General features: G+C 42.0%; 1 protein-coding gene and 1 long non-coding RNA gene across 5 annotated transcripts; one reads left to right on the forward strand and one right to left on the reverse strand.

The window, feature by feature from the left end:
* Positions 1-14,021: 14,021 nt before the first annotated feature.
* On the reverse strand, positions 14,022-51,418 carry Exd2 (exonuclease 3'-5' domain containing 2). 4 transcript variants are annotated; one of them, XM_027418402.2, is made up of 10 exons: positions 51,302-51,402; positions 50,057-50,284; positions 38,880-39,339; positions 32,490-32,746; positions 27,812-27,938; positions 21,148-21,479; positions 19,999-20,105; positions 19,651-19,786; positions 17,659-18,015; positions 14,022-15,374 (listed from the first exon to the last, which is right to left on the reverse strand). In XM_027418402.2, the coding sequence occupies exons 3-10, from the start codon at positions 39,291-39,293 to the stop codon at positions 15,158-15,160; spliced, it is 1,947 nt and encodes a 648-aa protein (XP_027274203.1). In that variant the 5' UTR covers positions 39,294-39,339; positions 50,057-50,284; positions 51,302-51,402; the 3' UTR covers positions 14,022-15,157. The 4 variants fall into 4 exon arrangements, with proteins under 4 accessions (XP_027274203.1, XP_027274204.1, XP_027274202.1 ...); XM_027418403.2 differs by lacking the exon at positions 50,057-50,284 and adding an exon at positions 47,017-47,073 and having other exon boundaries at positions 51,302-51,360; XM_027418401.2 differs by lacking the exon at positions 50,057-50,284 and having other exon boundaries at positions 51,302-51,418.
* On the forward strand, positions 51,388-52,081 carry LOC103161562. Its single transcript, XR_003485945.2, has 2 exons — positions 51,388-51,666; positions 51,865-52,081. It is a non-coding gene; the product is annotated as an uncharacterized LOC103161562 (long non-coding RNA).
* Positions 52,082-72,089: the final 20,008 nt, after the last annotated feature.

Below are 72,089 nucleotides of genomic sequence, written 5' to 3' on the forward strand. Positions count from 1 at the left end.
TCTTGAGTATTTAAGATGCCAGACCTTCTAGGTCCTGGAGAAAAGTGAATAAAATTTGGTTCTAGCTTTCTAGAATTAACAGCAGGAAAAACCCCACATAATCACAAAATAATATAATCTATAAAAGAACAAAGGGGACACCGTCACCACTCTGAAGTCATTTGGGAGTTGAGACTTAGATGACAGACCTCCTGTGTCTGGGGCACAGGAATGGTGTACATGGTGAAGGACAGTGGTAGCAATGCAGTGGGCATGGGACAATCTTCTGTGTCCCAATAAGAAATTGTACTTGGTCAGGAAAGCCAAGATTTTATAACAGTGTGACATTATCAGATATGAAGTTTAGTGAGTAGGCTGAGGATTACTGGTGCAGGATCGCAGTAACACTGTACCCTTCCCAGCAATGTGTCTGGTCTAGATTAGAGCAGTGACTGACTAGCACAGGGGACAAAGGGTAGGCTCAAAGGATTTAGTGAGAGGTTGAGGGTAAGAATGGATTTCAGAATAACGTATATTTCTTGCCTGGTAGAGAATACTTGAGCTAAGGAGATCCTGAACTGAAATGAGCCCTCAAGGGAGGTCTGAGAGGTACGTTCAACTGAACTTGAGCTCTCTGGGGCCTATCTAGACCTCAGGAAGAATGCATGAATCAAACGGGTAGAGGTGAATAATCAGAAGCCCAGAAGGCAAACTCAGCACTGGGTGGCTATCATGTACTCAGCACCCAGGCATGAGGAGAGGACAAGCACATCACAAATTAGGGTTTCTGGATCCCTGAGTGAGGATGAAAGACTGTCACTGTTCCCCCCCATGTCAGCCAGATATCCAGATTCCGGCCCTGGATGCAGGTTCTTAGGAATGCTTATTTCTGTATCAAGACTCTCATCACCTGGAACATGAGAATGGGCCCCTAGTCCTAGGGCTTGAAGACCAAAGAGAATGCAAGATAAAGTAGTCCACACACTTGGCCCTGAATTCTTTTAGGCCAATGGCACCTAAATCAATGCTTTCCTTTTCTTTGTGGAGCTGGGAAGTGGAATCTGGGGTTGTTGTCTATTTTGGAGCTCTCGGTACAGCTCCAAGAAGACCACCAAGGTATTCTGAAGTATAATTTCTATCCCCTTACTGGTCAAAATAATTGAACAGGAAGACACTACCAATACAGAAGGCGTGTAACACCAGACCCACACTGCCCATTCAAAGAAACTAAGGATTTTACAGCCAGTGTTTACAGTTGTGCATGCCCTGTCCTCTCTCACTGAAGCCACTTCCAAGGACATCAAAAGGCTCATCCAGTCTGGCTTGGACACTGAAATTGTTCTCAGTGTCGGGAGCTGATGCCACAGCAAAAAGATTTTTAAAGGGCATCTTACCATTTTAGCAGCATGTAAATCGTGAGGAGTTTCCTGGGTGGTTGGTGGTAAACACCTGGGCTGTGGAGCTCAGAGGTGACACTGTTGGGTACGTCTCCTCAGGTCCTCTCCTCTCCCTTGACTCCTCTGCCTGTGTCCTCTTAGTCCAGACTGACACTTCCCTCTCCTCCACAACTACAAAATATCTGCCTCTGCTTCCTGCTCCCACAGGCCTATGGATGTAGTCCTTAGCGGAGGTGGGGATGCTGGAGTCCAGCAGGAGAAAGACAACAATCTCTTCCGATCGTGGTGTTGTCTCAGTCCCCTCCAAGTGCCTGTGTTATACTGACATGTGTGTTTGTAGGGATGTATATGATCTGTTTTTCAACTAGAATTGGACTTCACACATTCTCTTCAATTACTGGTTTCTTTCCTGTAATTACTAAATTTTAGTGACACATACTTGTCCAGTGGAGAAAAATTTAAATCTGTGTCTAATTATTTGTTTTTCCTTCTATCTCTGAGTCATATATCTTTACAAAGACCACTATCTAAAAATGGAGGGAGCTGTAGCAATTGGGAGGTCGCGAACACTTGCCATCACCTAACCTGACAACCCTAGAGAAATAACACACCTGGGCCTCTTGCATTTAAAATAGGACTTTGTTTGTTGGTATTGATGCACACTGGTAATCTCAATACTTGAGAGGCTGAGACAGGAGAACTGCTGTGACTCTAAAGGTAGCCAAAAGGGGGGGGGGGTAGGCTAGAAAGATTTCTCAGTGGTTAGGAGTACTGTTGCTCTTGCAAAGGACCTAGGTTCAAATCCCAGCACCCACAACCATCCATGGTGTGTATTCATACATAAAATACATTTTTAAAAATCTTTAAAAGAATAGTACTTTGTTTCAAGTACACTTGGAATGGCCCTTCTAGAACTAGCATTTTAAGATTTTATTCCTTTAATGTTTAAACCATTTCCTGTCCTGGAAAGAATTATTAGCACTAAACTGGAACACAAATTTCTTTGTCCTTTGATCCTACCACCCAATCTTAAATGTACACACATATCTGAATGATTTATAACATTCTACTTGATCAAGAATCTGGAGCCTGGGGTGGGAATGGCTCAGTGGTGAAAGTGTTTGCCATGTAATCAAGAGGAGCAGATTTCAGAGTTCCAGTCCTACATAAATGCCAGATGGGGCAGGGCAGTTTGCTGGTAATTCCAGCCTTAGGAGGAGGAGATGAGATCCCTGCAGCAAGCTGGCTAGCAGAGTTAGATGAGGTCTGGAGTGATCCTGCTAAAGAACAACTGAGGGAGATTCCCAGTTTCGACCGTGGACCTCCCATGCACGTGCACAGATATGCATGTGAGCCTGCACATATGTGTGCCTACAATATGCTGACATGCATATACCACATACATACACATGAAAAAAGGGCAAACATAAGAAAAAAGAGCATGAAATCCTTCAGATTATACCAGACCTAGAAAGAAGATGCTGGAACATATTCATTCAAGAAATTGGAATGTTCAGAGAGGACTTTGAGGAGGGTACCTGGGAACAGGAAGAGGGAGCAAGTCTTTTGCTGCATATCCTGTTGTGCCTTTTTTGTTTTCTTTGCCATTCTGTCTCTACCTAAAACAATTTTTAAAGCAAGAATAAGATTCTTCTTTCCCTTTCTTCCACCACAGCCTTTGCACAGCTCAGTTCCTGGAGAACAGGAGCCCAGTGATGGGGTTGGACCCCTGCTGGATCACCCCTACTCTAGCTGGGTTGGCCTGGAGAAGTTGAATGGATACACACCGCTACTGGCTACTTGGCTGCAGGGACTCTGCTGGGCTATTGAGCAGCATAGGGATGCTACTGAGGTGCTCCAGCAAGGGGCTGATTCTCCACAGCTCAACCCACTATGACCTCTCAAAGACAGACTGCCCTCTTTTGGTTTGTTTTCTGATGATGCAACATGAAGACAAAAATATAAAAGGAAAAGATAATAGAGCTTGGGATGGATGGGGAGGAAGTCACAAAGGGTCCTATTTTCCTGGCCTTGCCCCACACTGCTTGCCTCCACCTGACAGAGCTAGCCTGCTGCATATCAAGCCAAGTCCTGTGCCTGTTTTTCTCCCCCTGTGCCAGCTCCCCATCAGTTTTCCTAACGACCTTGAGCCCTCACCCAGCCTCCTCCTTCTGTCTCCTTTTCTGAGTATAGCCTTGGATGGGCACTGGCCATCACTTTTCTGTCTCTTATCTTCCTCTGCCCTACTCTGGTACCTTTTATTCTTCATATTACATTGGCACATGGCCAAGAAACAGCTGCCATCACTGATGCCCATTTGCCACTCTGGAACTGTCACTGGTCCACAGCTGAGACTGTTCAAGGTGGGTAATTCTTATCCAGGGAACACCTTAAGTTATTTCTCTGCCTTGTAAGTGGTCTTCCAAACATGGCCTAGCTTCTGTACTCAATCTGGAGTATCCTGGAAGTGATGGAGTACTGACAACCACCTTCACCCACTGGTCCCAGGGCCTCACACTGCAGTGAGTTGACTCTTCTGCCTCACCAACTGCACACAAGTCCCAGAGGGCCTAGGCTATCCCCCAGGAGTCTGTGGGCCGTGGGGGCAAGAGGACAAAAGTCATGACAATCAGACAAGCAGCAGCAGATGGAGATGAGTATGTGGCAGAGCAGACACAGACCACAGTGATGGAAAGATAGAGAACACAGGAAAAACAGCTCCAGGGAAGACAAAGCAGAGAGCAGAAGCCAATAAAAGTGTAACAAACACTAAAGCCAGACAAGCCTGGGGAGAAACCATCCAGAGAGGCTGGCTAACATCAGTGGAGTCAGGTCAAAGAGGAGGGCAGAAGGCTTTGGAGTGGGGCTGGAGGCAAGAGCATTGGTGCAACATAAATCTCTTGGGAAGGGTCACTCACCTCCCAAGCTGTTGTGCTTATTGGCTACAGTGAGCAGAATCTATTTAAAACAGACCAGGCACTTTGCCTCATTCCAGCTCCCTGCCCAGAAAAGGCTGCAGCCAGAGGCTCAGGGAACCAGTCCAGCATGCATCACACACAGGCTGCCTGGGAAGAGCCCACCCTATCTCCAATGACACCTTCTTTCATCCCACTGCCACCCCCGAAGCCACCAGGCCAGTCCACCATTAGCATACTGAACACGGTCTCAAGGCCTCACAAACTTTCTTCAAGTTGGTCAGAAGGCAGCCGCTTCTCAGATGTGAGGGACATTGTAAGGGTTCCCTCAGAGGAGCTGTCCACAGAGGGGATGAGAGGATAGGGGGACTGGGGATTATACAGGGAGAGATGTGAAAGCACTGTGGCGAGGAGAAATGACTCAGAAAGTCAAATGGGTCTCTTGGGAAGACACGAGAGGTGCCACTCCCTTCCCGGGACTGTCAACCTGGAGAGCTGACCAGCAGCCACCTGCCACATGGGAAGTACAAAAGAAAGCTAGGAGGTAGAGGTGGGCACGGAAAGCCATACTTGCTTCCTTCCCTCCAGAGGGAGGTGGGACACACACACACACACACACACACACACACACACACACACACACACACACACACACACACAAAGTTTACTTCTCTGGCTCTCTGGCCATGAGTGGTGGGAATACTACTCAATAAGGCTATGTGAGATTTATGTGCTTAAACCTTACTATACAAATCAAAGTCTCCTTGCCAGAGAAATTGGCTTTTCAAAATAAATTTGAGGTCAACCCTATGTTCAAAAAGGACAACTCAGGAAGGTGAATAGTTATCCCAACTTGTGTTTATAAATTGCAAATCAGAATGTCTGATTTTATAGGCAGGGAGAGGGATTCTGTCAAGAGATTCATCTGTACCTTGCTTTTAGGTGGCAGCTAAGCATTGCTTAGCAGAAAATACAAGTGGGTGTGATGCGGGAGATACTGCTAAAGAATTCTGAATCTTTAGTGGAAAATTTCAAACATACAGAAACAGAGGGCTGGAGAGATGGTTCAGTGGTTAAGAGCATTGACTGTTCTTCCAGAAGACCTGGGTTCGATTCCCAACACCCATATGGTAGCTCACAACCCTTTGTAACTCCCAGTCCAAGGGATCTGAAGCTCTCTTCTATCCTCTGCAGGCACCAGGCATACACATGGCACACAAACATACGTGCAGGATAAACACCCATGCACATCTTTAAAAAAAAAAAAAAAAGAAATTCTACTTGCACACAGCACCTATTTTTAAGTTAGCTTAGTAAAATCAAACCTCATGAAGTTTTGCTGTAATCCCTAAATGTGGAGAAATGCTTAGACTCCGCATACCAAATCAGCAATTCTGACCTGGATTTAACTGTTTTAGTTTGCTCAGCTTAGTAAATATATAACCTTCCAATCCCTAGAAGTATATAAAAATAAAGACATCTGAAACTCCAGCCTTCCTGTCCCCTTTTTAAAAAACCAGCCTAGGGACTGAACCCAGGGAACCTAGCATGCTAGGCAAGTTCTCTTTCCCTGAGCTATGTTGCCAGTCCTTATTAATATTTTAGATTCTTTTAAGAAAGGGTATTGCTAGTAGCCCTGGCTAGCTTGGAACTTGTTTTGTAAACTGGGATGGCCCTGATTTGCATGGCTCCTCCTGCCTCAGCCTTCCAAAGGCTGGGATTATAGACAAAGGCCATGCCAGGTTTAAATTCTAGCCCTTGACAGTCATATGGGCATATACTGACAAAATTCTTCAAGCTGCATTCTTCGGATGTATGTTACTGCAATGGGAGAGCTTCACTGCATTCTTCAGATGTATGTTACTGCAATAGGAGAGCTTCACTGCATTCTTCAGTTATATGTTATTGCAATAGAACTTCACTGCATTCTTCAGATGTATGTTACTGCAATAGAACTTCACTGCATTCTTCAGATGTATGTTACTGCAATAGGAGAGCTTCACTGCACTTCAGTATGGTATTAACAAACCCCAGCTCTGTGTACAGATGAGCCAAAACATCACCAGTTTGGTGTGTGCTAGGCGGTTCAGAGAAAGCTGCTGTCTGGAGAGAACAATGCTTTGGGCTTTTGCAGGACTTGCTCCTTGGAACCCGCCACCACAGCATGTGCTTTTGGTTAAGCATTCCACAGCTGAAACGCAACTCCATGCTGAAATGCCGAGAGAATGAGGCAAAATCTTGGCCAAGGTCAAGGTCTGCTGATGGTTGGAGAGGGGGGCAGCAGCCAAGTGCTCTGCACTTGTATAACATTTTACAAAGAAAAACTAACCCCCAAGTCATTGTCTGTTCCTTTTCTGAGCCAACTTTGGTCCTGCTCAGTTTATCCAAGGGCTTGGAGGAAGCCATATGTTCCACAACTTGGGTTTGCAGACCTTCAGGGCCAAGCACTGCTATGTTGATTTGAGAGAGACAGAGCCAGGCCAAGGCTTTCAGAGGGATATAACAGAAGATGTCAGTGTTTTAGATGTGATAAGAGAGCCTCTATAGAAGAGGGCAGAAAAATGCACTTGAGCCTTCTTTTTGGCTAGCTGGTCACTTTTTTTTCTTTCTTTCTTTCTTTTTTTTTTTTTTTTTTTTTTGGAACAACAAAATGATTCCATTTTGGTAGAAACTCAGGCTTGTGTCTTACTAGGAGATTGTGAAGAGTTTCAAACTGTGCATATTGGTAGAAATCTGTGTTCCACAAAGAAAAGGAAGCACAGAGATGGATTAGGAAATGTTCTTTCTGTCAGGTCAGAAGGAGTGACAATCACAGAGGAATCTTTACACAGCTTATAATGCAAACATTACCTTTATACATGTCTGTCTAGCTGATGCCCAAGGACGAGCAAAGGTAAGTAGGACAAGGTCACTGGCAAACCAGGGTTATACAAGCCTATAGCCAGGAACTCTTCCCAGGCACCTGTGAGCTACTCACATCTAGGACTCCTGGATGGACAACATGTTAACACTGTGGATGGCTCATGAGTTCTCAAGTCATTAAAGAACAAACAAACAAAAACAAAACCAGAGACGTTTTTTACCATTGGTTTAATGTCTTCCTTTAAAAGTGGCCAATTCTAGCTAGGTACAGTGGTACATGCCCTTAATCCCAAAACTCAAGCAGGCAGATCTCTGAGTCTAAGGCGAGTGTAGTCTACATACGAAATTCCAGGTCAGCCTGTGCTATGTAGTGAAACCCTGCCCCTGCCCCAAATAGTGGGATGTACTACAAAATGCTTGGACGTAGAGGACTCTCGCTTGGCACATTATATTTTATCAGTATAGAAAGTTAAGTGTTTAGTACAACGACCTACAGCTGATGAATAAGGTTATGAGCCCACTCCTCTCTGAATGTCTAATATCTGATAAACTGGGTATAGGAAAAAGCAAAATACAAAGTTAAGTCTACGAGTGAAACTACTCATGTCCACCACCTGCAAGACCACATATGGTTAAATCTCTTATCTCAGCCCCTTTGTTTTACTGCTAAATTCAAAAATTTTATTATTGTGGTTTTGTTATGTTTTCCATTTTTTGTTTTAAACTTTCAAAATGTTTATGTGTTTTGGTGTTTTGTCTACATGTACGTCTGTGTACCACTTGTGTGCCTGGTGCTCACAGAGGCCAGAATAGGCCACTAGATCTCCTGGAACTGGAGTTCCAGTGTGAGCTGCCATGTAGATGGTGGAAAATGAACCAGGACCTCTGGAAGAGCAGGCTGTGCTCCTAACTGCTGAGCCATCTCTCCAGTCCCCTTCTTCAGTTTTTCTGAGACAGGGTGTTCCTCTGGAGCCCAGCTGACCTCTAATTCATAGTGACTCTCCTGCCTCAGCCTCCCAAGTTCCAAAAGTAGCAGGTAGCTCACACCTTTCTTTTTTTTTTAAACTTGGAAGGCAGAGGCAGGAGAATCACTATGACTTTAAGGTCAACTTGTTTTGTTTTGGTATTCTTTTGTTTTGTTTTTTAAAAAAAATACCAGTATTTTCAATAGTGAAGTTTGGGTTGTTTTTTTTGTTTGTTATTTGTTTTTCCTATGCTGGGGAATGAACATGGGGCCTGGTTGTATGCTAGCAAGCACTCTTCCACTGAGCTATGTCTCTAGCTCTAATTTCTGATTCTTGTCCAGGACTTAACGGATACTCTGGTGACTTGAGGAGTTAGAATGCCAACTGTGTCCAAGCACGGTGTAGCCTGAGACAGGAGATCTTTGAGAAGCAAAATATAAGAAGTCACTCCAACTCAAAAACATCCTGACTCACCCATTGTGCTTGTAATAATGTTGACTCTAAATTCAGCAGATTTTTTTTAAAAGGGAGATTAGTTTTATTTGGCTTATAATTCCAGAACACGGTCCATTATTGTGGGAATGTCAAATCAGGAACTAAAAGCAACTAATTATATCTAGAATCCAAGCAGAGTGAATGTGTGCAAGATGTTATTTGTGTTTGTCTTTTTTTAAAGAATTTATTTATTTATTTATTATGTATACAGTTTTCTGCCTACATGCCAACAGAGGGCACCAGATCTCGTTCAAGGTGGTTGTGACCCACCATGTGGCTGCCGGGAATTGAACTCAGGGCCTCTGGAAAAACAGAGGTTTTTAACCTCTGTTTTTTAACCTCTTAACCACTGAGCCATCTCTCCAGCCCTGTGTTTATCTTATTTATTCATTCATTCATTCATTCATTTATTTTTCGAGACAAGGCTTCTCTGTGTAACAGTCCTGGCTGTCCTAGAAGTCATTCATTCATTCATTCATTCATTCATTCATTCATTCATTCATTTATTTTTCGAGACAAGGCTTCTCTGTGTAACAGTCCTGGCTGTCCTGGAAGTCACTTTGTAGATCAGGCTGGCCTCAAACTCACAGGGATCCACCTGCTCTGCCTCTGCCTCTCAATTGCTGGAATTAAAGGTGTGAGCCACCACGTCCTGGCCTTTTCTTCATTCTTAAATAGTCCAGGACGACAAAACCAGGGAATGGTACTGCCCTTAGTGGGCTTTGTTCTTCCCACATCAATGAACATAATCAAACTATCCCCCATAACCCTACTTGATCTAGACAATCCCTCAGTTAGAGTCTGTTACGATAAATCTTTCCGCCACCCGCTTGAGTTCTGCCAGCCACGTGGGTGATCAAAATAATACAGAGACTTAGGTACAAATGCTGCTTGGCCAATGACTAGGATTTCTCATCTGCTAGCTCAGTCTTAATTATCATAAATCTACCTATTTTATAAGACTTATCTTCTTGGACACCAGTGGCAAGCATCCTGCCTTCCTGGGCTCACATGGTGACTCTGGAGGAAGAGAGAAGGGGCCCACTTTCTTCTTGCCCTTGTTTATATATGAGTCTCCCTGTTATGTCACTTCCTGCCTGGATCACCACTTTTTTACGACATTTCCCAGAATCCTCCTTGACTCCTAGTCCTGCCTAACTTGGCCAAACAGTACTTTATTTATCATCCAATAAGATAAACACACACAGAAGCACTTCCCTCATCAAGAGTCTTCCCAGGTGACTGATCAGTTGACAATGAAAACTGTCATACTCACCATATTACTTTTTCTTTGAATTCTGACTAACTGGTGTTATACCTCCCCAGTCCTTTCTCAGACACCATGAGGAAAGTGTGGTGATATATTGTTTATGACCTAATAAAGCCTCTGGCAAAGCTAGCCACAGCCATAGAGGCCAGGCAGTGGTGGTATACACCTTTAATCCAGGACTCAGGAGACATACACATGGATCTCTATGAGTTCAAAGCCACCCAGAGCTACACAAGAGTCAATCAGTCAATGACCCATTTGGTTCATTACCCATAGCTTTGAGGGGCCACCAATCAGAGATGGCCACAGACAAAGTAAACAAGGAAATATGATCAGTGTATTTACACCATCTCAAATGACATTCTGATCTCAGAGGGAGTCCCTGGTGCATCTCCTTGCAGGAGGCTGGAAAGGGTACTTTAGACTCTGTGGGTCACTGGTTGTATGCCATCATGCACTATCATTGTGCTCCAGAGCATGGGGGAACTTGGCAAATGGCAGAAGAGCAAGCTAGATTCCAAAAATAAAAACTTATGTGTTTTTATATCATTTTATATTATTATTTTATTATATTATTTTATATCATTTATGCTGTGTTAATCATAACAAGAATCACCCTCTTTCTTGACCATTTCTCCTAAGAAAAACTGATTTTGAGGTTTTTCATAAAGGTCTAATAATGACCTTTATTGTATATTTTTTGAAAAACAAAAGACCAGGGGTGGAGCAGTATGCATTTCAAATACATCACAAATAGTAATATAATAATTAGTAAACCAACACATCTTTAGGGAAAAAATGTCTCCCCAGCTCCACTTGCCCATCCCACTCTCGGGGGAGCTTTCCCTTGACAAACCCTGAGAAGGCTCAGTGGGTAAAGGCATGTACCACCAAGCCTGTTGACCAGAGCTTGATCCCAGGAACCCACACAGTGGAAGGAAGAGAATCTCTTCCTGAAGTCCCTTGACCTCTACACATCCACCCTGGCACACATGAACCCATACACATACAAACACTCCATACACAAAAATGTAAAATACATTTTAAGGATACTTAAAAATGAGACCTAATGATGAAAAATAAAAGATAAATGAATGAATAAAAAGACCCATAGGCAAGGTAAATCAAGAATCCAACCATTAAAGAGGCCAAATAAAAAGCTAAAGCAAAGTGCTCTCTGCCTGCTGATTTTCTAAGAACTGAGAACAGGGGATTAAGACGGCTTTATTTCAATAAAACACATTTGTCATCTGACCTACTACTGGTGACATGGGTAAGAATAAGTAACTTATGGCTGCACTATTAAGTGGCAGCAAATCTCTCAATATGTGTTTCATTCACTTTAGAATGACAAGTTATTAAACACAGATCTATTTTCAAAAAGAATCTGAACATAACCTTATTTTAAAATAAAGAATTGTTTTTAATTGAAAAATTACATTCAAAAAATTTTAAATAAACTACTTCCAAAAACCACTGGCTACACAGGTAGAGAAGGGAACATGGAAATGGAGAATGGTAGACAAAAGGTAACAGAGACATAGCCAGGAGTGGTGGCGTATACCTTTAATTACAGCACTCAGGAGGCAGAGGCACGAGATCTCCTGAGTTCAAGGCCAGCCTGGTCTATAAATCAAGTCCCAGGACAACCAGGGCTATTACACAGAGAAACCCTGTCTCCAAAAACCAAAAAAGAAAGGAAAAAAAGGAAGGAATGAAGGAAGGAAGGAAGGAGGGAGGGAGGGAGGAGGGAGGGAGGGAGGGAGGAAGGAAGGAAGGAAGGAAGGAAGCAAAGAAGAAGTCCAAAGCCACCTACATAATAGCCAGGGCATAAAGGGACCACTCCAACTCACAGATGCTCAACTGGTGTTCAGGGCACTTGGAGCTTAAGGGGTCAAAAAGATATGTTCCCTCAATGTACACGCTATACCTAAGCTGATGTTAATTAGTACTAGCTGCCATAGTGACACCCCAAATCCAATTCTAGGGTTGGGTATCTTAAAGAAATTACCAAGGACAGAGCAAGGTAAGGCATACACAAGAAAGTTTATCTCCACATAACTGGTAATGAAGGATTTGAAACAACAGAGTATGGGGCTATATGACTGAAGGAAGGAGAGCTACCAGAAATATATTAACATTGATTTTCATTGGTTTTCTGTTGTTTTGTTTCGTTCTGCGACAAGGGCTCATATAGCTCAGGTTGGCCTTAAGCTCACTATGTAGCTGAAGATAACCCTAAGGTTCTGATCTTCCTGCCTCCATTTCTCAAGGGCTGGGATTACAAGCATAAGCCATACACTTGGGTAGAACTTTATTTTCAAAGATAATTACTTGTGATGCCATGTCAATGAATGGGGAAAAATTAGGATGCATACACACACATATATACACACACACAATATAACAATTTTGTTTAAATATTGAAGATATACTTTGTTGTTTTGGAGGGTTGTTTTTTTTTTGAGACAGGGTCACTCTGTAGACCAGGCTGGCCTCGAACTCACAGAGATCCACCCTACTCTGCCTCTCAAGTTCTTGGATTAAAGGTGTGAACCACCATCATCCAGTGATACATATATTTTAAAATAATGAAAATTTCTTTCTTTTTTTTTTCTTTTGAGACAGAGTCTCTTTATATAGCTCTAGTTGTCTTGGAACTCACTCTGTAGATGGGGCTGGCCTTAAACTCAGAGCTCCACCTGCCTCTGCCTCCTGGTGCTGAGGTCAAAGGTGTGCACCACCACACCTGACTGACTGAAAATTCTTAACCATATCACCAAAGCATAGTTCTGCTCCAGACAGAAGGAAGACAACTGATTGTTATTCCTTCTCTAATGAGCATGTACTCAGCATGTAGTCCAGGCTAGCCTTGAACTCAACACCCTCCTGCTTCTTTCTCCTGCATACAAAGACTACAGAAAGGAGCCACCTACACCCAGTTTCATGGACTTGATATCAGAAAATAGATTTACCCTGAAATTTCTCATTTAAGATGGCAACTTTTGCTCAGTGGTGGTGGCTCCCTGCACTCAGGAGGCAGAGGCAGAGGCAGGCAGATCTCTGTGAGTTTGAGGCCAGCCTGGTCTTCAGAGTTCCAGGACAGTCAAGGCTACACAGAGAAACCCTCTCGGGGAAAACAACAACAACAAAAAAGATGGCAACTTTCACTCATAAAAAGGCTCAAAATTTCTCAGCAACCTTAGAATATAGATTCCAAGCTACAAGGCAACTCTTTAGGAAAGGGGAAAGGACTTTTGTGGCACAGACTGATTTTGTCCTCTATGTGCTGTGGGCACACTCACACTGGACCTGGACAGGGACCCCACTGGAGAGCCTGCTCTTATAAAGCTATAGAAATGACTGAGAATTCACTACAAATACTTAGAAACACAGGTCACAAGTTATATTCAGTGACCATGTATAAAAGTTGCTTATTTCTCAGGGGTGGAGGAGGGGAAGAGGGCTGGAGAGATGGCTCAGTGGTTAAAAATATTGACTGCTCTTCCAGAGGACCTGGGTTCAATTCCTAGCACCCATGTGGCAGCTCACAACTGTCTGTAACTCCAGTTCCATGGGACCTGACACCCATGGCAAAACACCAATGTATACAGAATAAAAATAAATTTTTTTTTAAAAAGTTGCTTATTTCTCAAGAATGGATATTAAAAAAAAAAAAAATCTATGCACTAGCGCCATCTTGTGGGGAGCCTGGCAACTACCATAACCAAGAAGCAAGCTATCCTCCCATTCATTCATCTCTGGGCTTTTCAAGAAAGTCTCTAGCCAGGAGTGTCCATAACCAGGAGTTACAGGCTTTGTGATGATCTACTACGTTACATTAGAGTCCCGAGAGCGGCTGGTACTGTTTGTTTTTAAGAATGTCTAGTCCTGATCCTAGAAACGCCTGTGAGAGGAGAAATGGGAAGGCAGGGCAGAGGGACAGAGTGCAGCACACATCCATTTGTGGACTGCACACCTAGTCCAAGGGCTAGGTGCAGTGTGAGTAGTATATTCATGTGTAAGGATCATACTACTGCCATGAGGCAGGGACTCTGCAGAATAAATAGAAACTCCCCCAAGAGTACCTGCTGATTTTATAACGTCAGAAAGAAGTTTCACATTTACAGTCACTGAGCCTTGTGCTTTGAAGTTGTTTTATTTATCAATGTCAGATCGGTTATAACCAACTTGGGTACAATTCCAAAATAGAACTCTTTTTGGATTCTGGCCATAAAATTCTGCTCAAGCTTATTAAGAGCTTATAAAATAAGAAAGTTTCCCTAATAGTTTAGAAAAAATACTAATTGCTAATAAATTGATTTCATACTCAAAGTAGTAGTCTAACATTTTGAAAGATGAAACATTACCCTTTTAAACTTGCAATGCATCAGTTAATCTCAGTGTCCCAGGCTCCAGGGGAGGTGACGTCCTCACCTGGCCAAATGGCTCTGGGAGTGAATTAAGTGTTAAGGAGAGGTCAGTATCGCAAAAGCAACCGAACATGAACACTGACGGAGGAAGTGACAGCTCCCAGAAGCAGGACAGGAGACAGGCAACGAGCAGAGATATCCAGAGGAGGAGAGGCTGAACAACGTATCAAAGCTCTCCTAGGAATGGTTGTATACTTGGGACCCACCCAGCTGAAAACTCATTTCCAGAAAAGGACTTCCCCTGTGACAAGGAAGAAGCACATGGCAGTAAGCTGGGCTTTGGTCCTATATGCAAAGTGGGAACATTTCCAAGCATGTAAAATAAATCCAAGTAATAAAGTTGGGATAGACCCTAATAAATGAATATGGAAAAGCAAGAAAGATTAAAATCATGAGGTTGAATTAGGAATATGAATCTGACTCTGGGTCACTTCTTCAACTCCAGAAGGAAGTTTTCTCCCTGCCCCAGAGAAAGCAATGCAGTGGAGAGGGGAGAGAAGTACAAACGTCTCTCAGAGCCTGACAAAGTTACTCCAGAGAGACATCTTTGTTCTCCCTCTTAACATGAAAAGCAGAGAGGAAGAGTGAAAATAAAGTCCAAGCTTCCCTTGCACACAGAAATAGGGGAGAAAGGAGGAGAAAGAATAAACTCCTCAATTAAAATTCCAAACCATGGGCTCCCCTTAAAACAACAGCCTTGCTCCATCAGAAGTACCTGGGGTTAGTGTAACTTAGCACTATGAGCCAGTCATCTGGGCTTCCACCAATGACATTAAACAGCAGGAGGTAATTTAACCTTGGCTCCAGCTTCCCACCTGTCCTGACCTGCAGGAAGCAGCAATCACGACAACTTGATGGGAAGGTCATCCCCGTACTTCCGGAGCAGCTTCTGATGGTTATGGTCCACTGACCACTGCTGGGGAAGGTGCTTAGGCTGCATGGAGTCCAGGAAGTGCTGACGCCAGCGGCTCTCCAGTTGCATGAGGGAGCGCAGCCCACCCTCCGTGTGACGCTGTACCACCTTCAGCCCATGAGGAATATAGCTTTCATTGTATATTCTGCCAAAACATGAAGTTGCAGAGGATCTGAGCTAAATAAGCACTGGCAGTCCCACAGGCAGATAAGAGAGAGACCCCAAAATACACACTGTTTTAATGTTTTCAAAATACCTTTTTCTCACCTCTTAATACTTAGCATACAAGGCTCACACTGAAGGCATTTAGGGTTTTGAGTTATACATACAATCAGACTTATAGGGAAACCTACTGCCTGGCCCATGGTGAGGGGTGAGGAATACTGATCTTGTATCTGTTGGACCAAGGCTACTCAGGGAATAGTTTACTTCTCTGTAGGCCATTAACAATTTATTCTAAACCATACCCAGTATTAAAATAAGGCTGTTAAATCAGCCCACATAGCCTGGCTTCTCAGAACACTGCCAAACCTGGGTGTAAAATTTAAGGCAGTCCATTTCTTCAGTGCCTTCTTCTTCACACAAACACACACAAAAAATGTCAGACCACATTGGCAGGGAGTGTTTCAGTCATAGTGAGAAGTTCCCATGGCTGCTCAGCTGTGCAGATGGTATACTATAGATGATGAAATCCCTGCCTACTCCCCAGCTAGACAGGAAACCATAATAACTGCTGATACTATGAGAGCAGAGCTTCCCTCCACCTCCTTCAAAGGGGAAAAAAAAAAAAAACACTTTTCTCAAAAACACCTTGCTCCAAGCTTCTTTTCTCTCACTAACTCCCAGTCCTCCAGCCAAGCCCCCGCCAGCTTAGCAACTTTGGGTTCTCTAGTATTTGCAGGTGTTTTATTATTTGCCTCATCAGCTTCCCACTTTTTCTTATTTGTTTTCTGAGACAGGGCATCTCTATGTAGTCCTGGCTGTCCTGGAGCACAGTAGGTAAACCAGGCTGGCATTGAACTTACACAGATATACCTGCCTCTGCCTCTGGTAGTGTCACCATGCCCAGTCCCATATGTTTTCACTCTGTCTCCAAACATCCTGACACAGTCTGAATCTATCATCTAACTCTGGGACCTGCTTATTGGAAAGGTATATGGCTAGCCAAGCATGGTAGTGCACACCTTTAATCCCAAATCTTAGGAGGCAAAGGCAGGAGGAGCTCTGTGAGTTTGAGACCAGCCTGGTCTACAGAGTGAGTTCCAGGACACCAGGACAGCCAGAGCTACACACAGAAACCCTGTTCAGAGGGGGAAAAAAACTTTGAACACTTAAAAAATATGTAAGGTAAAAGTAAAATGTCATTAAGTTGCTAGTAGAAATAAAAAGCCAATTTATGTAGTTTGAGTTTGGTGTTGCACACTTCAGTGTATCTTTAAGTATTTGTTTAGAAAATACAGTATCTCTTAGCTGTGGCAGATCAGTAGTATGAGTGAAACAAATACTTTTTGAATAAAGAAATGTTTGCTGCTATAAATATCGTTTTACTTGTTTATTATCAGCCTCATTATCAGAGTTTTATGGAACTACAGCTACATAGTAACCTAAAATGCTTATTGTTTGAGCCATGTACGTGCATGTTCATGCCTCAGGATCATAAACTGCTTGTTTAGAAACATTGAGTTGTGTCATATTAATTCAACTATGTACTCATATGGAAGAAGGGGGAAAGAAAAAGGAAAGAAGAAAAAAGATGAAATAGGACAGTGGTTTGCTCAAAATTCTATCCAGTAGGTTCAGACCCTATGTGCAGTGAGACAAGAAATATGAATGAATGCACTGGTCAAAAATCTAGGTATGAAGTAAGACACACAAAACCACATATACTTTATTTACTTCATGGCAATTCAGAGATTTCAGGGTATTAATTGGCTATTGTTTTCATCTTATGTGCTGACTTTAGGATTAACCTCTACAGAAGGATGCATGAGACCAACTATACTTGACTTTACAGAGTCAACAACAGATACCTCACAATTGGAAAATCTCGCTTTAAAAAAATCACATCTTATTTAAGTGTGTGTGTTGTCTGTGTGTGTACACTTGTAGGAGTCCACACGTGCAAGCGTGCCATAGAACATGTGTGGAGGTTAGAGGACAACTTTTGGAAACTGGTTCACTCAATCCACCATGTCAGTCCTAGGGATCCAAGTAATGTTGTCAGCACCTTAACCTGTTGGGTCATCTCACCATCTCTTATGAAAAAGAAAGTCTCAAACTGTTTGATTTTGCCCCATGGTATCTTCAACAATTAGATACTAGATTAATAAGCATGTGGCTAAGCACTGGGATTGTGACAATCATTTTCATGAAGCTGCTGTCACTGGATCATCCCCTATCCTTTCTCTGAACACAACAGTAAGTCATACCTGGTCTCCAGGCTGGCAGCCTCTTGGAGCATCTCCTCTGTAACAGTATCTGTGTTATAAAACTCCCTGAGTGCATGCAGCAGCTCTTCTTTCCGATGGGCAGGCAGGCTTTCTGCGTTGAGCAGGGCTCTGGCTCCAGAACGCACCTGCCTACGCTCTAGATCTTCCAGCAGGCGTAAGCCCTCCTCTGATCCAATGGGAGCCTGGAACTCCTTGGCCAGCTGTTGCTTCAGATGGTTGTCATAGTAGTTGGAGATGGCATGGCAGGAGGTGCAGAGCAACAGCACATCATGGGAGTTGTGGTCCTTCATCTCAATAGGAAAATGCTTTCTGTACTCATGTGGAATGATATTTTTCCTGGAACGAGCCAACCCCAAGAGCAGTGCTCATTAGCTTATGATACAGATGAACTACTTGGAGTCTAACCTGGGCCTAAATGTGACTGGAAAGGCTTGAGCAACACAACTCAATAGAAGTTACATGAAGGCAATAATATTACCTATGTCACTCTCAGGCCCACCTGCCTGCCTTATCTACCAGTGCTCATAGGGTCCTCTCTCCTTGAATTAAGTACAGACTCCCTGCTGTCAGGCTTGACTGGCAGAGGCTAGTAACAGCCAGTGTTCCTAGAAAGGAGAGTCTCAGAGAAATGAAATGATATTATAATGGCTTTTAATTTAATCAAAATAACTCTTCAAAAGTCTGGTGGGCTGAGCAAACCAATTTTCTTTATCTGAGGACTCCCTCACTCTGACACTACTTTCTGGCTCACCAAGATCTGTCATCATTGTCTCAGCAGAACTAAGTTCTCAGGAAAAACTCTCAGTGGCAACAGCTGTCTCACTTTGCAGAGAAAGACAAGAAGTGAATGACTTAAAGCAGCACGGTGGCACAAGCCTGGAACCCCAGGGCTTGGAAGGCTAAGTCAGGAGGATAACTGCATTCAAGACTACATAGACATATTCTGTCTCAGCCAGGTGGTGGTGGCACTCAGGAGGCAAAGGCAGATGGATGTCTGAGTTCAAGGCCAACCTGGTTTACAGAGGGAGTTCCTAGATAGCCAGGGTTACATGAGAAACTCTGCCTGGGAAAAAAGAAAAGAAACATTCTGTCTCCAAATGAGAAAAAGTGATGTCTAACCAAAATTAAGATTAAAAAAAAAAAGAAAATAACAAAACACACTAGGAATGGTGGGAAGGAGAGGAAATGGGGAAGCAAGGAGGAAGGGAAGTTGGGAGGGAAGAAAAAGAAGAGAATTTACTACACAGGGGCCATGAGAAGGACCAAGCACAGGTACTCAAGCCCCAGTGGTCAGCCTTATGTTCACTGTGGGAACCCTAATGTGAAAAAACAGCCTTGGGGAACTCTGTAAACAATACTAAGGCTCAGAAAGCTTGAAAGCTTGGGGGAGGGGGGTACAGGGGTACAGCCTCAAGGTCTCCCTTAAGGGGGATAGAAGCCATTAGAGATGGCCTGGCAGAATGATGAAGCTGTTAGGAAAGCTGCAATGTTTATAGAGCTAAGACTCTCTGTGTGGTGGTTTGAAAGAAAATGGCCTCTAAAGGGAGTGGCATTAATGGGAGGTGTGGCCTTGTAGGAGAAGGTGTGGCCTTGTTAAAGGAAGTATGTGTGTGGGGGGGTGTGAGCTTTGAGGTATCCTATGCTCAAGCTACACCCAGTGAGACAGTTCACTTCCTGTTGCCTGCAAGTGAAGATTTAGGACATTCAGCTACTTCTTTAGCACCATATCTGCCTGCACACTACCATATCACACCACAATTATAATGGATTAAACCTCTGAAAATGTAAGCTATCCCAATTAAAAGTTTTCCTTTATAAGAGTTGTCATGGATGGTGTCTCTTCACAGCAATAGAAACCCTAAAACACACTGCCATGTGGGAAAACTTAACCAAGGTATCTTAGGGCTCAGCATGTGACTACACAGGCAATTCCCACAGGAGGCAGGTTACTTAATCTAACACATTACTCACCGGATGTAGGTATCTGTCTTGCCACATACAACACACAGGTTCTCTTTAACCATCAAGTAATAATCTCCTGGGGATTCAGGTCTTCCTGCAGGTTCAAACTGTAGCCTGACCACAAAAGGTTCTTTACTCACCAGCTCTTAGGAAAAAGAAAACACATCAGTGCTGGGCTGCTCCCACCTCTACTACCAAGAAGCCCTCTTAAACTGTTGTGATGTGCTAGCAGAGAATGCTGGGTTATGACTACCCACACATCTCAAGGTCTCTTTGTCTTCCTCTATTCACTCTCTTCCATACTCCACTCACATCAAGACCCTAATTATACATAAATATGGCAAATGAGTCTCATACCTCCAATGCCTTTGTCCAGGTACCACTGAGCTTTCCTCCGGTCACAGGTGCATAGAGGCTGCCCATCAGGGGCTTGGAGAAAGCAGTTATCATAAAGAGGTGATTTTCTGCAGGGAAAAGAAATCTCATACTGAAAGCTGTTGGTCAAGCTACAAGACCTTCCCACACTCCCTTCTTAGTGATTCAAACTGTTTTTAACACCAGAATCAATCACACTGCATACGGAAAAACAGGCAGGAAACCACAGTCAATCCTCAGTAAGCACTGGCTAGGAAGCAGAGCTACAAATGAACTCTTATGGACTGAGACACCAGGAAGTGATTTGGGAGTTGTTCACAGAGCTCTGCGGTGAATGAAAACAGGAACAGAGCACCAATAAGCTGCCAAATCACTGAATTAAACTGTAAATGAAAACTGTAAAAGTTCAAGATAAAGTAATGAGGGCCATGTGGGTTGATTTCTGGCTCACAGGCAATGCTTCCCTCATTTTAATCATCTAATCCCTAAAGTGCCATGCTCCAGGGAACAAACTTACTACTTAACCTCCTCAAGAGGTATCAGTCAGTCACACAGGAGAGTCTCACTAGCTACACCATAAAGCTGGTGTGGGGCTGGAAACACTCATGAACAAGAAATCTGAAGAATTTACCATTTATCCTGGTAAATATGAGGACTTCATGTTATTCGTGTTCATAACATTCTCAAACAAGAGATAAAATTATATCCCCTTCAATATTTCATTACCACTCACTTATTTTGGAGAGAGGCACACACATTGTGCATGTGGAGATCAGAGGACAACTTTGGGAGTCAGTTCTCTCCTTCTACCGTGTGGGTCCTGAAGACTAAACTCAGGTCATTAGGTTTGGCAGCAAGTGCCTCTACCTGGCAAGCCATCTCTATGGCCTAATACCTCTTTTACAGGTAAAGTTACAAGCCAAACAGTCAGTGACAAAGCTAGGGTACATTCTCTTCATTTCTATTCCAATTGGCAAACAGAAAAATAAAAGAAGAGGAAAAGAAAAATACACAAATAAAGAGAAGTGTAGCCCAAATGTCACTAAAAGCAGGGAAAGTTTCATTAACCCTGGAGAGTCTCTGCTGCCTGACTCGGTAAAGCTCTTCATCAGCATGGAACATATGAGTTACCTGGCAGAATAGCCCACCCCCAGGGGTTTTCTTTTATGCTTCCTGGGGTCTCTCCCTTGGTTGCTGCCTAGTACCATTCCATCAGGCTTAGCCTTCCTATTTCTTGGCTTCTGTTGAGACTCCAGTGCTTCGCCATTAAGTTCTTCACACAATCGGCCAAGTCCCTTGCTTCGGAATGGGATGTCTACCATAGCTCTGCATTTCTCCAAGACTTTCCGCCAGTTGACTTGGTCATTGTTTTCCTCCTCATAGGAATTTCTAGACAAAGGGTATCCAAGAAGATGGAGAAAGAGAGCCACTGAAATCTGCGCATCCCTGGCAGCATAAGTTACCTGAAGAGAAAAGTTAGAGGTCAGTAGAATATGGAAGACAAGCCACAGTACCTTCAAAGTCAATTACAAGTGCCTTGGAAACTACTCAGGGTAGCACTTGCTTAGTAGTATAAAACCTTGGATTCAAACACCCCCCCCCATTCTCTCTCAGATATTTTGCTAATCCCAGCACTTGGGAAACTGAGTCAGGAGTATGACTGCCTTGAGGTTAAGGCCCATATGAGCTACAGTGTGAGACTCTATCTCTAATACAAAACCAAACAAAAATAAAAGTCTACTATGGTAGCTGAATTGATAGTTCAGTTGATAAAGTGTTTGCCTTGCAAGCATGAAGACATAAGTTTGATCCCCAGAGACCATGTAAAAAAGCTGGGTATGGTGGCATTTGCCTGTAATCCCAGAATTGGAAAACTAGAGATGGACAAACTCCTGGGGCTCCTAAACCTGTCTAGGATTAGTGGGATGCCAAGCTTTGTCCTTTTTTGAGAAAAAAATCTAGTTATATAGGTTGGAATGGCCTTGAGCTAGAGACACTCTTGACTCCAGTTCCCAAAGGTGATACTAGAGGTATGTGTTACCATGTCTGGCATTTTAAAAGGTCAACTTTATTACATAGAAATTAATCTTAATAAAATCATTTTTCACTTACCACCATTAAAAAGAAAAAAAAAAAAAAAAGAACAGTCAGTTTGGTGGCACAAACCCTTAATCCCTACAGAAACAAGCAGATCTGTCAGTTTGAGACTAGCCTAGTCTACATACATTTCCAGGTCACCTAAGACTACACAGTAAGACCCTGTCTGGAAGAGTAGCCCCAACCACTAAGATATCTCTCCAGCCCCTGTGATTTAAATTTTTACTATTTTGAGGCAGGAAGAGTTAGTTTCTCAGCCCTGTTGTGCAGACAAGTTGATATGTATTTTATTTGTTTGTTTTCAAGGCAGGGTTTCTCTATATAGTCCTGGCTGTCCTGGAAATACAGTGCTTTGTAGACCAGGCTGTCCTCAAACTCACGGAGATCCACCTGCCTCTGCCTCCCAAGTGCTGGGATTAAAGGCGTGTACTATCACCACCCAGCTTTATTTACTTATTTTTATTTTATTTTATGAATATTTGCCTGAATGTATGTATGTGTAGTTGCTGCCTATGGAGGCTAGAAGAGAGCACCGAATCTCCTGGAACAGTTACAGGTGGTTGTGAGTCACTATGTTTGGAGCTGGGAATAGAATTTAGATCTTCTGGAAGAGCAGGAGTACTTACCTGCTGAGCCATCTCTCCAGCCCCCTATTCTGAAATCTTAACCACTATGCTTATAGTTACAAAAAACAGCATTGCTAAATACTTTGTCACATTGTTTATCTATATGTATGTACAGCTACTTGTGCCACAGTGTGTGTGTGTGTGTGTGTGTGTGTGTGTGTGTGTGTGTGTGTGTGTGTGTAGAGGTCATAGGACAACTTGCTACAGTCAATTGTCTCCTTCTGCCAAGTGGATCCTAGGGATTGAACTAAGGTTTCCAGGCTTAGTGGCAAGTACTATTATCCATTGAGCCATCTTGCTGGCCCCAATTAAGAATTATTAACTCTCAAAAAAATTATTAACTAACAATAACCTTTGAAAAGTCTCAATTCCATAGCAATGAGGATCATAAATTGGGCTTCAACTTTGATAACAATAAACTTTGCCCACTAACTTTTTATTTTGAAAGTTTTCAAACCCCAGAGAGGCCAAGGGAATATGAGAATTGACATTCATAACAGTCAATAAATGCTCATTTTTACCTATTTTGGGACAGGGTCTTACTATGTAGCCCTGGCTGTCCTAGAACTTGCTATGTAGACCAGTATGAGCTCAAATTCACAAAGATCAATTCACCTCTGTCTCCTGAGTTATGGGATTAAAGGCACAGACTACCACTACTGGCTTTAACTTTTTTTTGTTTTTTGTTTTTCGAGACAGGGTTTCTATGTGTAGCTTTGGAGCCTATCCTGGCACTCACTCTGGAGACCAGGATGGCCTTGAACTCACAGAGATCTGCCTGCCTCTGCCTCTGCCTCCCGAGTGCTGGGATTAAAGGTGTGCGCCACCAACGCCCCGCTGGCTTTAACTTTTTACAACACAAATATCATACACTTTTTTACTAGATGAATATTAAAGTTAAATTGTACCTATGAAGACTTCACCGTAGGCCAGTAAGAGGGGATCAATGGGTAAAAGTGCTTGCTGCCAAGCCTAACCACTCCAGTTCAATCCCCAGGAGAGAACTGACTCCCTCAAGTTGTCCTCTGACTTCCACACACTGTGCCATCAGGGAACACACACAATAAATAAAAATGTAACAAAAAAGATACTTCACCTCTAAATATGTGAGGATGTATTTCCTCAGCTCAGGGAATTCTCCTGCATAATCATAACACTTAAGAATTTTAATGCTGGCACAATACAAGAACATTAGCAGATATATAGTTTTACTGTTTCCAATGGTCCTAATAATATTAGTCTTTTACAAATTAGGATCCTGATTCAGTATGTAATCAAGCATCATAAATGGGGCTGACGCTATAGCTCAGTAGACTGCTTGCCTAGTACACACAAGGTACTGGGTTCAATCCTCTATACTGGAAAAAAAAAAAAAAACTATAGTAAGAATCACACATTTGATACCACTGCCAATAAACTATTTTTTACATGATAGTTTTCTTGATCTCTAAGCCATGTGCCAGACAATTCACTCAGGATCTAGTTCAATTATTTTAGCATCCGGACAGAACTAAGCAATTATAAACAAGAATCAATCAGGACATTGGCTAATCCACAAAGAAACCATATATCCTCTAGTAGTTCTCTGTTCCCCGCTGAAACAACCTATTTTGGATGTTTCAAGGAAATGGAATTACATACTATATAATCTCTGTGACTGGCTTTTCTCACTTAGCATAACTCAGAGTCTCATATTCATTTATATTCATTCTCTCTGATTCCTGAGACAGAGTCTCTTCGTAGACCAGCTTGGCCTCAAACTGCAGTGAGTCTCCTGCCTCAGCATCTTGATAGAGACAGGAGACAGACAAGCCCCTAAATGAGTTAGACCTTGCTGTCACAGAACTCATTCTATAGACCAGGCTGGTCTTGAACTCAGGGACCAGCCTTCCTCTGCTGGGATCAGAGGAGTTCGCCACCACACCCAGATTTTCTTATCAGTCTCTCTCTCTCTCTCTCTCTCTCTCTCTCTCTCTCTCTCTCTCTCTCTCTCTCTCTCTCTCTCTCTTGTATGGTACTGTAAACTGAGTCCAGGCCTAGAGCATGTCATGAAATCTATATCCTTAACCCTTATGTTTCCTTAAATATGAATGGACAGCCAAGGTTCTAAACATCTGGAAAAAACATGAGTGCCAGGAAACAAAACAAGCATTTATGAGAAGGAATTCTGAGGAAAAACAGGTGATACAAGAAATGGAAGAAAACCAGAAATCCTTACTACTCTATGTAAAAATATGTTGGGATAGTCTTTCTGTACACTGTGTGAAGATGTGTCAGTTCTTATCTCACCTGCCTAAGGCACCTTCTGAGGGATTTGATAAAGAGCTGAACAGCCCAATAGCTAGGCAGCAGAGGACAGGAAGGACTTCCAGAAAGAGATAGGAACTCTGGGAAAGAATTAGAGATAGAGGAGATTTACCAGTCAGACTCAGAGGAAGTCAGACATACAGTACTAAGGAGAGGTAACTAGCCACATGGCAAAACATAGATTAATATAAATGCGTTAAGTTTTAAGAGATAGTTTGAACAAGCCTAAGCTAAGGCCAAGCTTTCACAATTAATAAGAAGTCTCAGTGTCATTATTCAGGAACTGGTGGTCAAAACAAAGATCCAATACAAAGATATTGCATCCATTAAATAGAAACAAAAGGCTATTTTAACAACATTTACTCAGGGCTGAAGAGACAGCTGCAGGTAAAAGTGTTATCTATGCCAGTCTGGCCACCTGAGTTCCAACCCCAGAACCTGCATAAAAAGCCAGATGCAGTAGCATGAATCCAGCACACCCACCCCAAGATGGAGACAGAGAGCGGACAACACGAGACTTTGTCTCAAGAAAAAGAAAATTAGAGGATCAATTTGGGGGATCCAATAATCTAAAAAGAATAAGCTCTAAAATACAAAAAGGAGAGTAGGAAATTTTCAAAGAAAATAATCTGAGCATTCTCTCCTGAACTAGAGGACAGGAAGGAGCAACCAGACAGAAAGGGTCCACTAAATCCTACCACCATAAGTTAGGACATGGCCTCTACTCATGCTTGTCATCAAGGACTTCAAACAAAGAAGGACAGAGAAGAACTTCCAGAAATAACAGCCACACATTCTAATGTTAGAAGCAGGAATATGAGGAGCAGGGCCTTCAAAGTTCTAAAAGAAAATGGCTTCTGCCCTAAACAACTAATAGAGGCAAATCACTTATTCTTTCAGACATGCAGGGTAAGAAAAGGAAAAGACATGGGATTTAGACACTTCAGGAGCTACTATAGAAGAGAGGTGAAGGGAGCCACAAGCCACGGATAGATAGAAGAAGCAAAGTTCAGCATGTGGTAGGCAGCATGTCTGGACAGCCAACATTCCTGACCACAACATGACTGTAGGAGGACAGCAAAGGACCACAGGGGGGACAACAGAGGACTATAAGGGGACAGCAGAGGGCTGGGCCACAGGGGGATGGACAGCAGAGGGCTGTAGGGACAGAACCACAGGAAACAGGGTAAGTGTGTTTAGTTACTCAATCTGAGACAGTCAAGAGCCACAATTCTGCTAAATAGGCTCGGGTTAAGTCAACAGTGTACAGAATACTAAGGAAACAAAAATATAAACATCATATCCTAAGAAAACAAAGTATTGTTCCTGATGAAAATGGGCTATTTATTTATATTGGGAAGATGGGGTAGGGAACAAATAAGAAAAATGATACATGCATGTAATCTGGAAGTATAAAGGTAATTACCAGAAAGAAATTAAAATGGTCACCTCTGAGAAGAAAAAGCAAAAGAAACAATGGGGTAAGAAAGGCAGAGAACTACTTACTGTTTCTTATGGTAAGATTTACAGTACTTTAAAAAATGTTTATGCATTTGTATTTCTGGAAAAACACATTTTCTGATGCTGGAGCCTTTATCATTTACTACAGAACTAGCAATTAATATTCTAGGTATCACCCACCAGAATTAACTTCTGATAGAGAATATATACTGGGTACTTTATATTCTCAAAATTGCTTCTCACTGGGGCATCCACAGTAAGAGCTACAGCCTCTGGATCTCACACTACATAGCCTTAGTTTTTCCCTTTGATATAGTGCTGAGAAGTCCCCTTTAATAAGTTAACAGCATGTTTTACAAGTCATATCCTCCCTGAGGTGTTGAGGCATCTGCTTTTCTCAAGATTTTATCTGCCTTCCTGGTTCTTAGAGACATGCATGCCTGGTATTCTTGCTATTGTCAGAGAGTTGTTAATTGTATCTGTATTGGGTATATAAACTGGAAGCCTTGTGGGATATATGAGAATTTTTAGAAAGGACTCTAGGAGAATTTTTAAGAACTTTTAAACAGAACTTTAAGAGAGAACTTTTAGAGAAAGAACTTTTGAGGAGAAATCTTAAAGAGAGCTTTTTGAGAGAGAACTTTGGGAAGAACATCTTTTGAAGAATAAAGAGCCACAAGAAACGTGTATATGAACTGATTCATTCGCCCTGAGATCATATTTGATGGGGGAGGTCCTTCTGTATTCTGTAAATATATGTTTCTCTTATTGGTTGATGAATAAAGCTGTTTTGTCCAATGGATAAGCAGGATGTAGCCAAGAGGAAGTATAGGTGGAACTACCAGACTAGAAGAATTCTGGGAAGAGGAACACAGAGAGTGAATCATCAAAGAGATGTCATATAGCTGCCAAGGAAGCAAAAGGTCTGGGCATCACCAGTAAGCCAAGACCATGTGGAGATACACAGACTAATAGAAATGTGTTAATAATTAAGAGAGAGCTAGCCAATAAGAAGCCTAAGCTTTCAGCCAAACAGTTTATAATTAATATTAGCCTCTGTGCATTTATTTGGAACTAAAAGGCTGTGGGTCTGGATGGTAAAGAAACTTCTGTCTACACATTTAGTTAGCCCAATCTACCTGCTGTAAGTCTCCTGCCTGAACCATCATTATAATGAAGTGTCCTGCACATTCAAAACTAAAATGCAATAGGACTCCTAATGCATCACCTAACAGTCAACTTTACAGTCTCACTACCCAATGCTCATATTGAAGATTAGAATCAACTACTCTGATAACAAGTACCTGGTCTTCAGTAAGATTCTCAGCTTCCCAGTTGCTGCAACGAAGTAGAAGGGACTTGTCAAGTGGAAAGTTCAAAATAGTCTCAGCAAGTGATTTCAGGCTAAGCCCATTACAGAGTATATTGTTTCTATAAGAAATAAATAAAAGCATGTATCAAAAATGGGAAAATGGCATGAAAAGGAAAACTTTTAAATGACCAGTAAAGAAGACAAATAAGCACAAGAAATCAAAGAAAATGATGATTTGCTATCAGATTTACAATGGTTTTTGTTTTGTTTTTTAAACACATACATCTAGTATCAATGAGGCATAAAAATCAATTCAACTCATATAAAATTGGTGGATTGGCCCTCTTTATGATTATGAAAAAGTTTAATAATAAATAACTAACAAAAACTCAAATACAAAAACTCTCTGATCTAGCATCTCCCTTTCTGGGAGTTTACCCAAAGGACAATGAAACTCAAGTGGATATTCACTGCAGCACTATATGTAGCAAGAATTGTAAGCAGACTAAATATCCTTCAATGGTACTCATGCCTTATGCTTTATATATATAAATAAAAATGACAAAGCTATTGTTGTCTAGGAGGTAAGAGTATTAAAAACCAGTAATTGTTTCTATTCTTCAAAACTTTCTGATTAAAACTGTTGCAGGGGGCTGGAGAGATGGCTCAGAGGTTAAGAGCACTTGCTGATCTTGCAAAGGACTCAGATTTGGTTCCCAGCACCCACATGGCAGCTCACAACCATCTGTAACTCCAGTTCCAGGGAATCTGACACCTTCTCTGCCACATCAGGCACTGCACACATCTGGAGTACTTACATACATGCAGGGAAAACACCTGTACACATCAAATAAACACAAACAAATCATTTAAAAATTGATGTGAGGTAACAAAAAGGATTTTATCGTTGATCTTTGAAAATTAGAGTAACCAATTAAGAAAACATCAGTGGGCCAGTAAGTTGGCACAGGAATAAAGGCACCTCCCACCAGATCTGACAAGCTGAGTTTAATCCCAATCCACACGGTATAAGGAAATAATGTACTCCTACAAGTTGTCCTCTAACTGAAAGGTTCAGGCATTTTGCTGGCCTGCCCCTGTTACCTGGTGGAACAAGCAGTACCCTGGTCAGCCCAAGGTTCCATGGGAACTAAGTCTGCACGCAGGTGCAGAGGACCCCTTTAAAAGACAGGTCCCTGCCCATTTACGCTCTCTGTTTCCACTCTGCTTCCACTCCCTGCTTTCTCTCTACTCTGTCTCCCACCTATGCTCTCTCTCGGTCTCTCTATGGCGACCGGCCATGGTGGTCAGCCATTTACCCTGTTCCTTTCCTCTTCTTAGTCTCCCCATTCTGCCGGGCCTTATAATAAACTTATAGTCAATATGTCTCAGCATTTCTTTTGTCTTCTTTTTAGATAAAAGAATAACATTTTGGCGCCAGGAGTTCCATACAGCCTGGACTGCAATGAAACAACCAGCTACCCTAGGACATGGCAGCACTCTAACCTTCTCAGGTCCCCCAAAGATGGTCAACGCCACCCACATCAGCAGGAAACAGTCTTGAGAATTCGACGCCCTTACTCCTTAACCTGCCATGTCTAACACTCCCACCTTTTTTTAATAATAAGTAGAGGTGGGAATGAAAGGTTCAGGCATTATGCTGGCCTGCCCCTGTTACCTGGTGGAACAAGCAGTACCCTGGTCAGCCCAAGGTTCCATGGGAACTAAGTCTGCACGCAGGTGCAGAGGACCCCTTTAAAAGACAGGTCCCTGCCCATTTACGCTCTCTGTTTCCACTCTGTTTCCTCTCCCTGCTTTCTCTCTACTCTGTCTCCCACCTATGCTCTCTCTTGGTCTGTCTATGGCGACTGGCCATGGCGGTCAGCCATTTACCCTGTTCCTTTCCTCTTCTTAGTCTCCCTACTCTGCCGGGCCTTATAATAAACTTATAGTCAACATGTCTCATGTCTCAGCATTTCTCTTTTCTTCTTTTTAAACAAAACAATAACACTAACCTCTACATGTGTACCTTGGGGGACATTCTCTCTTTCATACACACACGCACACGCACACACACGCACACACACATACACAAATAAAATTTTAAGTAAATAGAATGAAATTTACACACACACAGAAAACATTAAACATTAAGAAAACAAGTATGGTGGTACATTCTTAGAATTCTAGGACTTGGGAAGTAAAGGCAAAAGGAACAGAAGTCCAAGATCATCCTCGGCTACATACAGTTCCAGACTAGCAGGGCTACTTGAGATCTTACTCATTCATTTAAAATGTTTAAATCTTTGGGTGTGTGTGTGTGTGTGTGTGTATGCACATTTGTATAAATGCAGTGCAACCTTGAATATCTGTCCTTATCCTCTTCCTTGTTTGAGACAGAGTCTCTTTGCTGTTCGCAACTACATATGCCAGGCTAGCTAACCAAGGAGCTTCCTGGGATTCTCCTGTCTCCACCTCTCACATCATACAGAGCTCTAGGATTTAGACATACACTACCTCACCTGGCTTTACGAGGGTTCTGGAGATTCAAACTTAGGCAAGCACTTTTACCCACTGAACCATCTTCCCAGAATTGTCTTTAAAAAAAGGGGGGGGAGGGAGGGAGGAAGGGAGGGAATCAGCCAGCCAGGCATGGTGATATATATACTTTTAATCCAACACATGGAAAGCACAGACAAAAGGATCTCTGTGAGTTTGAGGACAGGCTGGTCTATACAATAAGTTCCGTGCTAGTAAGGGAACATAGTGAGACCTTGCCAGAAAAAGAAAAAGAGTCCTAATGCCTAATGGACACACTTTTTTTTAAAAAAAGTAAAAGTGGGCAAGGAATATAGACGTGGGTTAGTCCATACAGCACTTGCCCAGCACACATAGAGCCCTAGGATCAATACCCAGCAGCACTAACAACACCTCTGTGGTGGAGTACTTGCCTGGCATGCACAAGGTCCTGGATTCAATCCCTGACACCAAAACAGTAACAAGGAAAATCAGTACGTGAAAACAGACAACTTATGACAATGACCCAGAGTGAGCATCTGGAAGTCACAGAGCAAGCAAAGGCTCCTGTCAGTGTTACAGCACAGCTCTCACCGCTGTGATGAAGAAGAATAGGAAGCCTTCCCTTACCAAACAAGCAGTCAACAGTCACATCACACTGCCTGAGACCGAAAACAGCTCTTGGTTAAACTCATGAAATTAATGATATGGGGGAGATACTAAATTTTCTTTAGTTCTATTAAAAACCACAAAAGTGGGACCTGGTGAAGTAAATGCATAACATGTATAAGGCCCTAGGTTCTATCTCCAGCAATAAAATGAAACAAAATATAAAATAAAATAGGGGCTGGGTAATGTCAATAATGGTCAATAATTTCTTTAATTATAGTAAAATTTCATTTAAAATGAAGGGTCTTGGGCTGGAAATATAACAAATGATACAGCACTTGTCTAATTTATTCAAGTCCTGAAGCTCAATTCTCAGTACCAAAAACAGAGAGATCCGCCTGCCTCTGCCTCCCAAGTGCTGGGATTAAGGGTATGTACCACCACCTGGCCACAATTTCATTCTTATTTCTAACCACAACTTGTACATTATTATTTCATGATAATATTCCTTTGGCCCAGTTCTCTTTTGGGGCTATTTTTGAGACAGGTGCTCACGATCTAGCCCAGGCTGGTCTCACACTTACACCCTCCTGCCTCAGCCTCAGAGAGCTCAATGTACTTTTAATTTATGTACATTCATTTAAGTGTCTCCAAAGCCCAGAGAGTATACATGAGGACTGTGGTTTCTGGAGAGATGGTACAACAGTTAAGAGTATTTGATGCTCTTGCAGAGGACCCAGGTTCAGTTCCTAGCTCCCACATAGTGTCTCACACCCTTCTGTAACTCCAGTTCCAGGGAATCTGATGCCCTCTTCTGGCCTCCACAGACACAAACATACACTCAGGCAAAACACTCATAAAAATAAATAAAATCTAAGGAATAAATAAATAATGAATAAATGAGGATTGTGCATGTACCTGAGAAATCGTGACCCCTGAAAGATGGAGTGAAATAGTTTCTACAGAAGAAAATGCTAAGAAGGGAAGCCTCCCTTTCCAAGTCTAGGGCAAGGTTGACCATTATTTGGGCATAAGGCTGGTTTGCAAACTAAAATGCTGACCAGAAGTCAGGTCTACTACAGGAGTAGTAAAGACCTGGGAAGTTAAACTGAGTACAGGAACCAAAAAAGGAAAGCCCAAACTTGGCCCACTGTTGCCATCTGTAACTCAGAACTCTGAGGTCAGGTCATCTAATTTCTCAAGAGAAACCACAAGTACAGATTCTTTTACTTAATCTTCTGGATTTACACAGATTTTACATGGGGAAAAAAATAAACAAACCCTAAAGCTCCAACTTAGCCAGTGGGCCACTGGTTCATAATTTCTCCTTTACAAGTGATGAGAGGTTGATCAGAAAAGAAATTTAGCTAAGCAAACTTTTCTCAGACATTGCTATGTCTCCTCACAAGTTCAACATGCACTTTCAAAGCCTTTAGGTTTCTATGGAATTCTAAATGCTTCATTATTGATTCCCCAGTACCTGCAGCACTTGTATAATGTTTGCCCCATAGCTACAGGCATCCTAGCATGCATACAAACCATACCCTTGCTTCATGGCTAGGTAGCGGAGGTCCAGACACCCCCGTACAATGAGGCCATAATCCTGTAGAAGCTTGTTGGCATCTTCTGAGCATCCCACTCCTACTTTCAAGATGGTGCCATCTGCTAGTATGTCCAAAAGAGTTCGTGGTAGTGTTTTGCCTCCATAGATCAGCCTGGGCAAGCGAATCAGTGAACAGAAGCCACTTGGGGAAGCCATCTGTAGGAGTGACAAAGGACTGGCTTTGCCTTCCAAATTCACCTGTAAAAGACAGAGCACAGTTCACCTCCTTGCTCAGCAGCATGACAAAAGGAAACTCTGGCTAAAAACCCAATCTAAGAGATATGTCCTCAGCTTCCCAAAGTGAACAGCAGAATGGGTTTGAAGTTACATGCAGGGAGAACCTGTTCTAACAGATGTGGGACCTTATAAAGCAGCAGTCTGAATAAGTTTCACAGGGCCAACTCCAGGCCATGAAATCTAATCAGTCCAGAAATAGTGACCAGCTGACTCAGGAGCTCTGGGACACACACAATCAGTCATGCTGGGTTTAAAAGGCTAAGAAAAACAGGCTAAGAGCAGAATACCAAATGGTACCATATCTGAATGCTCTACTGCACATGCTAGTAACTGCCCTTATTTCCCTGATCAGCACTGCCTCAAGAGGCAAGTTTCAAAAGAAGTAGAGGCTAAGCATGGACATTTGCTCTGAATGGTGTATGAGGTGGTAATATATGAGTTTGAGGCCAGCCTGATTTGCATTTTGAGCTAAGCCAACCAAAGCTATATATTGGGAACCTTTTTTTTTCCTTTTATTTTTGGTTTTTCGAGACAGAGTTTCTCTGTGGCTTTGGAGGCTGTCCTGGAACTAGCTCTTGTAGACCAGTTTGGTCTCAAACTCACAGAGATCTGCCTGCCTCTGTCTCCCGTGTGCTAGGATTAAAGGTGTGTGCCGCCGCCGCCGCCGCCACCACCACCACCACCACCACCACCTAGCTTGGGAACCTTTTTCAAAAACACAAAGCAAATAGTGCAGAGTACACCTCTGCCAGCATTAACAGATCCTGGTGGGACAAAGTCACAAATAGAGTTATCAAAGCACAAATGCTGAACATAAGGTAGGACTTCTTCTTCTTCTTTTTTTTTTTTTTGGTTTTTCGAGACAGGGTTTCTCTGTGTAGCTTTGGAGCCTATCCTGGCACTCGCTCTGGTGACCAGGCTGGCCTTGAACTCACAGAGATCCACCTGCCTCTGCCTCCCGAGTGCTGGGATTAAAGGCGTGCGCCACCAACACCCAGCTAGACTTCTATATATTAATAGAAGAAAATAACTATGCATATTATCTATACACTTACATAAACATTTACTCTTTTGGGGTATGACCCCCAAAAGGTAAGTTTGAAAAAATGCTGAAAGAATGTTATCCCAGAAAAACATATAAAATCTGTTCTAATTTTCAAGGGTTTAAAGATTCTTCTTGTTTTTGTTTTTTCAAGACAGGGTTTCTCTGTGAAACAGTTCTGGCAGTCCTGGAACTCGCTTTGTAGACCAGGCTGGCCTCGAATCCATTGAGATCCACCTGCCTCTGCCTATTGAGTGCTGGGACTAAAGGTGTGTGCCACCACTGCCCAGCTGGGTTTAAGGACTCTAAAAGCAATCTACAAAACAGATTAAATACCCAATAAATCATTCTCACTTTTCAGGAAAAGAAACTTTCAGCCTATAGGTGAAACAGCTTACCAAACAGAGATGGGATAATGGCAAGGCTGACATTCTCACTCAAATTTCCCAGTTCTACAACAGCAGTTCTGAAGAGTAATTTTTCCCCGGTAGGAAATTTAAGTCTGAAGAAATCTTTGGTCATCACCGTGGAAGAAGGGAGTATGTAGACCTCTAGCAGGTAGGAGGCAGACTCTGCTGGGTATCCAACAGCACAAAACATCCAACGGTACACATGCTGCAACAACTACTCACAACACAGAACCATCTGCCAATCATGTCAGCAGTGAGGCTGAGGAGCCCAGCCTGTTCTGACTATGGGTGAGGCTCTCATACTGCCTATAGCTATGGCTGGCATGGCCTAAAGGACTTAGAACCTTTCAGGAAAAAAGAAACATATAGACCAATCTCTCATACACAGAAAGTGGCATGGTAAAAGCAAAGGTAATTATCAAACACAGTGTCACAAGTACTGGGAGAAGAAATATTTCTTGAGGCAATCAAGATTATCAAAGATTGCTACTAATAACAAAATGTAAGAGTCTTTGCCTTTAAATTCTACCTTACTATTCAGCACAGCCATGATTGACTCACCAAAACCTTAGACTTTCTTCTTAGACACTGCTTTACCAATTGGGGCTATTTACACATCCTCAGAAGAAAGCTGGTGCTGTGTGTGATGAAATACACCTTTGATCCCAGCACTTGGGAGGTATACGCAAGTAGATCTCTAGGAGTGTGAGGATAGCCTTGTTGTAGAACAATCTTTTTGTATACTATAAATATGTATTACTCTCATTGGCTAATAAAGAAATCATTGGCCTATAGCTGGGCAGGAGGAGGTTAGGTGGAAAAATGAGGCTAAAATGATGCTGGAAGGAAGAAGAGTGGAGTCAGAAGAGTCACTAGCCAGACACAGAACAAGTAGGACACACAAAATGGGTTAGAGGTAAAAGCTATGTGGCAGAATATAGATTAATGGAAATGGGTTAATTTAAGTTCTAAGAGCTAGTTAGTAAGAAGCCTGAGCTATTGATGGAGCATTTATAATTAATATAATCCTCAGTGTGTTATTTGAGAGCGGCTGTGGGATAGGAAAACTCCGACTACATAACCTGATCTACATAGCAAGTTCCAAGCCAACTGGGGCTACATAATGAAAAACTACATGTATGTCTCCCTGACTGCCTGCCTGCCTGCCTGTCTGTCTCTCTCATATACACACCACAAAGAAAATAAATAGTATGAATATATTAAAAGAAAATTTTAAAATAATAAAAAAATGTCATATACAATAGCTTTCTTAAGCCCAAGCTGAATCTAGACCCATCTTAAAACATCTTCAGAGTGATGGAAAAATTCAGATTACCTTAAAGAATCAATGAAATAATGATGATTGTCTTCAACAGTAACAATGGAAACCAGAAGACAATGAAATACAGTCTTGAAAATGACAAAGCTAAAATTCTACACTCAGAATTTTTTTACATGACTAAGAAAAAAATATTTTCAGAACGATGGGTTACTTATTATCAATGAGTACCAGAAATAACTTTAAAAATTTAGCATAAGGGTTAGGTGTAGTGTTTGTGACTGTCATCCCAATACTCAGGAGGCTGAGGCAGGGTACTGTTAAACGTTCCAGACCAGCCTTAACAATGTAGTAAGTACCAGGTGAAAGGTTCAGGCATTATGCTGGCCTGCATCTGTTATCTGTCAGAATCCACTCAGGCAATACCCTGGTCAGCCCAAGGTTCCATGGGAAAGAAGTCTGCACGCAGGTGCAGAGGAACCCTTTAAAAGATAGGCCCCTGCACCTTTACGCTCTCTCTGCCCCTTCTCTCTCTCTCTCTCTCTCTCTCTCTCTCTCTCTCTCTCTCTCTCTCTGTCTCTCTCTCTCCCCCTGTCTCTCTCTCTCTCTCTCTGTGTGCTCTCCGTCTCTGTTTCCCTGCTCTGTCTCTCTATGGCGACCGGCCATGGCGGTCAGCCATTACCCTGTTCCTCTTCTTAGTCTCCCCACTCTGCCGCGCCTTATAATAAACTTATAGTCAATATGTCTGTCTCAGCAATTTCTCTTTTCTTCTTTTTAAACAAAACAATAACCTTTACGCTCTTTCTGCCCCTTTATTCTCTCTCTCTCTCTCTCCCCCTCCCCCTCTCCCTCTTTCTCTCTCTCTCTGTTTCTCTGTCCCGCTCTGTTCCTCTGTTCCTCTGTCCCGCGCTCTGTGCGCTCTCTCTGTCTCTCTATGGCGACCGGCCATGGCGGTCAGCCATTTACCCCTGTTCCTCTTCTTAGTCTCCCCATTCTGCCTGCCCTTATAATAAACTTATAGTCTTATCAATATTTCTCTTTTCTTCTTTTTAAACAAAACAATAACACCAGGTCCATTACAGCTATACATGGCATTCTGTCTCAAAAGAGCCATCCAACACACAAAGGCAAGAATGACTTTAAGAGATGGGAACAGGGATGGGAGGGATAACTCATTGTTTAAGAACACTTGCTGCTCCTGCAGAGACCCAAGTTGTGTTCCCAGCACTCAAGTGGGGCTGCTCACAACTGGCTATAACTCTAGCTCCAAGGGATCCAACATTCTCTTCTGACTGCTGCTGGCACCTGCATACACACATATACACACATAAAATAATATAAATTTCAGTGCTGGAGAGAAAGCTCAGTGATTAAGAGCACTTGGATGCTCTTCCAGAGGTCCTGAATTCAATTACCAGCAACCACATAGTATCTCACAACCTTCTCTAAGTGGATCTGAAGCCATCTCTGGCATGCATACAGACACAGCACTCATACCTAAAAAAATTACATAAATAGATTAAATTTTAGAAAATATACTATAAATGTATCTTTTAAAAAGAGTTAGGAATAGAGGAGTATACATTTCTAATACTCAGAAGTAGAGACAGTACTAAACTAGAGTTTTGGGCTTGCATAGGCTACACAGTGAAATCCAGTCTCAAAAAAAAAAAAAAAAAAACAGTTAACAGGAGCTAAGAAGATGGCATAAGAGGTAAAAGTACTAGACACACCTATTGTGGAATAATCTTTTTGTACACTGTTGAAGTGTGTCTTTGCCAAGGTACCTTCTGATCAGTTTAATAAAAAGCTGAATGGCCAATCAGCAGGCAGGAGAGAATAGGCAGGACTTCAGGGTTAGAATCTAGGTGCTTGGAAGACACCAGCGAGATATGGAAGAAGTCAAACATACAGAATGGAAGATAGGTAAAGAGCCATGTGGTAGAGTGTAGATTAATAGAAACAGGTTAATTTAAGTTGTAAGAGCTAGTTGAAAACAAGTCTAAGCTAAAGGCAAAGTTTTCATAATTAATAGTAAGTCTCCATGTCATTATTTGGGGGTTGGTGGTCCAAAGAAAGTCAGACAATAAAGTCCAACTACACACACAATCTTAACCCGAGTTTAATCTCCAGAACCCATGTAAAAAGCCAATGTAGTGGTGCACATCTGCAATCCCAACACTCCCATAGAGAGATGAGAGGCAGAGATGGGATAATCACCTGGAATTTTTAGTGCAATTCTTTTGTGATACTATTTTCTCTTGATAATCTTGGTTGTCTCAACTATAAAATACCCTTCCTTCCAGTACTTGTGACATTGTTTGATAAATACCATAGGTATTGGCCATGTCATTTTCTATGTATATGAGCTTGGTCTGTATGTCTTCTCCTGCAATGTTCTAAGTCCTTTAGACTAGGACCACGACCCAAAAATTGTCCTCTGACCTTCAGATGTATCCCATGGCACACATGCATTCTCATACACATACACACATCACAAAAACACAAACTTAAGAAAAATATTCCTCAAAAAAAAAAAATCACTTGCCTAGAATGTAAAGCCTTGAGCCCAACCCACAGTACAGCATACAGAGGACACGGTAGCATACACATGGGCAGGCAACACTCATTAATTTTTTTTTTTAAATATTAACAAACCAGTGGGGTAGTGAACCCCTTTGATTCTAAGGAGGTAAAGGAAGGACAGCTCAAGGTTATTCTCAGTTATGTGACAAGTTCAAGGGCAGCCGAGAACCTGTCGCAAAAAAACAAACTGAAAACAAAAACTAAAATAGGTAGGTAGTTGTAGTGGTAGGTTTTATTTCTTTGTTTGTTTCAAGACAGGGTCTTGCTTTGTAACCTAGGATGGCCTCAAATTCACAATGTAGCCCAGGATAGCTTCAAACTTGCTGTGATTCCCTTGCCTCAGCCTCCCAGGGTGCTGAGACTACAGGTGTGTACCAGACAACTATCAAGTAGCTGGTATTTGATGCACACCTGCTGTATATTAAAACTGTACTGAAGCCTTTATAAGGATTATCTACTTGATTACCTAGAAGTCACTGGAAGTAGGTGCCCTTACATTCCAATTACTAATAAGTAAACAGACTTGGAAAAGATAATTATCTTGTCCAGTTTAGAGAATAATCAGTAAAAATGAAACTCATGCAGACTCCAGAATAACAAATCTAAGGTCACCCCTATTCTGAGGACATCAGCATCATCTGCTAAAGTATACTTACAAGCAACTCAAGAACAAAGTAAATCTCCTTTCGGTTGATTCTATTCTTGACAACCCATGTCCCGAATTGGGGAAACTAATGAGATTCTTTTTCAGTTACTGCCTTAAAAGTTAAAACTTACCCATTCACAGTCGATTCCTAGTACTGGAAAATCTTCCAACTCTCTTCTAAAGAAGGGCTGAATTTGATTCCACTCTGCCTCCTGAGACACTGTCACCACCTCTGCCTGCAGTATCCTTTCCTCCCATGAGGCTCTGGGTGCTCTCAGTGCACCGAAGGGCAGCTGGGCATCTTCTGGAGGGGGCCACTCCCTCCTACCAGGCACCTGCTGCTGCTGTTGCTGCTGCTGCTGCTGCTGTTGCTGCTGCTGCTGCTGCTGTTGCTGCTGCTGCTGCTGCTGCTGCTGCTGTTGCTGCTGCACCACTCTGCTTGTCTTACTCCATCTTCTCTGGATGCCTTTCCACAGGACGAATGCCCCCATGGCCACACCCAGGAGGGTGGTCACTGTTAAAGCCACTAAATTCTGTCTCGACATCTTCAATCTTTTACTGCCTAAGAAAGCATTTCACTAATCCCACAACCTGCAAAACAAACATCAAAAATATATTTATATATAAAATTTATTTATTTATTTATACTCAAGTATAAACAACTTTTCCCCTGAAGTCCAAATCTCTGTGCCCAAAACTAAAACAACTGATACAAATTTTGACAAAAACAGTATTTTGATTTTTTCCATTTTTATACTTTTTTTTTAGTCAGGATCTCATGCAGTCAAGGCTGACCATGGACTTATTATATAACTAGGAATGAGCTTGAAATCCAGATCCTCCTGCCTCTACCTTTAAGTGCTGAAATTATAAGCATTTACCACCACAGTTGGCTCATCTTTCTACTTTGCTATTCCATTTCTATTTCCATCCTTGCTTCCACAAATTCACATGTGCTCTGACAACTGCCTCAGAGTCACTTAATGATACAAGATGGAATCAGAGTAAAGGCTAGCAAGACTGCTCAGCAGGTAAAGGATTTGCCGGCAAGACTGATAACCTGAGTTTAATTCCCAGCATCACATAAAGTGACTCACAACCACCTGTAACAGCTCTAGGGAGTCCATACCTTCTTCTGTTCTCCATACACACACACACACACACACACACACACACACACACACACACACACACACCTGAAAATAGATCATTTTAAAAATGATAGAACACAAGCCGGCAGTGGCTATACATGCCTTTAATCCCAACAGGCAGACGCAGGCAGATCTCTTGAGTTCAAAGCCAGCCTGGTCTACAAAGTGAGTTACAGGACAGCCAGGACTACTGAGATAAACTGTCTAGGGGGAATAAAAGGTACTTGCTCTACGATGTGTAAGGATGAAGGTTTGATCCCTAGCATCATGTAGAAAAGAAAGAGGCCTGAGAGCTGGCTCAGTGGTGAAAAGTGCTTACTGCTCTTGCAGAAGACTTGAGTTCTATCCCCAGTACTCAGGTTAGGAGATTCTCTAGTTCCTATAACTCCATCTCTAAGGGGATCTGACTCCAGGTACCTGCAAACACGTGTACATACCCATGTGCATGCACACAAACAAATAATTAAATGAGTCTTAAATAATTTTTAAAGGCTCAACCTCAGTTGGTTGGCAGCAAAACTGCATTATCCTTTTGGAGTGTGGGTAGTAGACGGAGTGGAGGAGCCAGGGCTCAAGTAAAGCCATTTCTGTTTGCTAGAGAAGTATCAGGAATTCTCCATAAGGAACTGATTTAGTTAATATAAGGTAAGTATAAAAGGAAAGGGGATTATAAAAGAAGGAGAATCAGGTGGCCCTTAGATACTCAAGATGTTCACAAAGAAGTTTCAAACTGACATGTCCACACAGCAGGCAACTTAATGTAAATAAACAAAGCAAGTCACAAAGCAGTCCTTCCCATTGCTTTATCAGGGCTTTCACCAGGCATGCCAATGGCCATGGCAACTGACTTCAGGAGACTGGCCCTCCAGAGCGCAAGGCACTGATGGGTGAATCTCTGATAGGCAAGGCCCCAAGGGCTTCGGCTCCAGAATGTCTCTTGCTACCACTGTGACTTTACATGTTTGCCACTACCATTTTTCTCTGCTATCTGGCATGGTGTGAACGGGTGTGGGGGGATCCCCACTGCTTTTAATGTAGTGTGTTTATGTCAAGGAGATAGCCCATTCTACTGGGCATTATTACCTATGGATTACTATGAAGATGACTTCCTCTTAAGCTGTACTGTGTAAGGTGTTGCTTCTATCCCTAATAAGGCAGAAGCTGCTGAGGATAAAAAATAATAACAAGGAAGTGTCATGCAGCTAGGAATTATGGGTTTCTATTGAGAAGTCATACAGTTTATGGTTTAGGTTAATGATTAGAAAAACAATCGAGTCCCAGGAGTTAGCTCAAGTTCTTTCTGATATTGGGAAATGTGTTCATCAGTTTCAGTGTGCATCAAAGCTAAAGGAAAGCTTTAAACAATTAACCTCATGTATCCAGAAAATGAAGAATTGGATGGTTAATTAAGATAATTGGACTAGATTCTAAAATATGAAAAGTGAAACTAGTAACCTGTTTTTCTGGCAATCATAAAAAGGTATGGCTAAAACTCCTGATCTGTGAGAAGTCTTGTTTCCCACCTGTGATACGTAAAATATTTAATCATGCAATGGATATAAAAAACATGTTTTTTTACTTGTATTTATTCACTTGAAAAATAGAATGTAACCACACTGTAGTGAAGGGACCAACTCCCCATTTAAGCAGCCATAACAGCCAAACACATGCTTGTCGGACCTTGCCTTGATCACTAAGATGTCAGATGCCTGCCTCATGGCAAGGAACCAATCAGAAGTTAACTGATGGTGCTATGCTTTACAGCTCTAGGTGTGTTTTATGGACAAGTGCACAGCAATGACACGCAGAGCATAGCTCTGAGAGGGCCTATGAGCCATAACAACCAGTTGGCCAATCAACACAGGGCAAGCCCTCCAAGCCTGGAGGCACACCAATCCTGAGCCTGTGCGTAGCCCTAGACACTCCCCTTATGCTGCCTTATAAGATCTCTATGCAGCCGCTTCAAGCTGTCTTTTCTAGCCATCCGCCATGGTGGGTGGGTGAAAGACCCGAGCTAACATGGAGTTAGCTCTTAAACAACAATAAAGCCTCATGCTGTTTGCATCAAGCTTTCGAATCCGCCTGGTGATTGGGGTGACCGAGGTCCTGGGCTGAGATCCTGGAGGCTTGAGCTTTCCAGGGGTCCTACAGTAGTTTGTATATTCCTGGGGTATATAAGCTGTAAGGGATAAAATAAAGTAGTGGAGAAGGGAGTCATCAGGAAAACAGAAGGGAAACATCAGGGTAGAAGAACAGAACAAAAAAAGAATAAAGTAAAACAATGACAGAAAGAATAAAATAAAGAAGCTTTTATCCCTCAGAAAAGAAGTCTGTGTGTTTTTTCTCGCCAACTCTGTACCTCATTCCCAATATCTCTGACCTGCAGAAGGCTGGACCCTCTGCACAGGCAACTTTCCTTTTCTGAATTTTGAGAGAGAAATGAGTAAATGGTATCTTTATACTATTTATTAAAAGCAATAGCAAGCCTGGACATGGTGGGACATGCCTTAAGCCCCAGTACTTGGGAGACAGAGGCAGGAAGATCTCTGTGAGTTAAAGGCTAGCCTGGTCTATAAAGTGAGTTCCAGGACAGCCAGGGCTACAAAGTCAGACCCTGTCTCAGAAAAACAAAAACAAAAACAAACAAACAAACAAAAAACAATAAAGCAATAGCAGCAATAGTAAAATATAATGATAATTGGTAAATGTCCCTTGGCCAGTATTGGGAAAGCAAATGCAGCCACTCAGTCCTTGCTGACAACTTTGTATAGAAAGAAGGCCTATGATCAAATACTGTACTTACTCAAGAGAACTCAGGATTAGTTTTACATGAAACGTTACCACCACCTTTAAACATTAGCAATCAATTCATGGTTTCTTAAAATACTGAAGGTGTTGAGCTATCCATCTGTGGGCTCTATCTGATAGTTCAAATGCCCACAGCAAAGCAATTCTTTGCCCTGTGACTCAGGGATTACCACTAAATGAGTATTGTTTTTATGACCTTTTGGGGAGTATGTAGAGTTGTATGTATATATTCATGACTTGGGACATAGGCCAACATGGGTGTTTTCCTCAATCACTCTTCAACTTTTTTTGAGACAGGAGTCTCTTTGAAGCTCACCTATTCTGCTCGACCATTTTTTTTATTTTCAAAAAAGCTTTTCTGGTTATCTTACAAGAGAGCCAGGATTCAATTCTCAGCACCCTCATGAAGGCTTAATGCATGTAACTACATACATGCAGGCAATACATACACATACAAAAATCTAAATTTTTTTATTAAAAAAGCAAGCTAACAAATAAACATTAAAAATACAAAAAGGGCTGAGCTACAGATCACCAGTATAACACTTGTCTCAAATCTGCAAGGCCCTAGGTTCAATCACCACTACTGGTAGGAAAAAGCAATAAAAAACAAAAATTTTCAATTGAGTACTCAATAGTGGTGCCAGCACTGTAAAACATTTAAGAAAATTTAATTCACAGTTAGACAGAAAGTGGGGAGGGATCACCAGGTATCAGAAACATGCAGAACCTACCAGAAAGGGAGTCACATTCAATCAGTGACCAGAACTCATAGCGGGTCCAAAAGCAGGCTGCCTCACTTACCAGGGAAGGGAAGTCTAAGCTACAGGCCATGGACACAGTGGAACCTGAGGAGGGGTGCCCTTGACCTAAAAGTGTTCACACACTGGTCCATGCCAGGCTGAGATTATTAAAAATCCCTAAGGAAAGGACAGATACTCAAGTCTGCACTTAAAACAGATGCAGGTCCCAATTTATATCATTCTCACTAAAAGGAAAATCCAGAGCCAAGGATCTAAATTAGGACTGATTCAGAATTGGGGAACTCTGGTAAGGCAGAGTTACCATGGAAGTGATATTCAGAGTCCATGTGCTTCTAACACAGAAAACATGTAGAGCTTCTGGGGAAAACCAGTGCCTAGAATCAACACAACAGTAAAAAGAGTTCATAGCAGTAGTGCAAGACAGCACATACCTGTTATCCCAGAAATATTAAGACTGAGACAGGGCAGCAAGTTTGAAGCTAGCCTGAGTTACCTACGAATTCTAGACCAGCCTTGTCTATGGAGACAGATCCTGTCTCATCAAGTAAATAAACAAACAAACAAACAAAGGGTTGGTAAAGGAGCTGGGGTCCCCCAGATTATCTTCCCATATCCCAAATGACCTAAAGAATCCCACAAGACCCCATCTTCCATAGGTCACACCACCTCCCAATGGTGCCACACTGGGGCCCACTCCTTTACTACATGAACCTTTGGGAGAGGCCACAGCAAAACTACAGTAACTGTTTTCTAGAAATACTCAAAATAAAACATTAATTCAATGCAAATCTAATTTTTTAGAACCTGTTTTTGTGGCTGGAGAGATGTCTCAGTGGTTAAGAGCACTGCCTGCTCTTCCAAAGGTCCTTAGTTCAATTCCCAGCAACCACATGGTGGCTCACAACCATCTGTAATGAAATCTGGTGCCCTCTTCTGGCCTGCAGGCATACATGCAGACAGAACACTGTGTACATAATAAATAAATAAATCGTTAAAAAAAATTTAACACCCCCCCCAAAAAAAAAGAAACCTGTTTTTGGAAATAAATTAGCTACTAAGACATCCCAAACAGACCCTGAAGAACTGGAAAAAATATTTGCAAGCCACTATCTGTTCCGGGCATATGTTTAGAATATAAACTCTTACAACTCAATAATAAAAAGACAAATTAAAAAACATTGACTAAGACTATGATGAGATCTGAAAGACAATTGAACAATGGCCAGATAGCACATGAAAAGCTCCTCAACATCATTAGTGATCAGGAAAAATGCAAACCAAAACCACAATGACACAATGCTTCAACACCACTACCCTGGCTCTCAAAAAGGCAGACAATAAGAACTGGCAATGTTGTGGGGAGATGAGAAACTCTCATGCACTGTCAGTGGGAATACCAAATGGTACAGCTGCTTTGGAAAACAGCCTGGCAGGTCCTCAACAGTTAGGCATAAAGACACCACAGGCCTCACAGTTCCATTACAACCACACAGAAGGGAAATGAAAACATCCACACAAAGCGCAGAGCAGCACTATCAGTAACAGCCCCAAATTGGAAGTAACCCAAAAGCTATTAACTGATAAGACACGTAAAACAGCTTAGCTACAGGTTATGAGTTGAGCTGTGTCTTCTAAACAGCTATGTTGAAGTTCTACCCTCAGAACCTGTGACTGTGCCCTTATAGGAAATAGGGACTTCCATATCAAGTTGAAGTTACAGGGAGGTGGTGGTACACACCTTTAATCCCAGCACCTGGGATACAGAGGCAGACAGATATCTGTGAGTTCAAGGCTAGCTGGTCTACAGAGTTGAGTTCCAGGATGGCCAAAGCTAGAGAAACCCTATCTCAAAAAAAAAAAAAAAAAAAAAAGAGAGAGAGAAAAAAATAAATGAGGTTATACTGATGTAGAGTGGGCCTTAATCTAGTGTGACTGATTCCTTAGAAGAAAAAAAAAAGACAAAGGGAGACCTAAATGTGACAGACACATAGCAAAGAAGCCAGGAGAAGATGGAGGTGGACACTAAAGTCATGCAAACCAAAGAAAGCCAAGGATCTTTATTACTAGAAGCTAAAAGGCAAGGAAGGAGCCTCCCATCCCCAACTCCCCACTAAGGACACAGTATATTCCTCCATACACCTTAATCCTTAATTACAGACCTCAAGTGTAAGGGCACAAATATTGAATATATTTCAGATACAGGCCTCAGCTCCATTCCAGAACCTCAAATCTCCCATTGTCTTTTAGATGTTGGCTGGTTACCTCCCTGGTTACCTATGGATGGCCTGGCCAAAGTGGAGAATGGCTTCTAGTTTGTGTAACAATAGACCTAGGCCCCTAGGTGGACCCTCACCCATCATGAGGGCTGGTGGGATGTGCCCGGGGACTAGTGAGGGACTAGTGAGATGTGCCATTACGGAAGGTCTGGGGGCTTGTGTATGTGAGTTCTGGGACTGTCTTGAGGATTAAAGGAAATATTTGATATCAGCTCTATACATGATAATAGATGTCTTCTACCAGTACCCTCACTTTTGGAAAGCTATTTAAGAGGATGCTTGAACAAACCATCATCTCCAGTATGGACTGAGAGCCCTTCCGAAATGACAAGATGTCTCTGTCTTGTCCTTAACTGCTAGGTAGCTAGGACTTTCCTGATCCATATTCCCCCACTCTGGGTCAGACAAGGTGCTGTTAGGCTGGTTCTGATCGCAGCCCCAAAGACATCAGTCCAGAATAGATGGCCTCTGTAGTGTGGGACTGATACAGGCCGGACCCCAGCACTCAAGTCTTCTGAACTGTAGAATCAATTTCCATTATTTTAAGTCAGCCAATTTGAGGTGTTTTGTCACTGCAGTCTTTAGGGACGGAGAGATGTTCAATAATTGAGTGTACTTGTTGCTCTTTTAGATGACCCAAGTTTGATTTCCAGCATCCATATCAGATGGTTTACAACTGCCTGTAAATACAACTCCAGGGTATACCCTCTTCTGGAATTTGCAGCATGTGCATGCAAAACACACACACACACACACACACACACACACACACACACACACACACACACACACACACACACACACACACACACGAGCAATTAAAAGTTTTTTTTTTAAAGAAACAAATATGCCATAGAATGGCCTTTTACTCAGCAACAAAGTCCTGGTATATGCTATAGTAGGCACAGATATTGAAAACATTATGTTAAATAAAAGAAACTAGTCACAAAAGACAAGACAGAGAGATGAGTAGTGGCCTAGGAATGGGGCATTAGGAACTTGGGAATGCAGGATGACTTCTAATAGATTCGGGTTTTATGAGGAGGTAATAAAAGTACTCTAAAACTAAACTGTGAGAATGGCATAAGTCTGTGAATAATACTAAAAATCATTGACTTGTATACAATAAGTGACAAATTGTATGATGTATGAACTACACCAAAATAAAGTCATTAAAATACTAGTTTGGCTAGGTGGTAGCAGTGCACACCTTTAATCCCAGCACCTGAGAGACAGAGGTAGGTGAATCTCTGTCAGTTCAAGACCAACCTGGTCTACAAAGTGAGTTCCAGGGCAGCCAGGACTGCTACACAAGAGAAACCCGGCCTGAAAATAAATAAATAAATAAGTTAATTAATTAAAATGCTATTTTGACAAATTGGTTCTAAAATTAAGTCTGCAACAGAAACCAAAACTAGTCCAAAACACCTATAAAATAAGGACGTGGGGATGGAGAGGTGAGTTGACTCAGTACTCAGTAGTAACAGTGCTTCCTGGTCTTCCAGAGGACCAGAGTTTGGCCCTCAGGACCGTTAGGCAGCTTATAGCCTCTTTTAACCCCAACTCCAGGGCACACACACACACAAACACTACATACAAACAAATACTAAAAAATAGAATATGTGAGATGGTAAGTAGGCCTTCCAATGATATAATCATAGAGGGTATTTGTTTTACCAGATAGCAAAAACATTAGTATCAAGTTTGACATAGATGTTGTAGTATTGGTCCAGCAAACAGAAATAAGCCAGAGAATAAGAGAGTCCAGAAACAGATTGTGTGTGTCTTTAAGAAATCAATAAATGATAAAAATAGAGTTTCAGATTAGCATCTCAAAAATAGACCAAATAAACACTGTTTGAAAATCAGTAACACATACTAATTCTAGAGAAAATGTTTAAAAAAAAACCAAAAACATCTAAAAAAATTTTAGAATTGGACATGATGTTTTGGCATATGAGAGGCTGAGGTAGGAGAATTGAGAGTTCAAGGCTCACCTGGGATACACAATGAAGGATACACATTTTTAAAAATGGAAAAGATGTCTTCTCAACACATCATAACCGTTGCATTCAAAGGATGAGGATGGGAATGGGGATAAAATTACTAAAATTCATTATACAAATGTATTCAAAGTGTCAATAAAAACAATTTAAGGTTAAAAATCCTTTAAAATACATTATAGGAAAAAATCTTGCTCTGTCTTAAGAGTATACAGTGTGTTTCATCTTTAGCAAAACTGACATTTAGGGCTGGAAGAATTGTGCTGGGGGAGGCTATTCTGGGCACTGCAAAATGTTCAGCACCACACACACACACACACACACACACACACACACACACACACACACACACACACACACACACACGGTGTAACTGTGCTGGGAGAGGCTATCCTGGGCACTGCAAAATGTTGAGCACCACAATCCCTGACACCTACTCATTAAGTGACAATGACAGCACCACTTCAGTTAACCCCCATTAAAGAATAAAGATACACATGGGGGGAAAGTATTCAAAGAGAATGTTTTGTTTAAATATTTTACATGTGTATGAACTGGAAATAAAAGTGTGTTTTGAAAACAAACTCAACTTGACCAAATTTAATTACTTTTTAATAATTTCTATATTAAAGTTTTTTTCTACCACACTTTCTAGTTTACATAATTATCAAAGCCTTTCAGTTGCTATCTTCTCTTCTATCGTTGTAATACACATAAATATGTACTATACATGTATGAAAATGTAATAAAATCCATGGTGTATAATTAATAAATGCTTGAAATGGAGAGTTCATCAGTTAGCACTTACTGCTGCATATGTATATATCCACTTATATGTGAATATTAGCTGTAAAGTCAATAATTACCAAGCTACAATCCATAGAACTATTAAGATTAGGCATAAAGTAAGGGACTAGAGAGGACTGACAGATCTCATTAGGAGAAGGAAATAGAATAGTTAATAAATGGACAGGGATGAGGGCTGGAACAAGAAGACCAAATGATAAGAGAATATGGGGAAAGACAGCTAAAATTAAGGGCCATTTGAAGGGTAGTATGAAAACCTAATACAGTTGAAGCTTCATAAAATATATAAATATATGAAGGCAATCTAGATGAAATGGCCAAATAATGGGGGAGACAGAGTCCCAACTGGATATCTCATCACCAAATGAAGCTTCCAGTACTAGAATTGGGATACATCTAATTGAGTTGTTGGCCAAAGGGATTCCATGGGAACCCTCAAACATCTGAGGTTGTTGGCAAGACTATAGCTTGCTCTTCACAAACTGACAGCAAAGCCTCATTGCTGAAGACAACATCTACACAACTCATTGAACACGAAGAAGACAAGCTGGTGCCTACACAGAGCCTTCACCCCTATGTCCTAGTGTCTTTGATAAAGGAAAGTACTCTGCATGCTACCAAAAGAGAAATGTAAACAAGCCCGCCACAAATCCCTTCATCTACAATGGTGTTCTGCCTATAAGATATGCTAGTGCAATGATGGCTGTGGTAGTCTGAATGTAACTGACCCCACCAAGGCTCAAAGAGAGCGGCCCTATTAAGGGGTATGGCTTTGTTGGAGAATGTGTCACTGTGGGGGTGGGCTATGACATTTCCTATGCTTAGGATATCAAAGAGTGTCATAGTCAACTTCCTGTGGCCTGCATATTAAGATGTAGACAGCACCATGTCTACCCACATGCTCCCATGCTCCCCACCATGATGATGGACTGAACCTCTGACCTGGAAACCACCTAAATAGATGTTTTCTTTATAAGAGTTGCCATGGTCATGACGTCTCTTCACAGCAAAACAAAACAAAACAAAACAAAACAAAAAACCCTAAGATAGTGGCACAAAGCTTAAGGCCCACTCCATGAAATGGAACCCATACCTAATATTGCTTGGAGTAACCAAGAGCCAGAGACTAGATAGCCCAAGGACCTGAATAAAACCAAATACTACTGTTCCTTTTTTTTCTTTTTAAAGTAGCAATAAAATTACCCCAATGACATTCTGCTATACTTACAGATCAGTGTCTTGCTCAGCCATCATCAGAGAAGCTTTCTTCTGCAGCTGATGGGAGTACATACAGAGACCCACAGCCAGACATTATTTAGAGAATGAGAGACCTGGAAACAGTCAGCTCTAAATGGTTATCTCCATCAAATCCCTCCCCACAGGGTTCAGGGAACCCCCCAAGAGGAGGAGGCAGAAAGAGTATAAGAGCCAGAGTGGATGGAGGACACCAAGAAAACAGGTTCTCTAAATCAACATGACCAAAGCTCATATGAACTCACAGAGACTGAGGCAGCATGCACAGGGTCTGCAGGGGTCTGCACCAGGTCCTCTGCATATGTATATTTTGGCTTCCAGTTTAGTGTTTTTATGAGATTCCTGAGTGTGCAAACAAGTAGATCACTGACTCTTGTGTCTTCCCTTGGTCTCCTTTCCTTCCATTTTTCTTGTATAACTTCGATTTGATGGCTTGTTTTATCTTATTAATTTTATTATTATCCCTCAGAAGTCTGTTTTCCAATGATCGACAGAAAGGGAGTGGATCGGGATGGGAAGAAAGGTGGAGGGGAATTGGGAAGGGGGTTGAGAGAGTAATCAAGATATATTATGTAAGACAAACATTTATTTTCAGACGGACAAATAGCACTAGCTGCTTTTCCAGAGGGCCCAAATTTGGCTCCTAACACTCCCATCAGGCAGTTCAAACCATCTGAAACTTCGTCTCCAGAAGATCAACACTTTTTGGCAGCATACACTCACGCAGATACACAAACATGCACATCAACAAAAATAAATCTTGATGGGTGTGGTGGCACAAGCTTTTAATCCCAGCTCTCGGAAGACAGAGGCAAACAGATACGAATTCCAGTCTTACAAAGTGAAACTCTGCCCACCCACCTCCAAATTAATAAAAACAAAACAGTTTTGTGTTTCGAAGGAGGGGTTATATAAATAAGGGAATTTGCGTCCAATCATATATCAAAAGTTTATATAAAAAAAAAAGCTCGGGTGGTCTGAATTTTAATGAACAGATGTCAATTTTGACTAAATCGGCTTAAAGTTCTAGTCTGAGCTGCCCCGCCGGTGGCTCCCAGCAAATGGCCCGGCAGCGGTGTGCGCCTGCAGGTACCCGCGTGGAGCGGGTCCCCCTAAGCCGGGAGGAACGGCGGGTGGGGGCTGCTTTTTAACTGACTGACTCAGGAAGCCTCGAAGGGTTGGTGGATGCTCCTGACGAGAAGACGGGCGAATAGAAAGGGGCGGCCCGGGAAGGCTTGGGGACCAATGGCGGGGTGAGTCCTCCCCGAACCTGAGGGTTCAACCGCCTACACCGAGTGAGGGACCAGGAGGCCGCGCCTCAGGGCGGGGAGAGGGGCAGGACCAACGCCGCCCGGGGACCGCTGGAGCCCAACAGTCGCCCACGCGCCAAGCGGTACCCTCCAGCATCACGAGCCTCTCGAGCCACCCTGGAAGCCCTCTGCCCGGCCCACAATCCCAGAGAAGACTTAGCCAAGCCGAGTTTCACTTACCTGCGGCCTCCAGCCTCGCCCGCACACCTGCGGCACCCCACGCTGACAGCCTGGAACCCCCGCGGCGGCTGGCCGCACCCACCCGGATGCATAAATGCCGTAGCTACTTCCGCCCAGTGGCCGGACAGAAGGATGTAACACCCCCCCCCCAACACACACACACCATGGCGTGTGCCTATGGGCCGCGCCATGTTGTACGGAAGCCTCTAGGGCGGCTGTTACCTCGGCAGCTTCTCTGTTAAAGGATGGGCTAAAATTTAAAATTGTAAAGACTTAACGTCTTCGGAAAAGTGATGCTTCCTGAGATGGCGCTTTTGTCTTTTGGTTTTGAAGGAAGAAGCCTACTGAACGTTCACAAATGCACTGTAAGACGTGTAATTTTTTTCTCTTTTACCCTGGGTAGCGTTTCTCTACCACATTAATTTTCTTATATTCCGGCGGGAAAGAAAACTGTTTAAAGGTTGTGCTCTTCATTAGATTTGTATATTGTCTTATGACCATTAATTTATACCATCTCTTCTCTCTCTTTTCAAAAATGTTTTGCCGCCATGTATGCCTTCAAGCATGCTTGAAAAGGCCAGAAGAGAGCGTTGGATCCATCTCCTGCAACTGGAATTATAGAAGGTTGTGAGCTACTGTATGGGGGCTGGTAATCCAACCTGGGTTATCTGGAAGAGCAGCCAGTACTCTTAACTGCTAAGCCATTTCTCTGGTCCCTTATATCCTCTTTTATAATAACCACAATATTGTCTGTATATGAAACCATTCATTTAGGATTGATGACTTTTTTTTCTGTTTGTTTTATTTTGTTTGTTGGGGGACGGGGTCTGTGCACCACAATCTGGCCTCCGATTCTCAATATGTAACCATCAATTCTTGATCCTCCAGCTCCCAAGTACCAAGTGCTAGGATTACAGGCAGGCATGTGCTACCGTATACCCTGTTTATGCAGTGGTGGGGATGAGCCTCAAGCTACAGTGATGAATTTAAGGCCAACATGGGTTATATGAGATTCTATCTCAAGAAGGAGGAGCAAGAAGAGTTGTTTGTATAAACTTTCATAATGTTTTCTGTATACTACAGAAGCTTAGGAGCTAATTAGAAACACACATACACGAACACACCAATATGTAAGCATACCCAAAATGTTAGAAGTGAGAAAGGATTTCTTCTTTTGAAGATGGAGAACTTTGGAAAAAATGACTGTAAGAATCTTAGACCTTCACGAATTCCTCTTAGACTGATGGTGATACTCTCACCCACCACACAAAGGCACAAACCACTGAACCATCATGGGTTGATTCAACGTTCCTTTTCGTTCTTGAGGGAGTCACTGTGGGATTAAACTAAAGTTGTGTGAATAAGGAGACAAGAAAATTTAGGCCTCTATATAAGGTAAAGTTCAAGGCCATGAGCCATACTAGTAGTAAGTTTAAGACCAGCTTGACCTACATTAGAGAGAGAATTTGTTTAAAAAAGAAAGGGAGGGAGGGAGGGAAGGAAGAAAGGAAGGAAGGAAGACAGACTCGGAGAAGAATAAGCAAGGGTTCAAACTTCTTGGGAGGAGACTATCAGTAGAAGAGAGATATTAGGGGAAAAAGGAAACTTTAAGGTGTTTGGTCTGCCAGAGACAAAGTTCAGCGGAGTATCTGTTATTTTGTACTGCTTTTGTCCTAGTGGATTCTTTGGAGGAGTTTAAATAGATACAGAATTCTGAATCCAGTTTTGCAAGAAAACAACACAAGGCCATTTCTGGATCTGCAGGAGCTAGAGGGTGAATAGTGGACAGATGACATGTAGGCCACAGAAGAAACACCACCACAAGCTGGGTGGCAGGTTACAGGTTACCTGCCTGTAATAAAAGCTCTTAGGAAGCTGGGCAGTGGTGATACACACCTTTATTGCCAGCACTTAGGAGGCAGAGGCTGGCAAATCTCTATGAGTTCAAGGACAGCTTGGTCTGCAGACCTAGTTCCAGACAGCCAAGGCTACACAGAGAAACACTGTCTTGGAAAAAACAAACAAACAAACAAAAAAACAAAAAAAAACAAACAAACAAAAAAACCTCTTGGGAGGTGGAAGCAGGAAGACCATCCTCAGCTGCATGAAAGAGTCCCTGTCTAAAACACAGCGGGTGGGGAGGAAGAAGAGGAAAGGAGGGGAAGGAGGGAGGTATGGAGGGGACCACATACAGCTCCATTTCTGTCTGAAACAATTGTTAATCCTTAAAGAACAAGTATGGTGATACATATCTATAATTCCAGCATTGGGGAGGCTGAACAGGAGTTTCACTATAAATTCAAGGCTACTCTGATTTATATGTCAAGTTCCAGACCAGCCAGGGCTACATAAACAAGACCCTATCCCAACTATGCCCCACAGTGCATTAAACACATAAAACTTCAAGGTAGGGGACTGGAGAGAGACTCAGTGGTTATGAGCATTTGTTGCTCTTGCAGAGGATCCTGGTTCAATTTTTAGCACCCACATGGCAGCTCATAAACATATGAAATTCTAATCCTAACACCCTTTTCTGGCCAGCAAGCTCCACCCCAGTGATTTTCTTGTCTCAACCTCCCACAGTGTTGGAGTTACAGGCAAAACCATACCCAATTTAGATCAATGCTGTGGATTTGAATTCAAGTTGTCATGTTTTCACAGCAAGTATTCTTAATCCAGTGAGCTGCCTCTTCAGCCCAGGGGTCATTGTTGTTTTGTTTTGTTTTTTAATTTACTTTTTATATTCCAATCCCAGTTCCCCCTCCCTCCTTTCCTCCCACTCTCTCCACCCCCCCCTCCTTCCATCTGCTCCAAGGAGAGGGTAAGGCCTCCTATAGGAAGTCATCTGTCCCATTATCTAATTGAGGCAGGACCAAGGCACCTCTCCACTCCCTCACCCAGGGGTCATTGTTAAGGGGAAGAGGCAGCCAAAAGATTACTTGAAAGTAACTCCTCTTCCCTCCCATTTATCAGGTTTTATGGGACCTATACTTTTCTTTGAGCTGTTGAAAAATTCTGGAGACTTATGGATTCTTAGAACACTGGTATAAGTACAAATAGTTATTATCAGACATTCAAATAAATCCCATTTGGTAAGTTTTGGATAGCTCCCCTCTCCTCACTGTGCAAAAGGCCAATTTTGTATCAACAAAGAAAATTGATTTCCTTTCTGGGGCAGTAACTGATCGGTAGAACACTAGCGTCCCTTAAATGAAGCCTTAGATTCAATCCCCATGTTGCCAAAGGGAAGGGGGGGGGGCGAGTTAGGGGGGAAGGGAAGGAAAAGGGAAGACAAAGAGGGAAATTGATTCCAGCATTGCTGAATAGTTCATATATTTGTCTGGCCTTTGGACATTCCTTTGAAATCATTCATTAGTGATTCTTTGAGCCATGTTCATTTCATGTCTACACAAGAGTCCTGATTTTACCATTTAAAATTTCTTTTCCCTTTAATAAGTACAATTTAAATATTCACTTTGGGTAGATTTTTTTTTCCCCACAAATAGGACTTTTTATTTATCACCATAAAAATGTGAATTTTAGGCCTGGAGAGATGACTCAGTGGTTGCTCCTCCGGCACCCACACTCATGTTTACATACACACACAATTTAAAAATAAACCTTTAAAAATAATATCAAAATCTGAATTTTAAGCAGATTCTTGGACTCGTGTTACAGCTCACTTAATGTCAGCACCTGGGACTGAAGAGATAACTCAGTGGTTAAGAGCACTGGCTGTTTTGCAGATGGTCCAGATTCACTGTCCAGGACCCACACTGCCTCTCTGAGGACGGCTTCTGTAATTCCAACGCCCTCTTCTGACCCCTGCTGGTACTGCATGCATATAATATGCAGACAGAACACTCAAACACCTGTTAAGATAAAAATAAATAAACCCTGCCCAGTTGTGGTGGTGGCACATGCCTTTAATCTCATCACTTGAGAGGCAGAGGCAGGTGGATCTCTGTGAGTTCGAGACCAGCCTGACTACAAGCTCTAGTTCCAGGACAGGTTCCAAAGCTCTACAGGGGGAAACAAAAACAAAAACAAAAAACCTTGAAAATACCCAAAGCTTTAGAACCTATCTCTCATCACCAGCAACTTTTCCAAAACTGCCAGGAGTTTTCTCCATTCAAACCTGGACATAACAAGCACTCGATTTTTCTCTTTAGCTTTCCTGGAACTCGATCTGTAGACCAGGCCGGCCTTGAACTCAGAGATTTGCCTGCCTCTACCTCCCAAGTGCTGGGATTAAAAGCGTTCGCCACCAACGCCTGGCTCAGCACTCACTTTTATAGTGAGGAGGACACATCTAGCGAAGCTCTTCTATCTTCCCCAGTGCTTGTCAGTAGCCAGTTTACCAGCTACTTCTTTGAAGTCATTTGTACCTCCTGGCTTATGATTTCCATAAGGCCTGATGTTGCTGGGGGTCTCCAGTATATGGTGTTGTTTATTTGTTTGTTTTTAGTAAAACCAGCACAGAACAGATGAAGTAAAAAAACAAATCAATTGCCTTGACACCCACATTGAAGGAACCAGCTGCCCCTTTTGGCAGCCATGACAGTAACACGTGCTCGCCATGACCTTGCCTTGGTCACTAAGAGGTCAGATGCCTGCCTTGTGGCAAGGAACCAATCAGAAGTTAGCTGGTGGTGCTACGCTTTACGGCTCTGGGTGTATTTTACGGACAAGTACACAGCAATGACATGCAGAACATAGCAACCACCCTGGGAGGGCCTATGAGCCATAACAGCCAGTTGGCCAATCAACATAGGGCAAGCCCTCCAAGCCTGGAGGCATACCAATCCTGAGCCTGTGTGTACCCCTAGACACTCCCCTTACGCTGCCCTACAAGATCTCTCTGCAGCCACTTCGAGCTGTCTTTGCTAGCCATCCGCCATGGTGGGTGAAAGACCCAAGCTAACATGGGGTTAGCTCGTTAAACAACAATAAAACCTCATGCAGTTTGCATTAAGTTTTCGAATCTGCCTGGTGATTGGGGTGACCTCAGTCCTGGGCTGGGACCCCAGAGGCCTGAGTTTTCCGGGGGTCTAACACACATGAGATTCAATTATGGGCTATTTTCTGATCATTGAATTGCAACCAAATGTTTAGCACCTACATCCACATAAGACCTGAGAAAGCATTAAATAGGTTCTAAACACACAAAAACAGCCAAATGTGGCTTCCTAGTCTCGTCTCTCTCAGGCTGGCCACAGCACAGACAAGCATCTCCCAGGAGCAGCTGCCTGCAGGATGGAACCAGCGCACTAGCACCATTCATTAAGCTGAGCAGTGCCTGTGGCTGACGTTAGCAATTTAAGATTCATTTAATGCAATCAGAAAACAATATAGATGCTCAGTAAAGACATAACCAGATTGGGAAAAGAAAACTCACAAAAATCTCTAAACAGGTTATGAAGGGACCAGCTCCCCATTTCGGCAGCCATAACAGCCAAACATGCACTTGCCTGACCTTGTCTTGGTCACTAAGGTCAGATGCCTGCCCCTTTTTGGCAGCCATAACAGCTGAACACGTGCTTGCCATGACTTTGCCTTGGTCACTAGAGGTTAGATGCCTGCCTGGTGGCAAGGAACCAATCAGAAGTTAGCTGGTGGTGCTATGCTTTACAGCTCTGGGCGTGCTTTACTGACAAGCACATAGCAATGACGTGAAGAGCATAGCAACCACCCTGGGAGGGCCTATGGGCCATAACAACCAGTTGACCAATCAACACGGGGCAAACCCTCCATGCCTGGAGCCACACCAATCCTGAGCCTGTGTGTACCCCTAGACACTCCCCTTACGCTGCCCTATAAGATCTCTATGCAGCTGCTTCGAGCTGTCTTTCCTAGCCATCCACCATGGTGGGTGGATGAAAGAGCTAACATGGGGTTAGCTCGTTAAACAACTATAATAAAGCCTCATGCTGTTTGCATCAAGCTTTCGAATCTGCCTGGTGATTGGGGTGACCGCGGTCCTGGGCTGAGATCCTGGAGGCCTGAGCTTCCGGGGGTCTTACAGCTATAGTGTGTTTAAAAATATACACAGACTTGGGATAGAAAAGAGAAAGATATCTATAATCATAGATTTAAACATAGTTAAAAATAATAAAGTAGGGCTAGAGAGATGGCTCAGAGGTTAAGAGCACCAACTGCTCTTCCAGAGGTCCTGAGTTCAATTCCCAGCAACCACATGGTGGCTCATACCATCCCTTATGAGATCTGGTGCCCTCTTCTGGTGTGCAGATATACATGGAAGCAGAATGTTGTATACATAATAAATTTTTTAATAATAATAATAAAGAAGTAAATCCCTTTAAAAAGGAATAAAGAATAAAAAATATAATAAGCCATGTAAAGATGGGAAATATACAGTGTCTGGATTCTATGTGTTATTGTGTTGTCTTTAGATTTTCTGATTGTTAATGAAGGAACAAGAGCTGCTAAGACACATTGGATTATGAAAACTGCTGGATTAAACCAACCTATATATTTTTAAAATGTCTTCACTTCAAGATGGGAATCAAAAGATGTTACTTTGGGGAAGAGGTTATGTTTTTATTTCCACAGGAAATGAGAGGCTATGGATTCATTCCAGGTTAATATGGATAAGGTTTGATCATATCAAACTGAAAATACTGACTACAGACATAAAGAAATAAACCTAGAAAAACTACAAAATATGTAATATATATACCTGTTCAAACATAAAAAATCATCTTTGACCAACTTGTATACAATACAATCTATTTGTATATACAGATATGTATGTTACCTTTAAACATTTTCAGAACAAGGGGACCACACACCAGTGAAAATGGATGACCCAGGTGATCCAGCCTCTCAAAATGCAGCATAGTTCTGCATCCAAAACAGCTTCAAAGCTTCTGGCTGAGATCGTCCAACCTCACAAAATACTCCAGTCAAGATTTAACAATTATCCTGATTTTTCTCCAGGTCACTCCACAAATAACAGGAAGTAGTCTAGAGAACAAAACCTAAATTCCCAAAAGATGGGGGATGGGTGGGTTTTGGTTATTCAATGGATTATGGATGTTTGCCATTGTTTAGGGGGGTTAGCTACAGGTTGGTATTAGTCATAGTCAGAAGAAAAACTAAACAAAAGGGTTAAATTCAAAGACCTCTTTCTAAAGAAAAAACAGGGGATATGATACAGGAATGATGGGGAAGAGGGTTGATTACTGAATCTACTTCAATTAAAAAAGCAACTATTAATGTCAAAATATTTTACATTGGTATGGATTTTGGTTTATTGATACAAATTTAAAGTTGTTTTTGCTATATGTCTGTTTTTACACTTGTTTGGGGTATTGTGTTTATGCAGCTCATATACAATTAAGAAATACAGATTAATAGTCATCTATAATACCAAACTTTATAATAATCAAACTTATAATCATGTTAGGTATGTCTTAAGGTCCTACACAGATATATTTAAATAGATAAATGGTCTTCAAACACTTCAATGCCTACAGACTATGGCATTTAACATATTTAATAAACAGAAGGCTTTTCAAGACAGTAAAATATGTATGCTCCTGCCAGCACCAATTTGCTTCAAAAGAGGATGATGAGGATTGAAGAAACTCCAAATGGAGTTTTGTTTCTTTACATATATATATGTGTACATTACAGGCTAAGATCCACTTATGAAAGAGAGCATGTTGTAGGGGAAACTGTAGCCATACCTGCGAGGGCGTGGTCAGGGAAGATTCAAGAGTGAGGGGCATTCACTTGGAGGCCCTTCTTCCATTTCATCTTCTGCTTGCTGTACCTACTGCTGCCCTGCCGGCTGGCTAGGTCGCTCTGTAAGTAAGGCTTTTCCCTATTAAATTCCCTTGTATTTTTACCTGGCTCCATATTGGTAATTTCCCACATTAGCATGTGCTTGTTCTTCTTTCTGGGATCAGGTGACTTCACTTAAAAGTATACAATAATAAAAAAGTATACAATAATAAATAAAAGTAAGCCTGTTATTGATATAAAAACAAGTAGACCAATGTAACACAATAGAGAACTCAGAAATAAACTGGCAAAGTTCCAATTACCTAATTTTTAACAAAGGAGGCAAAAACATACACTTGGAAAAAAAGTAGCCTATTCAAACAAACAGTGCTGGCAAAACTGGATCTCCACCTGAAAAAAATGAGATTATATTAATATCTCTTACCTTGTATAAAAATCAACTTGAAATGGATCAAAGACCTTAATTAACAACCTGAAATGTTGAGCTACTAGATGAAAGCACAGGGAACACTCTTCAAGAGATGGAGACAGGCAAGGACTTTCTAAACAGACCTCCAACAGCACAGGAATTATCCTCAAGCATTAACAGGTGGGACTACATGAAAATAAAGTTTCTTATGAAACCCGGCGTTGGTGGTGCACACCTTAATCCCAGCACTCGGGAGGCAGAGGTAGGTGATCGCTGTGAATTCCAGGCCAGCCTGGTCTCCAGAGCAAGTGCCAGGATAGGCTCCTAAGCTACACAGAGAAACCCTGTCTCGAGGAAAAAAAAAGAAAAAAAAAGAAAAAAAAGAAAGGAAAGTTTCTTACAGCAAAGGAAACAATTATCAAAGCAAACAGACAGCCCACAGGATGGGAGAAACTCTTTATCAGCTGTACTGTAGACAAGGAGCTAAAAATCAAGAATTTATAAGGAACTGTAGAAATTAAATCAAATGTGCTAATTAAGTAGGTATACACCTCTAATCCCAGCATTCAGGAGGCAGATGCAAGGAGATCTCTGTGAGTTCAAGTCCAGCCTGGTCTATAGAGTGAGTTCCAGGACAGCCAGGACTGTTTCACAGAGAAACCCTCTCTTGAAAACAAAAGAAAGAGAGAGAGAGAGAGAGAGAGAGAGAGAGAGAGAGAGAGAGAGGAAAGAAGGAAGAAAGAAAGAAAAAAGAAAGAAAGAAAGAAAGAAAGAAAGAAAGAAAGAAAGAAAGAAAGAAAGAAAGAAAGCTCACTGCCAGGTGAGGTGGTGGTGCATGCTTTTAATCCCAGCACTCAGCAGGTAGAGGCAAACAAATCTCTGAGTTCAAGGCCAGCCTTGTCTACACAGTGAGTTCCAGGACAGCTAGGGGCTACACAGAGAAACCCTTTTGGGAAAAACAAAACAAAACTAAAACAAAACAAAACTCTCACAAGTTGATCAATAACTTTTAATTTCTTTTACAGTGCTGGGAATTAAACACAGGGCCTTGTGTATAGTAGGCAAGTACTCTACCAATGAACTATATATCTCCAGCCTGATGAAGATATTTAATATCCTTAGTCATCAGGGAAGTATGAATTGAAACCACTTTGAGATACCAGTATACCCAGTCAGAAAGACTAGAGCAAGAAATCTGATGACTAATGTTGAGGATGTGGAGAAAGATGAACCCCTTTTTCATTACTAGTGAGAGTGCAAATTAATGCAGCCATTATGGAAATCAGTTTGGAGGCTCCTCAAAAAATTTAAAATAGAACTACCATATGACCTAGCTATTCCTCTCCTAAGTGTATACCCAGAAACCGTATCCTTTCATTGATATAGCTGCATATCCATGTTTATTACTGCTCTATTTACTAGGGCAGGGACCTAGATGCCCATCAACAGACAAATGGATAATGAAAATCTGGTGCATATATGAAACGGAATATTCATCTCTAAAGAAAAATGAAATCTAATACCGGCAATCAGAAGGCAGAGGCAGGTGGATTTCTGTGCGTTCAAGGCCAGCATGGACTATAGAGAGTCCCAGGACAGCCAGGGCTACACGGAGAAACCCTGTCTCAAAAAACGAAATAAAGAAATAAAGAAAGAAAGGAAGGAAGGAAGGAAGGAAGAAAGAAAGAAGAAAGAGAGAGGGGAAAGGGAGGGAAGGGAGGGAGGGGGGAGGGAGGAAGAAAGAAAGATGAAATCACAAAATTTGCAGGAGATGGTGATGGTTGGTTTTAATTTTGAGATAGTCTCTTTGTGGCCCAGGCTTACATAGTGCTCACTCTATAATCCAGGCTGGCCTCATCCCAGCAATCATCCTGTTTCAGCTTCCAACATTATAGGTGACTGTAGGTGTGGGTCAGCATGCTCAGAGAAAAATAGACTTTTCTCCCTTGTGGACTATTATATAAGCAATGTTCTTACAATGCCAGGAAGCTGACTCTCAGATTGGCCAGTCAAAAGACAGCAGTTTGAATTGCACTCTATAAGACTCCAAGTTTCTCAAACTGATCAACCTTAGATCTTCCTTATGCTAGAAACTACCTCCTGTCTACTCTACAAATCACATAATTGTACCTCTCTCTCCACTATTCAGCTAGCTATTAAAGACAGACCCTGTTCAGACAGCATGGTGGCACATGTCTGTGGAGGAAGGAGGACCAGGGTCATCCTAGGCTACATAGGGAACTCCAGTCTAGCCTGGACTACAAGCAACACTGTCTTTATAAAAAATAAAAAAGCAAGCTACAACCATGTAAAATGTCCTAAATTGCTGTCCCTCCATGACTTTTCTCGTTTTCCTTTTGAGAGTCTGACTATGTAGCCTAACAGACATCAAATTTGTAGTCCTCTTGCTTGGTAAGAACACAGGCCTGTACCATACCATGCCCACTCTTCCTCAACTTTTGTAAGTAATCTGAGCAAGGGTTGTCTAACTATGAGGAAATCACTGCCCCACTTCAAAGTCATCCTTTGTGGTCTTCTGTGTAGAGCTATACCAGGAGAGCCACGGTTTCCCTTTGCTTCCAGTTCTGTTAGATGCTGCCAAAAATTGGAGATCTAAAGGGAATATGAAGGGAGAAAAGACTTATTCCTCCTTCCTGTTGCTTCCCGTTCCTTAGTGTTACCCAGGCAACAGCTCTTCATGCCACTGCAGCAGTTGGATCCAGCTCCGATCCCTGCACCACCATCATATTCCTTCTGAGATACTTTCACCTGTCACCTAGCAGCCAATTGCAAGGGTCACAACAACGCAGGGACCCTCTTCTGAGCTACTGGGGTATCACTATAAATAGGACATCACAGTTTTCTCTGGGCCTGGGCCTCTGCTGTGTTAGGCTTCTCTTTCATGTTGTTTGGTTTCAATGATCTCAACTTTAACATTCTATTTCCCCATTTATTTCTTAAAAAAAAAAAGTGTGTGTGCACATGTGTTGGTGGTTAATTCTGTGCATGTGAGTGAAGGTACTCTCAGAGACCAGAGGTGTAAGATTCCCTAGAGCTAGAGTAACAGACATTTGTGAGCTGCCCAACATAGCTGCTGGGAACCAAGCTTGGGTCCTCTGTAAGAGCAGTAATGTGCCAGGCATCTCTGAGTTCAAGGCCAGCCTGGTCTACAGAGAGAGTCCCACACAGCCAGGGCTGCAAAGAGAAAACCTATCTTGAAAAAACAAAACAAAACAGAAAACAAACAAGAGAGAAGTAATTTACAACCTACAGTTGTAGAAACTATTATTAAAAGTCAAATGTTGCTCCAAAGTACTTTTTTTTATAAACACTCAACACAGTTGACTAAGGTGGGCAGCTGATTATTTGTGATGCTAATCTAGTCCATTTCCCATTGATAAGTATAAGAATAGTTTCTACAACTGTAGGTTGGAGGTGGGTTAATTCAAACACATTGAAGACTTGAAGAAATGAAACATTCAGGTGATTGAGCATTCAGTTTATGTCAAAGAAAACAAAAATTTTCAGGACAGGCCTAAGTGAATCCCTGATTTTTGTCTCTAAAGATTTTTTTGAAAGCTCAAACACAAAATTTACTTTTGCAGTTCTCAGAATAGCAAAGTAAGTTAACATCACAGTCTTGCTAAAGCTCTCCAGTGAAAAATAGGGCATGTGTAGGCAGTTTCTCTGTATCCTGTCAGCCACTCCCAAATAACCACACAGCCACTTAATATTAATTATAAATGTTCAGCCAATAGCTCAGACTTGTTACTAGCTAACTCTTACATTTTAAATTTACCCGTATTTCTTATTTACACTCCGCCATGTGGCTTGGTACCTTTTCTCAGTATGGCAAGTTCATCTCCCCCTCTCCATGTCTCCTCATGACTCCTCACACTCCTCCTCCTTCTTCCCAGCATTCTCTTATCTGGTTCTCCCACCTAACCTTATCCTGTCTAGGTATAGACCAGTCAGTTTCTTTATTAAACAATCATAGTGACATATATTCACACAGTGTAAAGGAATAGTCCACCTTTCCCCCTTTTGTCTAAATAAAAAAGGAAGGTTTAAACTTTTTTTCCTTTAAATTCTTTACTACTCATATTTACATATCCATCCCCCCATTCCCTCACCCTCCCATCCTCCCATGTTCCCCACCAACCCCCCAACCCATCCCCCAACTCCTCCCCATGGACAATGAGGCCCTCCACCAGGGACCTTCAAAGTCTGTCATATTATTTGAGGGAGGGCCTAGGCCCTCCTTGCTGTATCTGGGCTGTAATATTACCCCTCCATAGGGAATGGGCTCCCAAAGTCCATTTGTGCTCTAGGGATAAAGACTGGCTCCACTGTTAGAGGTCCCATAGACTGTCTTGGCCTCCTAGCTGGCACCCACAATCAGAGGGCCTGGTTCAGTCCAATGCTGTTTCCCCAGCTTTATGACTAGGGTCTCCATGCTCTCACTAGGTCAGGTCAACTGTTTCTGTGGGTATCTGCAGCACCATCTTGGCTCCTTTGCTCATCCCTCCTCCGTCTCCACAATTGGATTCCAGGGGTATGGTTCAGTGCTTAGCTGTGGGTGCCTGTTTCTGCTTCGAAAAGCTACTGGATGAAGGCTCTGGGAATGGTAACCAAGGTAGACATCAATCTCATTATAGGGGAAAGGCATTAATGGCATTTTCTCCACCACTGCTTGGATTCTTAGTTGGGGTCACCCCTGTGGATCCCTTAACATTTCCCAGATCTCTCTCCAAACCTGTACTGTCTCCCTCTATCAAGGCATCTCCTTTCTTGCCCTCCTCTATTCCTCCCCTGTCTCAGTCCTCTTGTCCTCTTGTTCTCCTCCCTTCCCATTTCCTTCTCTCCCCCCCTCCCCCCCGCTCCCACTTTGTTCAGGGGTTCTTGTCCCCCTCCCCTTCTTCAAGGGACTATGTAATCTTCTCTTGGGGTCCTCCTTGTTTCCTAGCTCCTCTGGCAGTGTGGATTGTAGACTGGTAATCTTTTGCTCTATGTCTAAAAATCATATATGAGTACATACCATTTTTATCTTTTTGTGACTGGGTCACCTCACTCAGGATGGTTTCTTCTAGTTCTGTCCATTTGCCTGAAAATTTCAAGATTCCATTGCTTTTTTTTTCTGCTGAGTAGTATTCCATTGTGTAAATGTACCACATTTTCTCAATCCATTCTTCAGTTGAGGGACATCTAGGTTGCTTCTAGATTCTGGCTATTACAAATAATGCTGCTATGAACATAGTTGAACATATGTCCTTATTGTATGAATGTGCATTCTTTGTGTATATGCCTAAGAGAGGAATTGCTGGATCTTGAGGTAGACTGATTCCCATTTTCCTGAGAAACCACCATACTGATTTCCAAAGTGGTTGTACAAGTTTGCACTCCCACCATCAGCGGAGGAGTGTTCCTCTTTCTCCACATCCTCTCCAGCATAGACTGTCATTGGTGTTACTGATTTTAGCCATTCTGATAGGAGTAAGATGGTATCTCAGAGTGGTTTTGAGCTGCATTTCCCTGATGGCTAAGGATGTTGAGCACTTTCTCAAGTGTCTTTCAGCCAGTTTAGATTCTTCTGTTGAGAATTCTCTATTTAGTTCTGCACTCCACTTTTTAATTGCATTGTTTGGTGTTTTGGTGGCTAGCTTGAGTTCATTGTATATTTTGGTGATCAGCCCTCTGTCAGATATGGGGTTGGTGAACATCTTTTCCCATTCTGTGGGCTGGCGTTTTGTCTTGCTGTGTCCTTTGCCTTACAGAAGCTTCTCAGTTTCAGGAGGTCTCATTTATTAATTGTCAATCTCAATGTTTGTGCTACTGGTGTTACGTTCAGAAAGCAGTCTCCTGTACCAACTTGTTCGAGGGTACCACCTACCTTCTCTTCTGGGAGGTTTAGTGTGGCTGAATTTATGTTGAGGTCTTTGATTCATTTGGACTTAAGTTTTGTGCATGGTGATAGATATGAATCTATCTGCCATCTTCTACATGTCTGAATCCAGTTATGCCAACACCATTAGTTGAAGATGCAGGTTTAAACTTTAACATAGTAAAATTATATACAACAAAAATAGTTATCAAGTAAGAATTGCAGTTACAATATACAGTCCATTTGTATTTGGCAAATTTAAAGAAAATACTCTATTACCTATTTTATCTTTGTGAGTCTAAAGTTTTATATCTAATTTATTTCTATTCTAACTTGTATTATCAAACTAAAATGATCCTTTTATATCTCTCAATCTTATATACTTTACACCCCTTTTGTAAGTTTCTTTTCTGAATGTGGTAGCATGGAAAACTATAACTATCTAGTCTTCAACTTCATCAGAGACCTGAGAAGGATATAATATTACTTGAATAAACAGGAAGTGAACAGCAAACAACTTCCAAAACTATAGAAATGAGCTGCCTAGACAGTCACCCAAGGTTCCTCTGCAACATTGGGGTATCCATTTTTGGCCTACAAGGCCTAGAATATCTCAGAGACTTTTATGCAAATCAGGAATTTTGAAGGACTTTTCTGCCTTGTCTTGGCAAAGTTTGGCAGTTGCTTTCTTTTGCATCTTGCTGGTCTAGTTTGAACAGTATACTGTCAGAAACTGAGGCAAGGGTAAGCTTTTTGCCCAAGTGGCTAACTTTTGCCATAAAGAAAGCAAATTCCAGGCTGGAGAGATGGCTCAGAGGTTAAGAGCACCGACTGCTCTTCCAGAGGTCCTGAGTTCAATTCCCAGCAACCACATGGTGGCTCACAACCATCCGTTGTAAGATCTGGTGCCCTCTTCTGGTGTGCAGATGTGCAGAATGTTGTATACATAATAAATAAACAAAATCTTAAAGAAAAAAAAGAAAGCAAATTCCATATGGAGGTTCTTTGATGCTCATCATCTTTTGAAGTAAACTGGCATTGTCAGGAGCAAACAGGTCTTGTAGGGAAAGCTGTAGCCAGCCCCTAAGAAGGCGTGGCTATATTTCTACCTGACTCCGTACTGGTAATTACCTACTATAAGGTCTCACTGTCATGAAAAGCCTTAGGTTATGAAACATATTAAATGCCATGTTTTGTAGGTCTTTCGAGTGTTTGAAGACCATTTATCTATCCAAATAAACCAAAATCCATACCAATGTAAATATTTTGACATTAATAGCTGCTTTTGGATTAAAATAGATTCAATAATCTACCCTTTTATCTCATTATTTCTATATCATACCTCTCTTTTTCCCTTGGAAAGAGATCTTTGAATTTAACTCGTTTAGTTTTTTTCCTAACTATGACTAATAACAACTTGTAACCAACCCTCTTTAGATGATGACAAACTTCCATAACCAATCTTTTGGGAATATGGATGTTGTCTTATCTAGACTGTTTCCTGTTGTCTGGGGGGTACTGGCATCTTTGAGGGATGCTGAGAAAATGAAGGATAATGATTATGCATTGACTGGAGTATTTTGTTAGGTTGGACCATCTCAACCAGCAGCCTTGAAGATGTTTCGGATTTAGAACTCTGAGGAAACTCTAACAGAGGCATTTTGAGATGCTTGATCACCTGGGTCATCCATTTTCATTGGTGTCTGGTCTCCTTGTTCTAAAAATATATAAACTTTTAAAGGTATCATACAATTTTATATTAATACAAGTAGAGACTGTGTATTGTGCACAAGTGATGTGGGAGGTCCTTCTGTATGCTGTGAAATATGTTTCTCTTATGGTTTGATGGATAAAGTTGTTTTGGCCAATGAGCAGGCAGGATGCAGCCAGGCAGGAAATATAGACAGGGTTACCAGACTAGGATAAAGCTCCGAGGAGGACCACAGAGAGTGAGTCACAAGGGAGATGCTATGTAGCTATAAGGAAGGTAGGATACATACGGGCATTCTTCAGTAAGTCAAGGCCATGTGAAGATACATAGATTAATAGAATGGGTTAATAATTAAGAGAGAGCTAGCCAGTAAGAAGCCTAAGCTATTGGCCAAACAGTTAATATAAGCCTCATTGTGTTTATTTGGGACTTAACGGCTATGGGACTGGGTGGTACAGAAACTTCCATCCACACACAAGTTAGCCAAAGCTGATGTTTTGTTTTATGTTTGAGCAAGTAAAATATACATTACATGACTTGTAGGTTTGCTTTTTTTATGTTTATTTCTTTGTCTGTAGACAGAGTTTTCAGGAGTCTTCCCAGATCAAACCTAATCCATATCAACCTGGAGTGATTCCATAGCCTCTCATTTCCTGTGGAAATAAAAGCATAACTTCTTCCCCAAAGCAACAAACCTTGGACTTCCATTTTGAAATCAAGATTTTTGAAAAATATATAGGTTGCTTTAATCTAGTAGCTTCCATAATCCAATTTCTCTTAACTAGTTCACCAGCAGTCAAAAAATTCAAAAACAACACAATAACATACAGGATACAGACTTTCTGTGTATTTCCCATATTTACATGGCTTATTCTTTTTATTACTTTATTCCTTTTCTAAACTTTATTATTTTAAACTATTTTTAATCTATGACATATATATATATATATATATATATATATATATATATCTTTTTTCTTTTATCTCTCAAGCCTATGTATTTTTTACATACACTGTAACCCATTTAGAGATTTTTTTCAATCTGGATCTGTCTTTACCAAACAAACATCTGTATTGTTTTTTGATCATATGGTGGCTATGTCAGCCACTGGCACTGCTCAGCTCCGTGAATGGTTCTAGCACATGGCAGTTGGTAAATGGCTCCATCCCACAGGCAGCTGCTGAGAGATGTGTCTCTGTATTGTGGTTGGCGTGAGAGACACAAGACTAGGAAGTCACATTTGGTTCTGTTTTTGCGTGTCTAGACCCTTTTTAAAAGCTTTCTCGGGTCTTATGTGGATGTAGGTGCCAGATGTTTGGGTGCCATTTGTAGGTAGAGTTTCTCTGTGTCCCAGAAGCTGCTCTCAAATAACCACACAGAGACTTAATATTAATTGTAAATGCTCGCCCAATAGCTCAGACTTGTTACTACCGAACTCTCTCATTTTAAATTTACCCATATTTCTTATCTATGCTCTGCCATGTGGCTTGATACCTTTTCTCAGTATGACAAGTTCATCTCCCCCTCTCCATGTCTCCTCATGACTCCTCACACTCCTCTTCTCCCCTTTCCCAGCATTCTCTTAGTCTGGTTCTCCCTCCTAATCTTATCTTGCCTAGGTATAGACCAGTCAGTTTCTTTATTAAACCAATCACAGTCATACAAAGGAATATTCCACAGTCACTGATTGACAGTGTAACACTGAAGCTTGGAATAAGGATATTAGATCAATTAAAAGTTAAGATCCAGTTATGACCAAATCTTTTCTCAAACTTCCAGTGCCAATGAATGTTGCTTTTCTCTCCTTCACAGAGGCACTATAACTATCCCTGACACTGAAGGAAAAATTTTCCCAGATTTACAAAATATTTAAATTCATACAGGGTGGTGCACGCCGTTAATCCTAGCACTCAGGAGACAGAGGCAGGCGGATCTCTGAGAGTTCGAGGCTAGCATCATCTACAGAGTGAGTTCCAGGATAGTCAGGGCTACACACAGTGAAACCCTGTCTCAAAAAACAACAAAACATTTAAATTCAAAGAAAAGCATAGGTTACAGTATATCTTTGGGGAAGAAGAAAAAGGAGGAGGGAGTAGGAAGGACAGGTAGATGAAAATGGGGGAAAGTATTGCATCTATGGAATTCATTCATTTTTCCATATACATCATTGTTCATAATCTGCTGGGATGACGGACTAGCTGACTAATGTCTATGGCTTCAATGTCAGTGCTAGAGAGAGACAGCACCTTGAATGACTAGGATTCTTATAAAAAAATTCATAACTGTCCAATAAGAACATAAATTCTTCCATATATGTTGCTGCTTCTCTGTAGACAGAATACATGGATCCAGGAATCATGGGTTAAAGATGGAAATGAATTGTCTCTAAATAGCCACTTTCAAGATGTCCACTTCCATTTCTGCAACTCCGTAGGACTTAGATTGCAAAAGAGAAATGCTTCTGTCTCAAAATACAACAGTTCCCTTGAATAAGAAATTGAGATGCTACCTAAACAATTTAGGCTTGTCAGGCCCTAAACCAGTAGCCAAGAAGAAAATGCTTGGCTGCTGAGGCAATTGATCCTAATTATGGAAATTGGTTTTCAGAGAGAGAGAGAGAGAGAGAGAGAGAGAGAGAGAGAGAGAAAGCAGGGGAGAGAGGGAGGGAGGGAGAGAGAGAGACAGAGAGACAGACAGACAGACAGACGACAGACAGACAGACAGACAGACAGACAGACAGACAGAGGGGAGAGAGAGAGAGAGGGAGGGAGGGAGAGAGAAAGAGAATTGTGAATGCATGCAGGCACCTACTGAGGCCAGAAGAGGGACTTGGATCCCCTGGAGCTGGGTTTACAGGTGGTTGTGAGCTGCCAAACATGGGTACTAGAAACAAAACTTGGGGTCTCTGGAGCTCTTAATGGCTGGACCATCTCTCTGGCCTCTGAATTTCTGCTACCTGATGAGGACTGGTACCCAAGTTTCTCTGGAATCAAAGATTCTTTGGTCTTGTGCATGCTGTCATAGTCTCTGTGACTCCCTATGTCCATAGCTCCATGTTGTGTCTGGAAGATGTTATCTCCTTGGAGTCATCTACCACCTCTGGCTCTATGATCTTTCTACTTGTGGCCTCGTGACCTCCTACAGAAACTAGCACAGGAACAGCTTTGTGGCTTCCTTCTTTTCAACCTGGGGGTGGTATGCATGGGAGTTCAGAGAGTAAATTACAGGAGTTCTCCCCTTACACTGTTTCAGTCCCAGGAATTGAACTCATGGTCATCCTGAGCCAGAGGGCCTCCACTTGGTGAGCCAACTTGTTGGCCCCTCTTCTAACTTCTTATTTATATTCAGAAAAAAAAAAACCAACTCTTGATTCCTTTTTTTCTTTTTCTTTTTTTCTTCAAAATATTCAACTGTGACCTTGAACTTGAAAAGTAATTGGCATTACCTATATTTGGATACTCTAATTTACTAATAAGTGGAAGTTTCCTCTGCTCACAATGATCATCCCAGGGCTGACGAGGTGGATGAACTGGTAAGAGTACTTGCTATCACACCCAATGACCTGAATTAGATCCCTAGGACTCACATTGTGGAATCAGAGAACTGACCCCACAAGTTGTTTACTTCCACATTCTCTCTCTCTCTCTCTCTCTCTCTCTCTCTCTCTCTCTCTCTCTCTCACACACACACACACACACACACACACACACACTAAATAAATGTAAAGATAGTTAAAAAAAAAAGAATGCTCTTCCCTAAATAACTAAAATGGTTTCCCCTGCTTCTCCTTTAAATCTTTAGGCTTTTAAAAAGTTTTTTGTTTTTTTTTTTAAATGTGTATGAGCACTTTCTTTGCACATAATATGTCTGGGCACCCAGTTGCATGCCTGGTGCCACTAAGAGGCAGCTGTCAGATGTCCTAGCTGTGAGCTAACATGTGGATACTGGGAATGGAACCCTTGTCCTTTCAAAGAATAATCAGTGCTTTTAACTGCTGACTGCGGGGCCATCTTTCCAGCCACCAACCCCACCATTTTTCCCAGTCTCCCTCATCCCTCAACACACACACAAAGTCTCACTGTGTAGTGCTGGCTGGCCTGAAACTCATAGAGATCCACCTGTCTCTGCCTCCCTAGTGCTGGGATTAAAGGGTGCTAAACATTTTTTAACATTGGGAATTATTTCAACATACTAACTTTGGGAGAAAGGCAGTAACATGCAATGGACCAATACAGTGGAGAAAGCAGGGGTGGGTAACTAATGGAGCAAGCCAATGAGAAGACCAAATGGGGAGTGGCTTTAATGAAGTGATCTTTAAAGAAGAATTTTGCAGTGGGAAGACCAGAAATTCAGGCAGGTCTCAATTGCATGATCCTTGAGAAATGGCAGAGAGATCAAGGCTGAGGACAAGGCTTGTCAATCCATGTCCTCGATCCATGAAGCTTTAGAAAGTTACACTTTTTTTCTCCCTGAGATGGGTTTCTCTGTGTAGCCCTGGCTGTCCTGGAACTCGCTCTGTAGACCAGGCTGGCCTTGAACTCACAAAGATCTGCCTGCTTCTGCCTCCTGAATGCTGGGATTAAAGGCGTGCACCACCAGCACCTGGCTGAAAACTTGTTTTTTAATGTTTTTATCTCCACTCTACAATAGCATTCCACTTTAAAATGTGTCAGCTCGGTGGCTACCTAATTTTCACAAGACTACACAGCTGATGAGAGATGCAGCCACTTGGAGAGTTCTAGTTTGACCTTTCTGATTTCAATTCTCCCTGACTGCGTATTTCTCACACAGAAAGGGCCTCAGCTACCTCATCCTCTAATACACTAGCCTCACAGCAGAGTGGCAAGTGCATGTCCACAGGGTGTAAGAGCCATCTGAATGTGGAAGACATTTCTCTTTCCCATCCTCGAGTGTGTGTGTGATGTTGGATTTTTTTTTTTTTTTTTTTTTTTTTTTTTTTTTTTTTTTTTAGACAGTGTCTCACATAGGTCTTAAACTTCTGAATCTCTTCTGTCT

This window comes from Cricetulus griseus, chromosome 5 (assembly GCF_003668045.3).
Source record: "Cricetulus griseus strain 17A/GY chromosome 5, alternate assembly CriGri-PICRH-1.0, whole genome shotgun sequence".
Classification (NCBI taxonomy): Eukaryota; Metazoa; Chordata; class Mammalia; order Rodentia; family Cricetidae; genus Cricetulus; species Cricetulus griseus.

Bases quoted from the DNA above. Each gene is read 5' to 3' on its own strand.
- Exd2 (XM_027418401.2), bottom strand. From the start codon at position 39,293: ATGTCGAGACAGAATTTAGTGGCTTTAACAGTGACCACCCTCCTGGGT. The intron at 20,106-21,147 runs GTAACTCATATG...TTTTCCCTGCAG, and splicing joins GGGGTGGGCTATTCTGCCAG to AAAATCACCTCTTTATGATA. The intron at 18,016-19,650 runs GTGAGTAATGTG...GGCTCGTTCCAG, and splicing joins AAGACAGATACCTACATCCG to GAAAAATATCATTCCACATG.